General features: G+C 43.4%; 2 protein-coding genes across 2 annotated transcripts; one reads left to right on the forward strand and one right to left on the reverse strand.

Moving 5' to 3' along the window:
* Nucleotides 1-38,667: 38,667 nt before the first annotated feature.
* LOC309544262 (uncharacterized protein) lies at nucleotides 38,668-40,626 on the reverse strand (the record flags this gene model as incomplete). Its single annotated transcript, XM_082243165.1, has 2 exons — nucleotides 38,668-39,462; nucleotides 40,297-40,626. 2 exons carry the CDS (start codon nucleotides 40,624-40,626, stop codon nucleotides 38,668-38,670), a joined length of 1,125 nt encoding a protein of 374 aa, XP_082099291.1.
* An 828-nt stretch (nucleotides 40,627-41,454) lies between these two features.
* Nucleotides 41,455-43,413, forward strand: LOC309544265 (uncharacterized protein; the record flags this gene model as incomplete). The annotated part of the gene is made up of 2 exons (XM_082243167.1): nucleotides 41,455-41,784; nucleotides 42,619-43,413. 2 exons carry the CDS (start codon nucleotides 41,455-41,457, stop codon nucleotides 43,411-43,413), a joined length of 1,125 nt encoding a protein of 374 aa, XP_082099293.1.
* Between the last annotated feature and the right edge of the window lie 28,676 nt (nucleotides 43,414-72,089).

The raw sequence follows: 72,089 nt of genomic DNA on the forward strand, positions 1-72,089 counted from the left end.
ATGTATATCACACGTACACAACCACACTAGGCCCCAATTACTATTGTTTGTACCCCTAAAAGGCTAGATGAGGAGTAGGGGGGGGTATGGAACAGGCAGCACCCTCAAACCTTCAGAAGTATGAGATGAACCCCAACAACTTGGAAAGGTGGATCTCTCTCACACGTACCAACACAGACTATCCCCCAATTTAACTGATCCCCAAAGGTTTTTGATTAAATAGCGGAATAGAAAATATGATCCAAAAAAAGTGTATGTATATCACACGTACACAACCACACTAGGCCCCAATTACTATTGTTTGTACCCCTAAAAGGCTAGATGAGGAGTAGGGGGGGTATGGAACAGGCAGCACCCTCAAACCTTCAGAAGTATGAGATGAACCCCAACAACTTGGAAAGGTGGATCTCTCTCACACGTACCAACACAGACTATCCCCCAATTTAACTGATCCCCAAAGGTTTTTGATTAAATAGCGGAATAGAAAATATGATCCAAAAAAAGTGTATGTATATCACACGTACACAACCACACTAGGCCCCAATTACTATTGTTTGTACCCCTAAAAGGCTAGATGAGGAGTAGGGGGGGTATGGAACAGGCAGCACCCTCAAACCTTCAGAAGTATGAGATGAACCCCAACAACTTGGAAAGGTGGATCTCTCTCACACGTACCAACACAGACTATCCCCCAATTTAACTGATCCCCAAAGGTTTTTGATTAAATAGCGGAATAGAAAATATGATCCAAAAAAAGTGTATGTATATCACACGTACACAACCACACTAGGCCCCAATTACTATTGTTTGTACCCCTAAAAGGCTAGATGAGGAGTAGGGGGGGTATGGAACAGGCAGCACCCTCAAACCTTCAGAAGTATGAGATGAACCCCAACAACTTGGAAAGGTGGATCTCTCTCACACGTACCAACACAGACTATCCCCCAATTTAACTGATCCCCAAAGGTTTTTGATTAAATAGCGGAATAGAAAATATGATCCAAAAAAAGTGTATGTATATCACACGTACACAACCACACTAGGCCCCAATTACTATTGTTTGTACCCCTAAAAGGCTAGATGAGGAGTAGGGGGGGGTATGGAACAGGCAGCACCCTCAAACCTTCAGAAGTATGAGATGAACCCCAACAACTTGGAAAGGTGGATCTCTCTCACACGTACCAACACAGACTATCCCCCAATTTAACTGATCCCCAAAGGTTTTTGATTAAATAGCGGAATAGAAAATATGATCCAAAAAAAGTGTATGTATATCACACGTACACAACCACACTAGGCCCCAATTACTATTGTTTGTACCCCTAAAAGGCTAGATGAGGAGTAGGGGGGGTATGGAACAGGCAGCACCCTCAAACCTTCAGAAGTATGAGATGAACCCCAACAACTTGGAAAGGTGGATCTCTCTCACACGTACCAACACAGACTATCCCCCAATTTAACTGATCCCCAAAGGTTTTTGATTAAATAGCGGAATAGAAAATATGATCCAAAAAAAGTGTATGTATATCACACGTACACAACCACACTAGGCCCCAATTACTATTGTTTGTACCCCTAAAAGGCTAGGAGTAGGGGGAGTATGGAACAGGCAGCACCCTCAAACCTTCAGAAGTATGAGATGAACCCCAACAACTTGGAAAGGTGGATCTCTCTCACACGTACCAACACAGACTATCCCCCAATTTAACTGATCCCCAAAGGTTTTTGATTAAATAGCGGAATAGAAAATATGATCCAAAAAAAGTGTATGTATATCACACGTACACAACCACACTAGGCCCCAATTACTATTGTTTGTACCCCTAAAAGGCTAGATGAGGAGTAGGGGGAGTATGGAACAGGCAGCACCCTCAAATCTTCAGAAGTATGAGATTGTGTTCACTGTACCCCACAAAGATTGAGTTCACTGCACCCCACAATGATTGTGTTCACTGCACCCCACAAAGATTGTGTTCACTGCACCTCACAAAGATTGTGTTCACTGTACCCCCCAAAGATTGTGTTCACTGCACCCCACAAAGATTCTGTTCACTGTACCCCACAAAGATTGTGTTCACTGCACCCTAAAAGGATGTTGTTCACTGCACCCCACAAAGATTGTGTTCACTGCACCCTAAAAGGATGTTGTTCACTGCACCCCAAAAAGATTGTGTTCACTGTACCCCCCCAAAGATTGTGTTCACTGCACCCCACAAAGATTGTGTTCACTGCACCCCAAAAAGATTGTGTTCACTGTACCCCCCAAAGATTGTGTTCACTGCACCCCAAAAAGATTGTGTTCACTGTACCCCCCAAAGATTGTGTTCACTGCACCCCACAAAGATTCTGTTCACTGTACCCCACAAAGATTGTGTTCACTGCACCCCAAAAAGATTGTGTTCACTGTACCCCCCCAAAGATTGTGTTCACTGCACCCCACAAAGATTCTGTTCACTGCACCCCACAAAGGATTTTGTTCACTGCACCCCAAAAAGATTGTGTTCACTGCACCCCAAAAAGGATTTTGATCACTGCACCCCAAAAAGGATGTTGTTCACTGCACCCCAAAAATGATTTTGTTCACTCCACCCCAAAAAGATTGTGTTCACTGCACCCCACAAAGATTGTGTTCACTGCACCCCAAAAAGATTGTGTTCACTGTACCCCCCAAAGATTGTGTTCACTGCACCCCACAAAGATTCTGTTCACTGTACCCCACAAAGATTGTGTTCACTGCACCCCAAAAAGATTGTGTTCACTGCACCCCAAAAAGGATGTTGTTCACTGCACCCCAAAAAGGATGTTGTTCACTCCACCCCAAAAAGATTGTGTTCACTGCACCCCACAAAGATTGTGTTCACTGCACCCCAAAAAGATTGTGTTCACTGCACCCCAAAAATGATTTTGTTCACTGCACCCCAAAAAGGATTTTGTTCACTGCACCCCAAAAAGGATGTTGTTCACTCCACCCCAAAAAGATTGTGTTCACTGCACCCCAAAAAGATTGTGTTCACTGCACCCCACAAAGGATTTTGTTCACTGCACCCCAAAAAGATTGTGTTCACTGCACCCCAAAAAGGATGTTGTTCACTGCACCCCAAAAAGGATTTTGTTCACTGCACCCCAAAAAGATTGTGTTCACTGCACCCCACAAAGGATTTTGTTCACTGCACCCCACAAAGATTGTGTTCACTGCACACCAAAAAGGATTGTGTTCACTGCACCCCAAAAAGATTTTGTTCACTGCACCCCAAAAAGATTGTGTTCACTGCAGCCCAAAAAGATTGTGTTCACTGCAGCCCAAAAAGATTGTGTTCACTGCAGCCCAAAAAGATTGTGTTCACTGCAGCCCAAAAAGATTGTGTTCACTGCAGCCCAAAAAGATTGTGTTCACTGCAGCTCACACACAGAAAAATGGATGTGGATCACTGACACCTGCCTATCTCCAATCCCACACCACACAGCAATATCGATTGTAGTTTGTAGAACACAGTTTCCCTAAAATTCAGCAGACTCTGTCCCTAACAGGATTGAGAAGAGATCGTAGATCAGGATTGAGTGCAGATTCACCCCACCCCCCACACAGCAATATCGATTGTAGTTTGTAGAAGACACTGACCCTATAATTCAGCAGACTCTATCCCTAAAATGCCTACAACTCGCCCTGCCTAAACACTCCGACCTGTCCCTCAATTCTATCCGGACACAAATGGTTTTTTCCTGCCTATCTTTCCCTAATCAGCAGCCAGCACATTGATGTGTGCTCTGTCCCTTAGCTAAGCAGCAGAATGACGCTGCTGCGGCGGCTGCCTCGAACTTATAAAGACTTGGTCACATGCTTCAGACGGCCAATCACAGCTACTAAGACATTTGCAGGCATGGCTGGGATGGCTTAAGGCACACCAGTTAAACGATTGTTGATTGGCTGTTGAAAGCCCGCCATGAAAAGAGCGCCAAAGCATGCAAAACCCGGAAATAAAACGACCGAACACGGATTTTTACCCGAACATACAGTAAAGTGTCCGTGTCCGTGTTCGGGTACAAAAAATCCAATTATTCGGTACGAACACGAATAATACAGTCCGTGTTCGCTCAACACTAGTCGTTATATAAGATTGCATGCCATTGTATAGATGTATGTGGAGATTAAGGAGTGCTTATCGTTTTTAGCCATACTCGAGTGTTTTTTCTTTGGTTGAACCTTTTTTTTGCTGTGTCACGTATGTTTTTACTTGGAGTGATTTTACCTGGAGTACTCAAGTTTTAGCTGCAGTGTCGGATTTGGGGGTTTTTATGGACTATTTCTACGGATGATTTTATGAAGATTGATGTGTTCTTAAGATTTTTTGAATAAAGGTGTTTAACCTTCTACACTATGAGGAGTCTCTCTTCCTTCTTTCTTCTTATGCTGAAAGCACATCCGTACCCATAACGAGATCGCCCATCCGTCCATCCACATCCAAGGAGCAGCAGTTTAAGCGTTTTAGATTCTTACTGGTATACGCCATAAGAATCCACATCGTCTGCACATCCGTACCCATAACGAGATCGCCCATCCGTCCATCCACATCCAAGGAGCAGCAGTTTAAGCGTTTTAGATTCTTACTGGTATACGCCATAAGAATCCACATCGTCTGGTAAGTGGGCTACCTTACCTTTTGGCACAGAGTGTTAGCAATCAAGGCTTGCACGATCCCCATTTCATCACAAGAGACTCTTTTTTTTGAGCACCTTTCTTTTTGCACTTCCCTTAGTTGTGTATTTTTTCACTTTATGGACCTTTTTTTCACTGGATACACGCTTGGAAAACCTTTTTTGCTGTTTATGTATTATATATGACATGAATTTTTATTGAAATTATTATCAATTAAGCACCAGCACTTTATAAGTTTATCACCAATATTGTTTACATGTTTGCACATGCACTTTAGAGGTTTTTATGATATTTGCTAATATATTATTGTTCCCAGTAAGTTTATTAATTATAGCACAGCAATATTTATCTATTTATTCACGAGAACACAAATCACCTACTAGTTATATATTACAAGTAAATCCTATTACATAGGGTAGCGCAGTATTTACCATCTTTTTCACAACTATCAGATCACTATCTCATAGTAGATAGTGACCTTTATTACTTGCTGCTTCCCAACAATTTAAAACTTTTTTATACACCTTGGCGCGAGTATATTATTTACAGTATGTGGAGATTGTATGTGATATTAAGCTGAGCTTGAAGGTATAGAACTTGCCCACCAAAGGATAGTTAACACCAAACCATAAGTTGGATATATATATAAATCTAATTATTAAGACGCAGGAAACCACATAAATTGGGAAACTAGGTTTTTCCAATAAAGTATAAACACTGACGTCACTACCCCTATATAGATATATATAAACCTTCAAACTCAGCTGATCTCACTTTGTATTCTGAGCTTAAGATAATGGGAAATTTTCAAGGTAAGGAGAATACCGAGGAAATGATGAAATGTACGTTTAGGAAGATTGTATGAAAATTGTATCGTGTATGGGTGTAATGTTCTGGTACCTCTGGTACCCTTGTCTCCATATTTCTCCTTTCCTAATTGCGTCCCATCTTGTGTAACAAGGGACGCATATACCTTTAAGACCGGATGACATCATTGCCGAGCGCCGCTATGAGCGGCTATTTCAATCGCCGGTTTGCTCTCACTCATGGCTCGTTCAACCGCCATGGTTGGAGCGTCCCGCTGTCTGAAGTCAGCATACCAGTTCGACACGTTTCCTGTATCTCGCTACCTGAACCTGTTTTCGGATCCTGTGTCTCGCCACCCGATCACCCCTGGCATGCTGTTTTCACCTTCACCGCATGTTTACCGCACCTACTCCTGTGAAGTCGGAGCTGCTGACATTCTCCCTTGCTGAACTGAAGCCGGAAACCTCGCTGGTGATCCGTATCTCGCTACGGGATCACCCCTCTCCAATGGACACTGTTACTCCTAAACCTATCTAAGTGATAAGTACCCCGCAGGGGATTCTTACTAACCAATCTCCTACTGTCATCTACTGCAATTACCAAGACTATCTGTATCTATCTATTCACTATCATCTGCATAGACTGTTAGCTCTTGGGACTACCTTCAACTATCCTTGCACTAGGTTACTCTGTCTAAGTATACTCCATCTGTGTCCTCTTACCATCTGCACTATACTTGACATCAGAACCTATCTGCTTTACCATCACCTGCAACTCTCCTAATACTACTTCTAGTGCTCACCATACAATAGCCTGTCTCTCATCTATATATCCTCATATATTCTATCCCTCCATTAACATCTATTAATATATATATATGGTATATAACAGGCTGTACACGGTGATGAAGTCCTGAGAGTTGGATATGTTTGTTCAACAGATTCTCTACAAGGCTACTGAGTGTAATAATTCTGCAGCTGTAAATCCATCCACTAACAAAAACGCATGAACGTTACAGATTGAACGAGCCATTAAAAAAAATATGGATTCAGCAGAATTATCCACTCATGTACTACAATTAAAACAGCAAGTAGATGCATTGATCCTTGCGCTTACAGAGGTACAAAATGAAAATCAGACCTTGAGACAGCAGCTTGGCCGTCTCACACAGCCTCCTGCTGCTCAGCCCCGTGAGCCTAAGATAAACCCTCCTATAGTGTTTTCTGGTGATCGGAGCAAATTCCGTGAATTTAAAAACGCATGTCGATTGTTTTTTTTGTTAAAACCTCTAACCTACACCACTGACCAAATTAAGGTTTGTACCATCATCTCCTATTTAACGGGTGAACCCCGGGCCTGGGCAGATGCTCTCTTTGAAAAGGATGATCCACTCCTTAATTCTTATCCCTTATTTCTAGCACAACTTGCTAGTTTATATGAAGACCCCAACAAGCAGAGTACCGCTGACACCCAATTACGGGCCTTAAAACAAGGAAGGAGACCTGTTGAAGATTTTGTGGCGAATTTTAAAAGATGGTCCCCTGATTCAGGGTGGAACGACACATCTTTGCGAACGCAGTTTAGACTCGGCCTATCTGAGGCCGTTAAAGACGAGCTCGCCCGAGCGGATTTACCTGGCACTCTAGAGGGACTGATACAGACCAGTATCAATATTGACAGACGACTACGAGAAAGAAAGGCTGAGAAGATGGGCTCACCATTTTCCAGTCCTTCTCGGATGTTGCCTGCTGACCCTACTCCTATGGAAGTAGGAATGATACGTCCACCTCTGACCCTTTCTGAACGTGCCAGGAGGAAAACCGAACATCTTTGCATGTACTGCGCATCCCCGAATCATTTGGTAAACGGCTGTCCTCTTGTCCGCAGAAAAGTGAGTGTTCAAATGTCTTGCTAGGGGGACTCACAACTTCCTTTTCTAATCCCTATCTTTTTGTTCAATTAACATTGCAGTGGGACCAAACTAGGATCACCACCAAGGCTATGATTGACACCGGATCGTGTGGAAACTACATTGACATTTGTTTTGTCTCCCTTAATAAAATACCTATTGTTTCAAAACCCAAACCTGTCTCCGTTAGTTTTATTAACGGTACCCCTTTATCCTCTGGTCCTATCACCAGTCAGACACAGGCACTTCTTGTAACTGCTGACGAGTCTCATGTGGAGACCACCACCTTTGATGTATTAACTTCACCACATTTTCCAATCATTTTGGGACTTCCCTGGTTACACATACATCAACCAATCATCGATTGGAAAACAAGAACGTTAGCCTTCTCTTCTCACTATTGTGAGACGACGTGTAACCTCCCCACACATGATAGGATCCTGTCTGTACTGCCGGATGACATTATTCCTAAGTGTTATCAGGATTTATCGGAGGTTTTCCTTGAGAAAAACGCTCAAATGCTACCTCCCCATAGGGACTATGATTGTTGTATCGATTTACTCCCTAATAGCAAGTTGCCTTTCGGACATGTTTATCCTCTCTCACAGGATGAACTCTCTCATCTTAAGGAGTATCTGGATGAGAACTTGGCAAAAGGATTCATCCGACCTTCTACTTCCTCCACTGCTGCTGGGCTCTTCTTCGTCCGCAATAGGGACTCTAGCCTTAGGCCTATCATTGATTTCAGACAATTAAATGCCATCACAATAAAGGATCGTTATCCTTTACCCCTTATTCCTGAACTTATCGAACAGGTGCGCGGGGCTTCTTTCTTTTCAAAATTGGACCTAAAAGGGGCATACAATTTAATTCGAATCCGTAAAGGGGATGAATGGAAGACGGCATTCAGAACCAGATACGGACTGTTTGAGTACCTTGTAATGCCATTTGGGCTATGTAATGCTCCCGCAGCCTTCCAACGGTTTATAAATGAGATATTCCGAGACTTGCTTGATGTTTGTGTGGTAATATATTTGGACGATATACTTATCTATTCTCATTCCTTACCTGAACACATAAAACATGTGAGACTTGTGTTGTCAAGACTACTTGCACATAACTTATATGTTAAATCAAAGAAATGTTTGTTTCATAAAGAGGAAGTACTATTCCTAGGGTATATTATATCTAAAAGTGGAATCAAAATGGACATGAGCAAAATATCCTGCATTCTGGATTGGTCTGTGCCAACCACTCGCAAAGCATTACAAAGGTTCCTAGGATTCTCTAATTACTATAGGAAATTCATTAAGAACTTCTCTGCGATTGTGAAACCTCTCACACAACTTACAAGCTCAAAGAAACCATTTAATTGGTCAAAAGAAGCAAATGGAGCATTCTCTCTACTGAAATCAAGCTTTACTACTGCCCCCATACTATGCCATCCAGACCCATCCCTTCAATACATCTTGGAGGTAGATGCGTCTAATATGGCAGTAGGAGCAGTTCTCTCACAACAACCAACAAACACCTCACCTCTTCACCCAGTTGCTTTCTTTTCAAAGTCATTAAGTAGCCCTGAGGTGAACTACCCAGTAGGTGAGAAGGAGTTATTAGCAATAAAACTGGCGTTAGAGAATTGGCGACATCTACTTGAGGGTACTCAATTGCCAATTCTGATATATACTGATCACAAAAACCTTCAATACCTTCAGACTAATAGAACTCTTTCCCACCGGCAGGTACGGTGGTCGTTATTCTTTCTGAGATTTAATTTTTTAGTGACTTACACGCCCGCAGACAAAAATAAAAAAGCGGATGCACTCTCACGACTAGCCGAGAAAGATTGTACTGAGGTTCCCTCAGTTCCTATAATACCACTTGAACGTATTATCGGAGTCGTTCGCTCCCTGAAGGAGGAGATTTTGCACAGCATAGGATTGGATTCACCTCCACCACAACTAACTACTGACGCAGAAGGCTTCCTTTACTACAACGATAAATTATACATACCCCCTACTATGCGAACCAAGATCTTAGAATTGTCGCATGATGTACCTATGGCAGGACATATGGGTATGACTAAAACTCTCAATCTACTCACTAGGCAATTTTGGTGGCCAGACATGAAGACAACCGTAAAAAAGTTCGTTTCATCTTGTGATATCTGTGCAAGGTCTAAAATTGACAACACGAAACCATCGGGGTTACTTTGTAGTTTACCGATACCCCAGGTTCCGTAGGAAGTGGTATCCTTAGACTTCATAGTGGAACTACCACCTTCCAAAGAATTCAACACCATCTTGGTGTCAGTGGACCATCTGACCAAGATGGCACATTTCACTCCTATCCGAAAACTACCTTCATCCAAACAAACAGCGGAATTACTTGTGAAACATGTCTTTAAGTTACATGGTATTCCAAAAACACTGCTGTCTGACCGTGGTTCACAATTCATCTCAAAGTTTTGGCTAGCTCTATGTCAGATACTGCGAATAGAGCGTAACCTTACTTCTCCCTACCACCCTCAGACCAACGGACAGACAGAGAGAGTTAACCAGTGCATTGAACAGTACCTGCGTTGCTATAATTCGTATCTACAGGACGATTGGGCAGATCTCCTCCCGCTGGCGGAATTCGCCTATAACAACGCTACTCATAGCACTACTAAGCAAAGTCCGTTTTACCTGAATTATGGGTTTCATCCCACACTCCTTCCTCCACGTATCTTGCCATCAAGTAATCCAGTGGCATCTGATTATCTTGCCCAGATATAGGATTCTCTGGGATTACTCAACAATACCATATCCCATGCTCATAGCCAACAAAAAAAGTACTACGACCTCCGTAGGAAACCCTCTCCCCAATATGCCATTGGGGATCTTGTTTGGCTTTCTACAAAAAATCTGAGACTAAAAATCCCTAGTAAAAAACTTGGACCTCTATTTCTGGGACCTTTTCCAATAGAGAAGCTTATTGGAAAAGCTGCAGTACAACTCACATTGCCAGTAGACCTCAAGATACATCCTGTCTTCCATGTGTCTCTACTGAAGCCCCATGTTCCTAACCAAGGAATAAGGCCTACTATCTCACCTCCACCTCCTGTACAAGTGGAGGGCGGAGAAGAATTTGAGATAAAAGAAATTTTGGATTCCCGTTTTAATAGAAGAAGACTCCAGTATCTTGTACGATGGAAGAACTATGGGCCCCAAGATGACACCTGGCTGGATACTTCCGATATACATGCCCCTAGACTGATTCGCAATTTCCACTTGAAATATCCGGAAAAACCAGTTCTAGAGGCCTTCCGGAGCCGGCCTTAAGGGGGGGGGGGGTACTGTAATGTTCTGGTACCTCTGGTACCCTTGTCTCCATATTTCTCCTTTCCTAATTGCGTCCCATCTTGTGTAACAAGGGATGCATATTCCTTTAAGACTGGATGACATCATTGCCGAGCGCCGCTATGAGCGGCTATTTCAATCGCCGGTTTGCTCTCACTCATGGCTCGTTCAACCGCCATGGTTGGAGCGTCCCGCTGTCTGAAGTCAGCATACCAGTTCGACGCGTTCCTGTATCTCGCTACCTGAACCTGTTTTCGGATCCTGTGTCTCGCCACCCGATCACCCCTGGCATGCTGTTTTCACCTTCACCGCATGTTCACCGCACCTACTCCTGTGAAGTCAGAGCTGCTGACATTCTCCCTTGCTGAACTGAAGCCGGAAACCTCACTGGTGATCCGTATCTCGCTACGGGATCACCCCTCTCCAATGGACACTGTTACTCCTAAACGAATCTAAGTGATAAGTACCCCGCAGGGGATTCTTACTAACCAATCTCCTACTGTCATCTACTGCAATTACCAAGACTATCTGTATCTATCTATTCACTATCATCTGCATAGACTGTTAGCTCTTGGGACTACCTTCAACTATCCTTACACTAGGTTACTCTGTCTAAGTATACTCCATCTGTGTCCTCTTACCATCTGCACTATACTTGACATCAGAACCTATCTGCTTTACCATCACCTGCAACTCTCCTAATACTACTTCTAGTGCTCACCATACAATAGCCTGTCTCTCATCTATATATCCTCATATATTCTATCCCTCCATTAACATCTATTAATATATATATGGTATATAACAGGCTGTACACAGTGATGAAGTCCTGAGAGTTGGATATGTTTGTTCAACAGATTCTCTACAAGGCTACTGAGTGTAATAATTCTGCAGCTGTAAATCCATCCACTAACAAAAACGCATGAACGTTACAATGGGCAACCTTAGATCCATGAATCGTTATGTTGTGTTCGTTTTAACACTTTTCCTAAAGGTGCTGTATCAGCAAAGCATTTCATAACACTAAATGAATATTGGTTGCATAATAATTTGTTTTGTGGTTATTACTTATGTTTTAAAAGTGATGTGATTTTGCCGTACTATGCTGGTCATGGCAGCTTTTAGAAGCAAGGAAATATATATTTGGTGTGTAAAGTGTGACCTTAAGGACTAAAATTTTATCTCTATCCTTAAAAAATCGTATGCAATTTTGAACTTTCATCATTAAGGTTTTGTGTCACCAACTTTTCTTTCTTTATCACTGGCTTTTTTAAAAAATATATTTTCTAAGTGCCTTTTTAGCAAACAAACCCCCCTCCCCCCTCCACCTCTTTCGGTCTGTGACACAGGTAATAGCAAGAGGGACTGTAAACAGCTGTATTGTCATACAAATTAACGATCAGTTTTGCCTTGTAGAGAAAACAAGTTTTAAGGAATGTTCCGAATTGCTAAAGAATGGGTGACGTATGGGTTCTTGTATTTCAAATGAGAAATTACTAATGTTTTGAGCTGCTCATTTTTTTTTTCAACCATGGTGAACAATAATAATTTTTTTCTTTAAGTTTATGGTATACCATAATAATAACAAAAAAATATAGAAATCCACGTGGTAATAATTACTTTGACGTCAACAATTTTTGGTATTAGAGAAGTGCACTGTTAGGAAGGGAAATGTTTGATATGCTTACTGTATGCTCAATTCCTCTAACCGTTGGTTTATTTTTAGGAGGAAAAGTAAAATGTTTTGTTACTAAACCTTTCTGATGCTTATTCCTCAGATAAGTGAAATTTGAGATTTTCAGAACGACCAAGCACAGCCTTCAACAACAACCAACCTTATGGGAGTATTGTTTCCAAACTGTTTTTTTTCTGATTGATTAGACTGTTTTTATGGGTGTTAGAAAGTTTCTATTTATTGGGTGTCAGATATTCGATGTGTTCTTATTTGACATATATGAGCTGTGGCATAAATGAGGTGCTATGCTTTAGATAATTAAGCATCTCTGTTTTTTTTTTAGAGTTTTCTTTTGGTATATTGGTACATACTTTTGTATTCTGGTGCTAAACACTAATTTTTGCATCCATGATCTAATTTATGCACTTATGCTTTTACTACCTTTTCTCTTGACAAGATTATTGGTATGGGATAATGTGCTCAGGCAGATACTGTAGTACTACTCTTATATTATAATCTTGGATACAAATGAAATTTTACAGATTTGTGTACATATACCATATGTAACTCTGGAAACTAGTGAGCTGATTGTCATTTATATGTCACAGCACGTTATCAGATGTGCAGTTTGTGAAATCTGTATTGTTAAATAATAGAATAGAAAGCTGTCATTTAAAAAAATAAATAAAAAATAGGATGGAAGTGGTTGGCTTGTTGATAGTATGCTAAGAATTAAAATGAATTTATGCCAGCGTTACTACTTTGATAAAATTTTAAAGGTAACCTCCTGCGGTGAATTCAATTAGTTGATCTCTTTTCATCCAAAAAAGTGACTCATTGCCCAGGTTTTGCATATGAATGGTTCTTGAAGTCAGATTTTGTGTCTCCAAGGCCATTTGGTTTCAATTTCCTGTTCAGGTGTCACCAAGCAATTGTGCAATCTCTTATAAATTTATGTTTGCATGAGTAATGACTTCTAGCTGTTTTGTGTGTCTCTATGTGTCCATGTACACAAGACAGCTTGAATTTCACTCCCTGTTGTTCAGTGATCACAGCATCTTAGCCATGCAAGGGATTCTCAGTTCTAGGTAGCTTCCTGCTTGGGTGAGTCAGAGGACTGCAATTTAACCCATCTCCACCTCAGGAGGAATACAAGGCAGTTCAACCCCTCCAAGGGCCCTCACCATTGTTGCATGTGTAGACATGCTGTGTTCTCCCAAAACAGTGCCATTAAGTATCCTTCCTGTTACCTGCCTTCCTGTAGGCCCTAAACCTCAGTGCTGCGAGTAGTTTCACTAGCATTTATTTTTGCTGCTTGTCTATAGGCCAGAAGCCCAGTGGCGCAAAATACTCCTGCCATTCTTGTAAAACTTGTATTTTTGTCTCAGTACTTACCTGCTATTCTTGCTAAAGTCAGAATGACTTCAGACCCGTCTCAACCCCATGAGTCCATTTATTCTCATATCTAGAGATTTTGCAAGAGGAAAATGTGGCAGAATTAATTAATTGAAAAATTAAACAGTGATTATGGTGATGTCTCGCTCTCGTTTCCTTTGCCAACAGGTGCACCAACCCACCCATTCAAGCCTGGTGACAGAATCCTGGTGAAGGCCCCTCCATAAGCTGACGTCGCTAGACTGACCCTACGGACCTCCTGCAACGGTTCAAGCAGTGACCAGAACAGCGGTACTGACAGACGACTCCCCGGTTTGGATCCACGCATCGCGACAGACTGAAGCCCCACCCCTGGACCCCACGACAACTTACCGGAGATTGTGACGAGCACCAGCCGAATCATTGGAGATTGTGACGACAAGCACCAGACGAATTCCAGCTGGATCTAGACAGACGCATTGGTACAATGCCAGCAGACACCTCTACTCCTGGAAGACGTCGCATTCGTGCGACAGTGGTACGCTTTGTAGCAAGCTGAGCACTAGTAGCCAATGTCTGGTTACTTGCAACATGTGCTCACCCCCCCCCGAGAACCTCTCCTCATTTTGCCCTTGCTCACCCCAGGAAAAGAGAGAGACACGAGACATTCATGTCTCCACTTTACAGTCGAAGTCAAGCCGATTGGACACAAAGGACATTGTTTTTTCATTATAGCCGCCAGGGACTTGGTCTGACCGATCTGAACGAGGGTTGAAAGGGATTTTTTTTTCCTCTCATTAAAACGGGAGGTTTATTTTTTGCCCTTTCCTGGAAAAGGCCTTAGGACATGTTGAAAAATCACATGCCATCGTCAACAGGTGGTATGTGCTGCCATGGTCTATTTTTTAGTGACTTTATTGCCATAATAATGGAGTTGGATTTTTCAGGCCATGGACTCTTGCAAGCTATGGCCCTCCCCATTGAACATGTCTGTTTTTGATTTGATAGAATTCTAATAAGTTATATCCCTATGTGCACACAACCAAGTCACCAGCCTACATACACCTTGGAATATAATGTCACCTGTTTTGTGCTATTCAGAGACTCTAAGTGATCCCACCGTTATGAATAAGCTGGGATCAAAGGTTGGGTTGAAAGAGTGTATCAACGTGCCTTACAAAAATTATATTTCATATTACCTTTGTTAGGGCTCATTCTACGATAGAATGTGGCCCCCTGCAATTACAGATTTAACGATCCAGACTGACACTCATTCATACGGCCCGGGACATCAGACAGCTGTATTTTGCATTTAGACGACATGTTAAAACACTTCTCTATTCATTCATTTGAACACTTGGCAGTTGGATATTTAGCATTTAGATTAGGGGTGGTGTCAGTCTCTATGCAAAATGTCTTGTAAACAATTGACAATTGCTTACATTAACACAGACAAGCTGAACACAAGACAGACCGATACTAAAACAAAACACCTCATATTGACACAAATGCATAGGGAAACAAAAGCCTTTCATGTACAGTTTCTGTAAGATATGTCCTATTGTTAAATTGACTCATGACTTGTAACCAGTTTCAAGCAGTTTCTGCTGCCGAAATATCCTTTAAATGGGAGCACGAAACTTGAAATAAACAGTTGTGACTGCACGAAGTTTGAGTGCTGTGTGTCGTCATAACTCCCAGCTGGATGGAGGGGAAATTCATTATCTATTGGAAGGTTAGCAACTGAAGGGCTGTAATATCATCGTGATTGCCTCCTGACGAGAATTGAGCTAGCACCTCCCCGGCCCGTGTTTGCTAGACCATGTGTCTGTGGTCAGATGTATCTGGGCTCCAACACTGTGTGCCAGAGATATATTCACTTGCCGCTGAACATGGCCATACAGCTCTGGAATGCCCTTCTGTGAGAAATATTTCCTGCCTGGTACCTTCCATTGTGGTGTTTCAATGGCCACAAATTTACGAAAGGCCTCCGAGTCCACCAGTTGATATGGCAGTAGTTGGCCAGCTATCATTTCCGACAAGCCAGCAGTCAAACGTTGGGCAAGAGGGTTATCCGGCGTCATCATTGTTTTACGCTCCAACATTTGGGCCACAGAAGTCTGCCTTTTTCCAGAACAACGTGAGGACGGCATCATGGAAGGTGGAGTGGAGGACAATTGTGAGGAGAGAGGAGAAGAGGCTGGACGGTGAGAGCCTGGAGTGTGGCTTTGTGGGTTCCGACGGTGTTGCTCCCACTGGGCTCAGTGATGGGAGTTCAGGTGCCTTCTTACGCGACTTATGCGTTGACTGCAAAGGCTGCAGATGGCAACACTGTTGTCAGCAACGGACACATTAAAAAAAGCCCACACTGCGGAGCCATGTGCCGGCGTCCTGGGAGCGTCAGATGTGACTGTACATGGTTGATGGCTCGCTCCTGATACATTTGCAGGCTGCTTTGTACCTCTTGTGCAATGCAAGTTCCGCCTGCCTCTCCTCCCTATCTGCTGGTCCATCTCTCCCTCTGAACTCCCCTCCTCTTCCTCTCTTGTGGCCACCCACGTGACATCCATAGACATGTCATCATCCACGTGACCTTCCCCGCCACTAACATTCGAGATCTCGGAGTAGGCAGCAACAGCGGGGACCAACCTCCTTGGCCTGATCTGGGTACTGTCGTCAGACTGCTGAGTGGCGGCTGTTGGTACCTCCTCTTCCTGATCCGATGCCAAGAATGGCTGCACATCACAAATGTCTTGTGATGGATCGGAAAATAATTCCAGTGACTCAAGCAGAGGGTAGGTGGTGGTGTCTTTGGGGGTGCACACAGCAGAGAGTGAGGAGGGTGCAGATAGAGAGGATGAGGTGGGTGCAGAAGAGGAAGGCTGAGTGAGCCACTTAACCAAGTCTGGTGCGTCCTTTGACGTAATCGAACGCACCTTCTGAAACCTCACACCTTGGCTCCGGCCTACTGCTCTTGTCCTACCCATACTACCCCTGCGGAAGGGCCTGCCTCTTGCTCTGCCTGTCATTTTTAAAATTACCCTGTGACCAAAGTCTCTAGAGAATCGCAGTATATCTGGAAAAAGGTATATAACATCCTGCTTCAATCTGTGGTATTGGGGGGCCACAGGTTTATCACACCAGTTCTACAAATAATTGGCCAGTAACTGTTGTTACTGTGTGTAGCACAGTTAACACAGCAAAATAGGCCATATTTTTGCAGGACTAAAATACACTCTTAGATAAGTATACTGTTAAATAGCACCCCACTTCAATATGTGGTATTGGGGGCCACTGGTTTATTACACCAGTTGTTAAAAAAAATTGGCCAGTGAGTTTGGCACTGTGTGTATCAAAGTTAACACAGCAAAAGAGGCAATATTGTTGCAGGACACAAATACACTTATAAAAGTATACTCCGATAACACCCTGCTTCAATCTGTGGCATTGGGGGGGCCACAGGTTTATCACATCAGTTCTACAAATAATTGGCCAGTAACTGTTGTTACTGTGTGTAGCACAGCTAACACAGCAAAAGAGGCCACATTTTTGCAGGACTAAAATACACTCTTAGAAAAGTATACTGTTAAATAACACCCCACTTCAATATGTGGTATTGGGGGGCCACTGATCTATCACACCAGTTGTACAAAAAATCGGTCAGTGAGTTTGGCACTGTGTGTATCAGAGTTAACACAGCAAAAGAGGCAATATTGTTGCAGGACACAAATACACTTATGAAAGTATACTCATATGACACCCCACTTCAATATGTGATATTGGGGGGCCACTGGTTTATCACACCAGTTGTTCAGAAAATTGGCCCGTGAGTTTGGCACTGTGTGTATCAGACTTCAGACAGCAAAAGAGGCAATATTGTTGCAGGAAACAAATGCACTTATAAAAGTATACTCAGATAACACCCCGCTTCAATCTGTGGTATTGGGTGGGCCACAGGTTTATCACACCAGTTCTACAAATAATTGGCCAGTACCTGTTGTTACTGTGTGTAGCACAGTTAACACAGCAAAATAGGCCAAATTTTTGCAGGACTAAAATACACTCTTAGATAAGTATACTGTTAAATAACACCTCACTTCAATATGTGGTATTGGGGGGCCACTGGTTTATTACACCAGTTGTTAAAAAAAATTGGCCAGTGAGTTTGGCACTGCGTGTATCAAAGTTAACACAGCAAAAGAGGCAATATTGTTGCAGGACATAAATGCACTTATAAAAGTATACTCAGATAACACCCCGCTTCAATCTGTGGCATTGGGGGGCCACAGCTTTATCACATCAGTTCTACAAATAATTGGCCAGTAACTGTTGTTACCGTGTGTAGCACAGTTAACACAGCAAAATAGGCCACATTTTTGCAGGACTAAAATACACTCTTAGAAAAGTATACTGTTAAATAACACCCCACTTCAATATGTGGTATTGGGGGGCCACTGATCTATCACACCAGTTGTACAAAAAATTGGTCAGTGAGTTTGGCACTGTGTGTATCAGAGTTAACACAGCAAAAGAGGCAATATTGTTGCAGGACACAAATACACTTATGAAAGTATACTCATATGACACCCCACTTCAATATGTGATATTGGGGGGCCACTGGTTTATCACACCAGTTGTTCAAAAAATTGGCCCGTGAGTTTGGCACTGTGTGTATCAGACTTCACACAGCAAAAGAGGCAATATTGTTGCAGGACACGAATACACTTGTAAAAGTATACTCAGATAACACCCCGCTTCAATCTGTGGTATTGGGGGGCCACAGGTTTATCACACCAGTTCTACAAATAATTGGCCAGTAACTGTTGTTACTGTGTGTGGCACAGTTAACACAGCAAAAGAGGCCATATTTTTGCAGGACTAAAATACACTTTTAGAAAGTATACTGTTAAATAACACCCCAATTCAATATGTGGTTTTGGGGGGCCACTGGTTTATCACACCAGTTGTTCAAAAAATTGGCCAGTGAGTTTGGCACTGTGTGTATCAAAGTTAACACAGCAAAAGAGGCAATATTGTTGCAGGACACAAATGCACTTATAAAAGTATACTCAGATAACATCCCGCTTCAATCTGTGGCATTGGGGGGGCCACAGGTTTATCACACCAGTTCTACAAATAATTGGCCAGTACCTGTTGTTGCTGTGTGTAGCACAGTTAACACAGCAAAAGAGACCACATTTTTGCAGGACTAAAATACACTCTTAGAAAAGTATAATGTTAAATAACACCCCACTTCAATATGTGGTATTGGGGGGCCACTGGTCTATCACACCAGTTATAATACATTAAAAGTGCTTTTGTCACTGTTTATAGTATTGCTGCAGCAACGCTCAACACACTAGTCACAATGCTGCACAGTGCACAATACAAATCCACTATAATATGCTTTCTATATTACAAAGTATATTATACGTGGATTACACCCCTATATAGTGCACTGCACACCTATACCAATTAGCAGCCCTTAAAGTTACTTTTGTGGACCTTAACAGAGCGATTTGTGTCACTGCCGATCTGTCACTGATGAACACAGCATACCTGTCCCTACACTGAAAAGAGACTGCAGCCGATCTGTCCCTGATGAATAGGGATGATCGACCAGAACACCCGAACTACCCGAAAGTTCGGCCAGGATTTCAGAACCCCATTGAAATCAATGGGACCCGAACTTCGGTATCAAAAAAACCCATTTTGAAGCCCTAAAACCCAATAAATGCCCCTAAAAAGTGCCTAGGGTTCTGGGTCATTCCCCAGAGACTATTAATCACACAAAAAAAGTTCTTAAAAATTGTCATTTTTGATAGAGAGCCAATTATTGAAAAAATAAAAGAAAAAAAAATTAAAAAAAAATTTCTTTGGATTTAGTGTCTGGTGGGTCTAAAAAGTGTACCTGTGAAGTTTCAGCTCTGTAGCATGTCCACAACCAGAATAAAAAGGTTGTTTGTATTAGGCCACTTATAGAACAGGGATATGGCTCCGCTAATGTAAATAATATACTCGCGCCAAGGTGTATTAAAAAATTATTAATTAATTAATATGTTGGGAAGCAGCAAGTAATAAAGGTCACTATCTACTATGAGATAATGATCTGATAGTTGTGAAAAAAATGGTAAATACTGTGCTACCCTATGTAATAGGATTTACTTGTAATAAATGACTAGTAGGTGATTTGTCTTCACGTGAATAAATAAATAAATATTGCTGTGCTACAATTAATATGCTTACTGGGAACAATAATATATTAGCAAATATCAAAAAACCTCTAAAGTGCATGTGCAAACATGTAAACAATATTGGTGCTTAATTGATAATAATTTCAATAAAAACTCATGTCATATGTAATACATAAACAGCAAAAAAGGTTTTCCAAGCGTGTATCCAGTGAAAAAAAGTCCATAAAGTGAAAAAATACACAACTAAGGGAAGTGCAAAAAGGAAGGTGCTCAAAAAAGAGAGTCTCTTGTGATGAAATGGGGATCGTGCAAGCCTTGATTGCTAACACTCTGTGCCAAAAGGTAAGGTAGCCCACTTACCAGACGATGTGGATTCTTATGGCGTATACCAATAAGAATCTAAAACGCTTAAACTGCTGCTCCTTGGATGTGGATGGACGGATGGGCGATCTCCTTATGGGTACGGATGTGCTTTCGGCATAAGAAGAAAGAAGGAAGAGAGACTCCTCATAGTGTAGAAGGTTAAACACCTTTATTCAAAATATCTTAGGAACACATCAATCTTCATAAAATCATCCGTAAAATTAGTCCATAAAAACCCCCAAATCCGACACTGCAGCTAAAACTTGAATACTCCAGGTAAAATCACTCCAAGTAAAAACATACGTGACACAGCAAAAAAAGTTCAACCAAAGAAAACACTCGAGTATGGCTAAAAAAGATTGGCGCTCATGAGATCCTGTATTGCCTCGCGGCTGTAATACAACAGGACGCTGGTTTGCTCCGCTAGTGTACGCCGTACCCGGAAGTGTGGGTTCCGGCGTGCGGTCCAGCTACAATCTCAGAGCGAGGCAACGTGCGTGCCAACTTGACGCGTTTCGTCAGAATGTGACGTCTTCGGAAGTGGTGCCACTTCCGAAGACGTCACATTCTGATGAAACGCGTCAATCTCAGAGCGTTGCCTCGCTCTGAGATTGTAGCTGGACCGCACGCCGGAACCCACACTTCCGGGTACGGCGTACACTAGCAGAGCAAACCAGCGTCCTGTTGTATTACAGCCGCGAGGCAATACAGGATCTCATGAGCGCCAATCTTTTTTAGCCATACTCGAGTGTTTTCTTTGGTTGAACTTTTTTTGCTGTGTCACGTATGTTTTTACTTGGAGTGATTTTACCTGGAGTATTCAAGTTTTAGCTGCAGTGTCGGATTTGGGGGTTTTTATGGACTAATTTTACGGATGATTTTATGAAGATTGATGTGTTCCTAAGATATTTTGAATAAAGGTGTTTAACCTTCTACACTATGAGGAGTCTCTCTTCCTTCTTTCTTCTTATGCCGAAAGCACATCCGTACCCATAAGGAGATCGCCCATCCGTCCATCCACATCCAAGGAGCAGCAGTTTAAGCGTTTTAGATTCTTATTGGTATACGCCATAAGAATCCACATCGTCTGGTAAGTGGGTGAGTGTTAGCAATCAAGGCTTGCACGAGCCCCATTTCATCACAAGAGACTCTCTTTTTTGAGCACCTTCCTTTTTGCACTTCCCTTAGTTGTGTATTTTTTCACTTTATGGACTTTTTTTCACTGGATACACGCTTGGAAAACCTTTTTTGTTGTTTATGTATTACATATGACATGAGTTTTTATTGAAATTATCATCAATTAAGCACCAGCACTTTATAAGTTTATCACCAATATTGTTTACATGTTTGCACATGCACTTTAGAGGTTTTTTGATATTTGCTAATATATTATTGTTCCCAATATGGCTCCGCTATTTTCACACCTTGCCGGTTTTGTAGCCAGCGTTTTTTTGGGCATTTTTGGGGGGTTATTGGAGGCAGGCATAACATCAGAACTTCTGTGTAGGGGTATATATACACACACACTTATATGTATATATACACATACACATATATAGGTGTGAAAATAGCCGAACACTATACTTGCGCTAATGAAATAATTAACACCCATATGGCTTCTCCCCTTTCACACCTGTGTATGTGTATAATACAAATAAGTGTGTGTGTATATATACCCCTATACACAAGTTCAGATGTTTTGCCTGCCTCCAAAAATCCCAAAAAAATGCCCAAAAAAACGCTGGCTACAAAACCGGCAAGGTGTGAAAATAGCGGAGCCATATCCCTGTTCTATAAGTGACCTAATACAAACAACCTTTTTTTTTCTGGTTCTGGACATGCTACAGAGCTGAAACTTCACAGGTACACTTTTTAGACCCCCCAGACACTAAATCCAAAGAATTTTTTTTTTTTAATTTTTTTTTCTTTTATTTTTTCAATAATTGGCTCTCTATCAAAAATGCCTGACTCCAAAGACCCCCAAAAAATGCCCAAAAAAAAAAAACGCCTGCAATAACACACCTGGGCGTTTTTTTTTTGGCGCAGGTGTTTTTTTGGGCATTTTTTGTGGGTCTTTGGAGGCAGGCAAAACATCTGAACTTCTGTGTAGGGGTATATATACACACACTTATATGTATATATACACATACACATATATAGGTGTGAAAATAGCAGAACACTATGCTTGCACTAATGAAATAATTAACACCCATATGGCTCCGCTCCTATAACACCTATATATGTGTATGTGTATAATACATATAAGTGTGTGTGTATATATACCCCTATACAGAAGTTCAGATGTTTTGCCTGACTTCAAAGACCCCAAAAAAATGCCCAAAAAAACGCTTGCAATAACACACCTGGGTGTTTTTTTTTTGGCGCAGGCGTTTTTTTGGGCATTTTTTTGGGGTCTTTGGAGGCAGGCAAAACATCTGAACTTGTGTATAGGGGTATATATACGCACACACATATATGTATTATACACATACACATATATAGGTGTTATAGGAGCGGAGCCATATGGGTGTTATAGGAGCGGAGCCATATGGGTGTTAATTATTTCATTAGTGCAAGCATAGTGTTCTGCTATTTTCACACCTATATATGTGTAGGTGTATATATACATACATGTGTGTGTATATATACCCCTATACACAAGTTCAGATGTCATGCCTGACTCCAAACTTGTCCTCAAAAATGCCCTATAAACGCCTGCAGCAAAAAGCAGGCTGACTGGCGAGAAGCCATATCCCTGCTCTGAAAGTCACATAAGAGAAAACGATCTTTGATCTATAGCGTTCACCATGAAATGGAAGGGTTTGGTCACCCTGCCATAGCAGTCAGTGTCAGTTAACCCTACACTACACTACAGTCCCCTTACACTTAACACTTTCCCTACAGAAACTAGATTTTTGAAGCTAACTAAAGTGGAAAATAGCACTCTAACTACACTAGATAGCCCTTTCCTCACACTAATAATTGCTAAATGACACTTTGAAGCAGAAGTAACAGAACTGCTTCCACTCTCTTCCATGTCCCTGTATTAAAATGGTAGAAATTTGGCGGGGGCTATCTTATATACTGGGGGGCGTATTCACTAATGATTGGCCTCTGGACCCCCTAGTCACTCCAATCACATTCCTAGCATTCTCCTGCCCCCTCAATTGGCTTTTACTGATGGTTCTGGTCCAATCACGGGCTTTTAAAGCCCATTTCCTGGCCCATTGCATTTTGGTCGGTTCTGGTTGCCGAATTCCGAACTTTTTCAGCAAAAATTTCTAAAGTTCTAAATTCGGCCGAACCTCGAACAGTCGAACCGATGGTCGACCCGAACCGTTTGATCATCCCTACTGATGAACACAACATACCTGTCCCTAAACTGAAAAGAGACTGCAGACCTATACCAAATACCAGCCCTTAAAAGGACTTTTGTGGATCTTAACAGAGCGATTTGTGTCACTGCCGATCTATCCCTGATGAACACAGCATACCTGTCCCTAAACTGAAAAGAGACTGTAGTAGACCTGTACCAAATACCAGCCCTGAAAAGGACTTTTGTGGATCTTAACAGAGCTATTTGTGTCTGGCAATATCTCCCTGATGAGCACAGCAGACCTCTCCCTACGCTGACAAAAAGCAGAATGTGAAATGGCTGCCAGCTCTGGTCTATTTATACGGTAGGGGGCATGTCCATGTGCTGAAATGTTTCAATTGGCTGTCCCGTTCCACCTGATGGCTGTGTCATGGGTCAACGTTCTCCCCAATGTAAACTAATATTGCCGTCGTAAAAAACGCCATGTGTTCGCAAAATTTGCAGCGAACCAACCGCCGGGCGAACCGCAAGGCCATCTCTAGTTGGAGGCATTGGGACTCTTACTATCCACAATAATCCTCCGTTCTTTCATTTGATGTAGTGCCTGTCCTAACTTATCCATATCTTTTGGTGCTACCCTTAGAAAGAAGTAGCATTAGTTAAGCCGGCCATACATGATACCATTTTCTTTCCTGCAACCAACATCCAAAACTATCCTCATATGGCAAGATGTTGTCAAGACCCTATAAACATTGCAGGTGGACAAAGGGGCTGCAGATCTGGTATGAATTTTAAGTGGGGCCTTCCCAAAAAAATGGCATGGGGCACCCTCCAAATTCTATAACACCCCACCTTAACACCACACAAAAATCTAAAAAAACAAGAGCCAGGGGTCCCGCACCCAAATTTCCACAGGAGGCCCTTATCCAAGCATGTAGCCTAGCGGGCCAGGAAAGGGGAAGTTTAGCATACTCGTCTGCTTCTGAACCATACCGAGTCACAGGGACTCTCCTGGCAAAGCACTTTGTTCCCATGTTGACGGGGACAAGGGTCTCTTTTTCCACCATCCTTGCCAAGTAGTCGTGGGAGGTCTGCAGGCTAATCAAAATCTGGAGGGTCCCTTTAACAATAAGGGGACCCCAGATACTGATTCACATGTGAATTAGTAAAGACTACACATTACTCCTTCTCATTCACAAGCAAAAGTAAAAAACACAGTTGGTGGGCATCATTCCTTATGACTGATTTGGACCTGCATTGCTGAATGACATGATTGATGTTGGATTACCATTGTGGAATTTTTTGGTGTCTTTTTTTTAATAAAAGGACTTGTGAAAAACTTGTGTTTTATTTTATTTTTAACTTTTTGTGAACAATTCTGATAAGCCTTCTGACCACAGATTCCCACAACCACCAGTACAGTGTTGAGTTCATGTGGCCTGGTATTGTTATACACGGTGCACAATCGTACTCCGCTGAATTGTTTTTTTGGGAGTGGGCACATTTTTATTGTTTTTCTTCCCATTAAAATCCATACCAAACCAGAACTTCAGTATATTCGCTGCAAATTTCAGGTTTCAAACAGGATTTGTCGAACTCCATGCGAATCAAACCAATCAGACTCAATTGACCTTAATTCTAAGTAATATCAAAAATGTTAAAGCATGCCAAAGCTATAGAGATCACCTTTATTCAAGGCAGATCAACCTAATTCTTTCACAGGTAACCTGTTCTGTAAAAGATTTGGCAATATTTGGTGCTGATCAGCTATAACTATTACAAATACAGATATAACTATGACAAACCATCATATAGAGAAATAACAGTGAACATTGCATAAACACACCAATGTGGCCCTCACATACTGTAACTGCATCCTAAAACTTTACTTTATAAGTTGCCCATTCACAGACAGGTTATCTCCCCCAGATGACATCAAAAAGGCTCACTAGCACTGTAATTGGTATTTCTCTAATGATATTTGTTTGATAATCTAGCATTAAGTACTGATATTCATTTGGCTTTAAAAATACCAGAACTTAATAATGTTCTTTTTAGCAACCTTGTACTTGGACCATGAAAGACTTTCTGTCAACAGTGAAACCTCAGCAATTAATTATGCTTGATTAGTCATGATATTACACTGGGGAGACACAAGAGGAAGTTGTAGTTTATGTTTCAGACATGTTTTAGTTTGTCACACAGTGTACGCACTGCCTATCCAGAGAACACAATAAAATATACCTTCATCCTCAGTCTGCACGTTAGTAATAGTCAGGACAGCTGATGCTCCTGATATAGATCCAGTGTATCTAGGTGATGCCGGGTTATAGTTTTGGTTTCCTGTGTCAGAACTACCTACTACACCTTTGGGCTTTGTGCCAGGTATCTGGTGGACCCAAAAAGGGTAATTACCCCCAGATACTGAGCCTCCACTAATCTGGCAGGACATTTGGACATTTTCACCCAGTGATACGGACTTTGTAGCATCCTGAGTCACGGTATTCTGAGCAACAGAACCTGGAACAAGAAACAAAAATACATAAGAAATGCTCTACAAAAACTGAATTAAAGAGGTACTGTAAAGAGATATGTGAATGTCTTACATGGCAAATAAATGGCAAGCACCAAAAAGACAGCCCGGAGCATGATGAAAGAGAATTATGTCTGAATGCTTCAAACTCACTGTGGTATGCCGCATATTTAAGATCTGATTCTCTATGTAAATGAGCAGAATATCCAATTGGGTTGTTTACTGAACCCCTCCCACAAACCTAAAAAGGAGAATAAATGTCACATCCTGCCAGGAAACATATTTAAGGTGACTTAAAAGAGAAATGTCTCTTTTTTTTTGTTTAAAAATAACAAACCTGTCATACTCACCTGCTCTGTGTAATGGATTTGCACAGAGCAGCTCAGATGCTCTTCTTCTCAGGTCCCTCGCCGATGCTCCTGGCCCCTCCCTCCTGCTGAGTGCCCCCACAGCAAGCAGCTTGCTATGGCAGCACCTGAGCTGAGCCGCAGCTCCGTGTGTCCATTCAGACTAGGAGCCACTGGCCACCTTTCTTTTCTCATTGGCTCACTGACTTTGATTGACAGCAGAGGGAGCCAATAACGCCCACTGCTGTGTCTCAGCCAATCAGGAGAGAGAGTCCCGGAAGGCCAATTCCCTTGTGCAACATCACTGGAACAAGATCAGGCTCAGGAAAGTATTAGGGAGGCTGCTGCACACAGAAGGTTTTTTTTATCTTATTGCATAGAATGCATTAAGATAACAATAACCTTCTACCTTTAGAACCACTTTGGTTTTTCACACAGTAAATGTCTAACGCTTAGCAAACGCTCCTATAGCCTTAGTATGGGCATTAGACGCTCATAATGAGCTTTAGTACGGGCACTAGACTGGCGTTTTACAAGCATTAATGATGAGTTAAATATGCTCCCCAAATGCCCCATGGGCAGTTTTAAAACTTTAATGAGCATTAACCTCTTGCCGACTGCCCACCATAGTATTACTGTGGCAGGGTGGCTCGGCTGCGCAAAATCACGTAGTACTACGTAATTTCGTGCAAGAGGTCTCGGCGGCGTGCACTGGCAAGAGCCGCGCTCCTGCTGTGATTAGACACAGCCGGAGGCGGACCGTGGGAGGAGAGGCGGTGATTGCCGCTGCCCTGAATGCGACTTGAATGCGACTTGTGTCATCCAGTCCGTATGTCCGCATATCATCCCATCCGTTTGCGGATGATATACGGACATAATGTATGTCTATGGGCATTGCGGATGTCAGCGGATGACACCGCTGACATCCGATTTTGCATCCGTTCCGTTTTTTAAACGGAAAAAAAATAGGGTTCTGTTCCGTTCCAAAAAACGGAACAGAACTGAAAGGACGAAAATCGGATGTCAGTGGATGGTCATCCGCAGACATCCGCAATCCCATAGACCTTCATTATGTCCGTATATCATCCGCAAAAATTAGGATGATTTACGGACATACGGAACGTCCGTGTGAAAGAGCCCTAATACTAATTAAAAAAAAAATCCTGTCCAAAAAATACTGACCCTGACCACCTTTGACCCTGGCCTTGACTCAAGCACTAACTCTGGGGCTGACCTAGATCAAACCTTGATCTAGGTACAGTATTTATTTATTTTTCTAAATTATTTTTATTACATTTTTTTTCTATACACACTTTTTATTTCTATCTCTGCAATGACAGAGACAGATACAATGTATCTGTCTTGTCCATTCACAGAGACAAAAAGAAAAAAAAAAAGGGGGAGGGCTTTACAGTGACTGATCACTGATACCAATGAATCGGCGGCTGTTCAGGCATTAGTGATTGCAGTTCCAATTGTCCCCAAAAGGACACGATACCCTGTTCACAAGAGGAGGGATCTCTAATGAAAACCGTAGCATGCGAATGCTCTTATTAACTATTACAATTATCACACATCCCCAAATTATCACACCTCGGTACACAGGGATTGGAATGTCTGCTTGAACTGTTTTCTCCATCTGCACTTATAAATAGCAGAGGGGAAATAGCAATATACCGATCCTCTTTTTTAAATGTACAGTGAAAGAAAATAAAAATAACCAATTTTTACATTTATATATAATATCTATATATTATATATTTATATATTTATATTTATTTATGTATTATATATTTATTTATATATTTATATAATATGAGCCTATTTGTTCAGCAAGTAATCCATACCTTGTTTTTCTAGACACAAAATATAAGCTTTCATTTGTCATTCATTTTCATTTGTCATTATTTATTTTTTCTATGCAATCTATAGACAAATAGATGTGTTTTTTCTATATTGACCCATGTTGCAATAGATACAAAGTATACAATTGATTCTATAACTAACTCTTTTAAAATGGTATTAAAATTATGTTTCCAATACAAAGCATGGCAACGTTATTTGCAAATTTTTAAAAATGCACTTTTTTCCAATTTTGTTTAAAAAATATATATATTTAAAAAAAAAATAGAAAAATCATATCTATGGGTAGAAGGGAGGAAGAAGTTAATTAGGTGAGGAGAGTAAACTAAAGGTTTATAAGGGATTAAAGGTTGCTTTAAACTGATGTCATTTGCAGATTGAGGTCACCCCTTTAATTTGCAAATTATTGAAATGTTAAAAACAAAGTAACAATACATTTTGTTAAATTTTTACTACTCATTGACACTTGCTGACAAGACTAAGCCCCAGTTCATAATATGAATTTGAATCGCACATAAACCGTACCGCATTCCTATGCAATTCACATGCAATTCAGTGCGGTGTATTTTGCATTTGCACTGCATCACACAAAAGAAGTGCAGTGACCTTTTTTGGAGCCGCATCACATGGTCGTTTTGTACCGTGCGATCCTGTGAAGGCAAACCGCACTGCATTTGCGATGCATTGGGGGGTGTCCTTAAATTTGTATTGACATGCACAGCGGATGGCAAACATAGTGTGATTGCAATGCAGTGCGGGAAATGCACAGGGATCGCTGCGTTTCCCGCACCGCATATGTGTGAACCCAAGCTTACTGCAACTGTCATTTTACACAGGAATGGCTACATTTTAGCAGTCACTGCTGCTGTATGATACCTAGAACATTCCAGCTGACATTTTAACCACTTTAAAACCGGAAGGATTTGCCCCCTTAATGACCAGGCCCTATTTTGCGATTCGGCACTGTGTTACTTTAACGGACAATTGCGCGGTCGTGCGACTCTGTCCCCAAACAAAATTTACATCCTTTTTTTCCCACAAATAGAGCTTTCTTTTGGTGGTATTTGATCACCTGTGTGATCCTTATTTCTCTTACGTCCTCCGACAGTCGCCGCCTCCTCTAAGTCATCACTGATGGGTATTGTCATCTGCTCCGCAGGAGTAGCTAGGCATATAGACTTAGTTAAAAACAAAAGGCATTTGCATGTATACACCCCTGGGGGCTGTCCCATCTGGTCAATACCCCCCTGCAGTGACCACTCCCAACTCAGTTTTAATTTGCCTAGCATCAGGCGTAGTTAGGCTTTCCCTGTGCTGGGGCTTCGGTCTCAGCCTATCTTATTTTTTATTTGATTTTCTTGAAAAATGTCAGTTTTTTCTTTCTTTACTAGCTGTTTATTTTGTCAGCTTTAGTATTAGTCGACTCTTCGGACGAAGATGGACATGCGGTGCTGGGATTCGGACTGGCCGCCCTGGTTCTCCAGGGCACAGAGGGTCAGCTGGACCCCCAGCCCGCCATCGAGCGTTCAGCTATGGTTCGCCCTGGCATTATGAACGACCCATCCCTGTTCGCAGCAGGGATGCAGCTGTGAGGTGGCTACCTCACTGGATGCATCTGCGAATCAGCAGTGCAATGTCCCTCGAAAACAGCATTCCCTGTCAGATGAGGACAGCGGCTTTCCGTTCTGTGAGGCTCCCCACGCCATCGGGTACAGGTAAATACTTCTGTGTGGGGCCTCTGTGTGGGGTGGCAGTCCTGGTTGCTGTGTGTTCCCCATGTCTGTGCCTTGTGTGACTACCTGCTGCGATCCCTGCGGGGATCGCTTGTACATGCGCTGCGGCGCTGTTGTTGTTTGGGGGTCCCCTTCCCTGGGTCACTTCGGTGTTTGGGGGTGCAGACTGTGTATGGACCGCGGCGGGGTGACACCGCGCGGTTCGCCATTTTTTATTACACTGGGCAGGCATGTGAGCTTCTCTATGGGCTATACAACATGCTGATTTGGCGCCATTCGCCGCCATTTTTGCGGTGACCGAACGCTCGGTTTGGCCGCATGTCGGCGGCCATTTTGGTGGAGTCTCCCATACGTTTCTATGGGGCAGCCATTTTCCCTGGGTCATGCAGCAGATTAGTTCAGCCTACTTTTGCAGCACTTCCTCTTTCCTCTGAAGCAGGACAGCGGTGGCAACACTCTGCGGGGCTCTGCAGGTTATTGCTCTCAATTTTTTCCCTGTCCCACTGAGTTTCATTACACTGTTAATGAACTGTGGCGCACGTTAAAACGTCCGTTCGTGGTGCCTAGTCGGTTCAAACTTCTTTATCCCTTTGCACCGGCTACGGAATCGCGCTGGTGTGTGCCTCCACAGGTGGATCACACGGTTGCAGTGTTGAACAAGGCTACCTTGGTTCCTACGGAGGATTCCCCGGTTTTCCGGGATCCAACGGACCGGCGTTTGGAGTCTTTGGCCCGCCATTCCTATACGGTGGCAGGCTCTCTGCTCAAACCCATTTTCGCGTCCGTGTTGGTGGTGCAGGCTGTTGCTGATTGGACTAAGGTGCTTAGGAGCAACCTTGTGTCTGATGATGTTCCGCCTGCCCGGTTGGAAATGGTGGATCAAATCCATCAAGGAATCATGTATCTGTGTGATGCGGCCTTGAATGAGGCCCCCTTGGTGGTGCGCCTCTCTAGCGTCTCGGTGCTTAACCGACGACTGATATGGCTGAAGAGCTGGTCGGCTGACCAGTCCTCGCGGAAAACGGTTGCTGATTTTCCCTATGCTGGCTCTTGCCTTTTTGGGGAGGCGTTGGATACCCTGGTGAAAGGCGTCATGGGGGGCAAGAGCACTATGCTGCCCCAGAACCCAAAGCACAAGTCCTTCCGGGGCAAGCGGGGTTCTGCGCCTAGATCCAATCAGGGTTCCTTTCGTGCCTTTCGGAACCAATCCAAGGGCAAGCCCTTCAAGTCCCAGGGAGGACAGAAGAAGCCCTGGGCAGTAAGCAGAAGTCAGGCAATGCCGCTTCGGCGGGCCAGTCCACCTCTGCCTGAAGGGACGCCCTCACCCGTTTCAGGGGTGGGGGGACGTTTGCGCGGTTTCCTCCAACCTTGGCTGCTCCGGATTTCGGACAGGTGGGTTCAGGAAATCGTTCGGTCTGGATACAAGATCGAATTTCTTTCCCGGCCAGCGGACAGATTCTTCCCCTCGAATCTTCATTTGTCTCCGGGGTGTCTGCAGGACCTGCACCGTGCGGTTCAGGACCTCCTTGTTCAGGGAGTGATTGTCCCGGTACCTCACCGGGACAGGTTTCGGGGCTTTTATTCCAATCTGTTCACTGTGCCCAGAAAGGAGGGCAAAGTGCGTCCTATTCTGGACCTAAAAGCTCTGAACCGCTTTGTGCGAGTTCGAAAATTCCGTATGGAGTCTCTCCGATTGGTGGTGGCTTCCCTGAGCCCAGGAGAATTCCTGGCTTCGATAGACCTCAAGGATGCGTAGCTGCATGTTCCCATCTTCGAGGGTTATCAGCGGTACCATCGGTTTGCCGTCGCGGAGGACCATTAACAGTTTGTGGTGTTACCTTTCGGTCTCGCTTCGGCTCCAAGGGTCTTTACCAAGGTATTGGCGCCGGTTCTGGGCCTACTGAGGGCTCAGGACATTGCGGTCTTGGGGTATCTGGACGATCTCCTCATAAGATCAAGTGTCAGTCAGGACCTGGTGCGTGATCTGTCCACCACGGTCCAGATGCTTCAGGAGTTCGGATGGACCATCAACATTCAGAAATCATCGTTGTCCCCTTCGGTTCGTCTTCCCTACCTGGAGATGATTCTGGACTCTGCTCAGGCGAAGGTGTTCCTGCCGGAGGACAAGCTCCGAACGTTGCGGGACGAGATCGGGACGAGATCGGGTCCCTCAGGGACGTACCTTCTTGTTACTTACTGCTATGCTACCAAACTGAGTTGGGAGTGGTCATTTGCATGTGTATACATGCAAATGCCTTTTGTTTTTAACTAAGTCTATATGCCTAGCTACTCCTGCGGAGCAGATGACAATACCCATCAGTGATGACTTAGAGGGATTTTACAAAAATTCAGTTTTTTTGTGTTATAAACAAAAAAAGAGCGACAATTTTTTTTTAAAAAAAAAAACAATATTTTTCCCATTCTGCTATATGACATTCCCAAAAAAAAAAAATTTAAAATCAACATTTTTTAACATTTTAAGCCAATTTGTTTTCCACATATCTTTGATAAAAAAAAAAATCGCAATAAGTGTATTTTAAATTGGTTTGCGCAAAAGTTATCGCGTCTACTAATTACGGGAAAGATTTGTCATTTTTTTTTTTACTAGTAATGGCGGCGATCTGCGATTTTTTGCGGGACTGCGATATTGCGACGGACAGATCGGACATTTTTTACACTGTTGACACTTTTGGGGGTACCAGTGACATTACTACAGTAATCAGTGCTAAAAATATGCACTGTTACTGTAATAATGACACTTGCAGGGAAGGGGTTAACAGTATAGGTGATCAAGGGGTTAAATGTGACCCTAGGGGAGTGATTCTAACTGTGGAAGGGCGTGGCTTCTGAGATGACCACAGAGACATGTGATCCTATATACTTTGTAGAAGGATTACATGAGCTCTGTGATTATTTCAGGGAGAAGAACGATCAGCTGTGTTTACAACAGCCGACCATCCTTCTCTCTCAGCGGGGAATGATTGTGGGTGTCAGGCGGCAATCGGAGCTGCCTGACACACGCATTAGCTTCCCCACTGACGACGGGTCATGAGTGACATCACTTCCGGGTACTGAAAGGAATGTGCTCCGTGCTAAGGAAAAGGAGAGATAATAGGCTGCAGCCTCCCTCAAATATATCCAAAGGCTATATTCATGTAAAATGGGGGGGGGGGGGGGGGAGAATGGTGCTGCCTAGGAGGATAGAAAAAACACTGATATCCTGTACTGGAGTGGCAAAGAACAGGAGGAAAAATATGTAAATGAAAAACTAGGTTTAGTAACTGAAGGTGTAAAATTTAAAAGAATGTGTTCAGCAAAAACAATTATGATACTCTGGCAATGAACATCAGGATAATGATGACTGATGGTGACAGTAAATCTAATAATGCACAAAATATCAACACATAATATATAAGGTGACTAGTGCCGTAAAGTGCAGGATTATTAAAGTCCCGTGGTGATAGTGGTGTACAAATATAAAAAAAAAAATCAATATATAGGTCCTAAACGGTACTATGCATATAAAGTGCTTGGTTGAATCAAATACTGTGATAAGAGTGGCAAAAGGTAATCATAAAAGAATGGGTATAAAAATTATAAATCACAGTGTTAGTCCTGTGAGGGACTGCACATAGACAGTGTTATGTGACTCAGTGCTGGCAGTATAGGAACAATTGGGTATTAAATAGAGAAATGGGGGTGGACCATAAAGAGCATACTAATACATAGACCAAGGTGACTCTGTGCAGAGGTAGGTATTAGCTAATATATATAAAAGTCCATAAATGGTGTAAAACAGGTGGCTATATCTTCATGCGATATCCCCAAACGTTAAATTTGTGGTGGGTATAGTGGTAGAGTGCTGGTGTCTCTCAAGTATATGGTGCACTCACCAGAAATACCCACCCCACACAGGGGTAATGGGCAGGGTAATATTAGGTAGTAGGTAGGTACTCAGTCTGGTCCTGGATGGCCCTCTAGAGGTCCTGGAAAATGGTCCTGGAAATCCCTCTAGGTATCCTCTAACCTGGTTTAGGGATCCTCCGTGCCTAGTGTGGGGTCCTATCCTGGATGGTCCCGGATATTCCTCAAGGCGTTGGGGTAAGTGGTGATCTCATATAAAGCAAGAGGAGGACTAATAGCGTAATTCTGTATAAACTAAGTTTTATTGCACAAATACAAGTAGGGTACACACATAATCCAAAATATTAAAAAGCTTGTCAGCAGGTGTCCGGAACGCGATGCGTTCAACTCCAATACCGGAACCGGAAGTAATGTATGCGTTTCGTCATAAGTCTTCAGCAGCGGGTACTGTCTGGCACCAGATTCAAAAAAATGACAGCAATAAAAACAGTTAAACTTGGCATTTTGGATGCTTTTAAGTGCAGAGGAGGGGTTTGGGGTATTTTAGACCCCCAGATCCCTCCACAACAGTACCTGTCAAAAAAAAAATAACAACATTTTTTTTTTTAAATGTACAAATATATCGGCCAATATCGGCCGATACCGATATGCATTGGCCAAAATATCTGTATCGGCAACAAAAAACCGATATAGGTCGATCCCTATTTCATTCATTCTGGTTGATACAGATTTATGCATGGGGAACCATTCAGACACCAGCCACCCTCTCTCCTGATAAATATACATACACTATATTGTCAAAAGTATTGGGATGCCTGCCTTTACACCCACATGAGCTTTAATGACATCCCAGTCTTAGTCGGTAGGGTTCAGTATTGAGTTGGCCCACCCTTTGCAGCGAAAACAGCTTCCACTCTTCTGGGAAGGCTGTCAACAAGGTTTAGGAGTGTGTCTATGGGAATGTTTGACCATTCTTCCAAAAACGCATTTGTGAGATCAGGCACTGATGTTGGATGAGAACATATAGAGAATTTATAAACCTTGCTTTTTGCACTGGTGTACAGTCATGTTGGAACAGGAAGGGGCCATCTCCAAACCATTCCCACAAAGTTGGGAGCATGAAATTGTCAAAAATGTTTTGGTATGCTGATGCCTTAAGCAGGCCATAGACGATACGAATATCGTCCGAAAATCGTAAATGCCAGTGTTATCGAACGATTTTCGTATCGTTAGTGTGGTATGTAAACTATGCGTTTTTCGTACGACAGCAAAAATTCACATATCCAACATGTTGGGTTTTTCCGCGAAATTTGTCCAATTTTCGTATCATTAGTGGTTTAGTCGTTCGATTCCACAGAACAACACACAACTGCGCATGTTTCCGAAAAGAATGACCCGGAAGGTAAATAAAAAGAATATCAACACGGACGACTGTTCAGCCGAAAAACCGCAATACATCAAATATTATATGTTCAAGCAAACTCTGCTAAGAGGCCAATATGTGTGCATGAAAAGTGTAAACACAAAAGTATGTGTATTGCAAAATGACTTTTAACACCTTTTTTCAATAAACGGACCCACTGCATTGTTGTACAGCTGCAGAATAAATGGTACAGCAAGTTTTCTTTCTGCAGGATGTATATGTTCCAATATTGTTTGTCATTAATAACATATGGTTATCCTAATTGTCATTTTAACAGTAGATTATTTTGATGAGAATGTCATTGTCTATACTACCATAAAGATCAATAGCTGTGTATACAGTTGATATCACATAATGCATGAAATAAAGACACTTGAAACCAATTTCAAAATAACCATCAATTTATTGATGAACAATAAACAAAAAGCGTAGTTGCGCATGTCCAGCACACAAACATTTCCCTATTTAGGATCTTAAAAGCTTGTACATATGTACATGAATATAGTTAGTAAATATGTACATACAGCCAAAATTTAACAGTACAAAAGTACATAAACAGTCACATAGTGCAATTTTATTTTTAATAAAGTGCAAGTCAGAGCAAGGGCCCTTTCACACAATCCAATGAGATTCGCCTGTCATGTTGTCAGGCGGAACTCATTGGAATGTTCCATGCATCCCCATAGGGCAGCGAATGTCAGTGGAAACATGTCCACTGACATCCGCTGCTATCCGACCCGATCAAAGCCTGACGGATGGAAATTATCATTTACATCTGTCAGGCGGATCGGATGGATATGATGAAAATGGACTGGTGGTCCCCAAAAGAGAACGGTGGGGTTCTGACAGCTCTGTCTCTGCACAAAGAGCAGAGAAAGAGCTGTCAGACACCTGCTCATAGGGGATTTGGGCGTGGACCCCCCTTTCAGCAGAATGGAGTACGTGGGTGCATGCGGACAGTGTGAATGGGCCCCTACTTTATAACAACCATTTTTATTTTTTAAAGTGCCATAACGAAACATGGTCTTAAAAAAAAATTTTTGTTTCCAGAGTATTTAAACCTTTGCTAATTGGTCTATCACATCAGAAATCCTGCCTTGAACCAATTTCATTTTATTGCAAACTTTCTCAATATCTGAATTGATTTGCATTAAATCAGCAATCATGCGGTTTGCAGATGCAGAAGTGAATGAAGAACTGCCAGCAGTAGACATTGTAAAGCCTATAAGAAAACATGAAAAATCATAAAAATCACAGTCTAAACGTTATAATGAGCATACGTTTATGTGACATTTGGTTATGTACCTGAACTGGTGGCAATGCTACTCCAATCACTGCCTTCAACTGGTGTGAGACATATCAGTGTTGTGTCAGTCGTCATCTCAGACTCTGCACTTGTCTGCTGTTCATTTCCCGCCTCTGCATGGGCCTTTCTAGAATGTCCTTTGAAAATTAATAAATACATGTATTTAACTTCAAATACTATACATATATTTAAATGCAATCACACTATGCATATTATTTCTGTATAGAAGACAAAAATACACTATAGATATGCATAGAAAATCACAATGATGCAAGCTGTGTAGTATGCACTCTCTGCATGCACATGTCACATGGCATATACAGAACATACACTCACACAGAAAAACCCAAGAACATCATACATTCTTGTTAAAAAGTTTATACTTACTTTTTTGAAGAATTTTCTTGATTTTCCTTAGCTGATGGGATTCTCTGGATTTTAAGTCAGACCAGCGTTTTCTCACTTGATCTTTAGTGCGTTCAACACCATGGTTTTTCTGTAGGACACGTAGAACTTTCTCCAGAATTTGATCTTTTCTCACATTTTTTTTAGGGTAGACTTGCTTCCGACAGTCATAATCCTTCTTTTGAAGAATGTTCACCATGTCCACCATCTCCTCCAAAGACATGTTGGTGGCTTTCTTCTTCCTGGGGCTTGTCACAATGGTTGTCTGGTGACCTTCTTCCACCTCCACGATTTCCTGCTCCTCATCTGTCCCAGATCTTTCGCTCTGAGAAGCTGCCATGTCTTGTCCCTCTGCCATGATTTCTCCCACAAGCCCCCGAAAGAAAGAAGAGGCGGGGCCTGTACATGGTATATAACGCACGTGCGCATTGCACGAATATGCAGCGACTTTTCGGGACGTAGGAAAGTCTATTCGTGCAGAGAACGCTGAACACACATCCCTGAGGTAAGTTCAAAATGCTGACTCTCCATTGCATATTTCACTTTTTCTACGGAAATACTGTGTTATAATGTAAATATATGCTATTTTATTACTGATAGAAGTCCTTTTGCAGTATAGGAGCTGTTCAAAAAGGCTAAAAATTAGACCTCACTCCTGTCCAAATTTATCTCAGTCACGATTCATGGCACATGGCTCATCCATTATATGAACAGGCTGCATGAAACTTGCATATCGTGTTAGTTCTATTGTCTTAAGTATTATTTATTCTTCTTATTTAGTCATTATTAATGTGCAAAATCATTATGTGTTATATTTTACACATGTATAACAAGGCTTTGCAAGGTAACTTAGTAAAATATATATATATATATATTTTTTTTTTTAAAGGAAAATGCCTCTCACATTCACATCTACTGAGTTCCTTCCCCAATTCATTGATAAATACAGAGAATTTTCGTGCTTATGGGATGTGAAATCCAGGGATTATTCTAATAGATATAAGCGTGATGAGGCCATCAAAGAACTAAAGGAGCTATGTAAAGAGGTTTGCAAAGATCCAAATGACCTATATGTAAAGCACAAGATTGCTAACTTGCGGACTGTTTTTAAAAAGGAGTATAAAAAAATACAAGCATCCAAGAAATCTGGAGCAGGGGCTGATGATGTCTATGTCCCACGTTTGTGGTACTTCAAAGACCTGATGTTTCTTGCTGACACAGATGATCCAAGAGAGTCCCATTGCACTCTGCCACCAAGTGCAGCATCAGACTCCAGTTTGATATCTGACCCAGAAGCAGAGGAAATGTCACAGACACAGACACAGACTCAGACACAGGTATATCCAAATTTTCGTTTAATTCACAATATTTTTTCTTTGGGGGGGGGGGGTTGGAGGGCCCAATGAAACAACTATAGGGTCAGGGGTCCTTCTGCCTCATGGGCCAGTCATAGTAGAATGTAACAAAAACTAGAATAAAGAATACTCATATATTGTATATGATTTATTAAGCTGTCTTTATTTAGAGCAAGTCATTTCTTACAAAATATAATACATATGATTATATGCGATCCTGCCATGCAACTGCACCACTACCCATAAAATAATCTGTGTAATGAATGCGATTTTGACGTGCATTTGCAGTTGGTAGCCTAGGCCTTGCAGGAGCTAAATTTACCATGCCACTGCTGTCATTTCGCCAATCACCTGGCACAATTGTGCCACTGGTAAGATCTTCAATATCAACTGCAGTTGATGGCATATATGACACAGTTGTGCTTCTTAAATAATTGTGTAACATACAGCAGCACTCCACTATTATGTCAATTTTTTCAACTGTAACATTAATGGCGGTGTGGAAAATGCGGAATCTGCTGGCCATGATCCCAAATGCATTTTCTACCACCCTTCTCGCCCTAGACAATCTATAATTAAAGATTTTCTGGGGAGCAGTTAAATTGCGCAAGGGATAGGGTTTCAACAGGTGTTCATGTAAGGCAAATGCATCGTCCCCAATGAACACAAAATTAAGGCCCTCAACTGTCTCACTGGAAGATGGAAGATGCAACATTCCTTCTTTTAATCGATGCATAAATGGACTGCGCTCTATCACACCTCCATCCGAGTTTCTTCCATTTTTCCCTATATCCAAGTACATAAATTCATATTTGGCATTCACAATTGCCATTAGAATTATGCTGAAGAACCCTTTATAGTTGTAAAAATAGGATCCTGAATGTGCTGGTGGTGTAATTCTCACATGTTTCCCATCAATTGCGCCACCACAATTGGGGAAATTCCACATGTCCTGGAATTCTTTGGCAACTTCTTTCCATTCTTCAGATTTAGAAGGAAACTGTTGGCAAGATAGAAAAAAATTAAAACATGTTTTAATGATAATTAGTGATCATATTTTCTTCTTAATTTTTTTTGTTTCTATAGGATACACCAAGCCCAGTATCAGAGCAGCCAGGAACATCAACTCAGAGAACTCAAAGAGGAAAGAAGAGAAATCTTGACTACGATACTGCCAGTTTGCTGAAGGATGCATCATCTATCATGAAGCAGAAAGATGATGAATGTGATGCTGTGGGTCATCTGGTTGCACACAAATTACGGAGAATGTCCATGGAGCAACGAGACATTTGTGAAGCTTTAATGCATAAAATGATTGCCATTGGACTAAAGGGCAATCTTACACCTAACACAGATATAATAGGGTATCAGGGATGTACATCTCCTCCACCTGTAACATCTGCTCCACCTGTAACATCTGCTCCACCTGTAACATCTGCTCCACCTGTAACATCTGGCCAATATTGGCACCCAAATATGTCTCAATCACAGGGAAACCCAAGCTGGTCAGTGCGTCCTGAACCACCTCAAGGTTCTTGGTTTCATGGCCCCCAATACACAAATCTGTAAAAAAAAATTCTAGATATGTTGCTCAATATTATTGCATTTCTTTGGTGTATTTGTTCCTTTTTTATTGGTTATTGTTTAAGAATTATATATTTTCATAATAATGATTTGGAAATGGGTATGTATTGATTTAAGAAAATACAAACTTTTTCAGACAACCGTGTACAGGAAGTTACATATTTTTTTAATAAAATTGATGTACTCACAAAATTTGACTTATGTTTGCAGTAATATTCTTACTAATTTAAGTTGTAATTTTTATAATTACCTTTAAATACTGTGGCTGGAGCACCTTCACTATGGCCTGACACGTCTCAGGTATGATTCTTCCCAAGGATTGGGCAGAGATTCCAGTGGTGAACTTCAGGTCTTCATAAGACCTGCCTGTTGCCAAAAAACGCAGGGTTGCCATGAGCCTCTCCTCTGCACTAATAGATTTTCTCATGCAGGTGTCCTGTTTGGTGATATGTGGCTGCACAAGAGCTAATAGCATGTCAAAGGACTGCTGGGTCATCCGCAAATAATTACGGTAATCCTCAGGATTATTTTCTCTGAGGTTTGTTAGCAGGTTTACATGTGAAAATTGCTCTCGTTGCATGAGCCAGTCTTTGGCCCACACTCTGCTCTTCCTTCTATTTTTCTTCTTTTTCTTCTCCTCCTCCAAAGCAATCAATGCAATAACCATTGCTGCCATTTTCTGATTCCTATTATACCTCTTGAATGGCATTTTATTGCTGAGAATAGTCGTATGCTGTGGCGAATGATTGCTCTGTTCGCAAATGACACGATCCGACTTTTAACTGTAGGGGGAGTGCCCAGTGGAGGTGTGGTTAAAAGGTCAAGACAACATTGCATCACTTCCTATACTTGCAGAAGGAAGAAGTGTTTTGTCGTACGATTTTCGAATCACATTGATGGTACACTCGACGATGTGCACGACTGGCGCTTGCGTTTATCGAACGACAAATCGTACGAAATTCGAAACGTGTATGGCCTGCTTTAAAAGTTCCCTTCACTGGAACTAAAGCAGGCCATACACGTTTCGAATTTCGTACGATTTGTCGTTCGATAAACGCAAGCGCCAGTCGTGCACATCGTCGAGTGTACCATCAATGTGATTCGAAAATCGTACGACAAAACACTTCTTCCTTCTGCAAGTATAGGAAGTGATGCAATGTTGTCTTGACCTTTTAACCACACCTCCACTGGGCACTCCCCCTACAGTTAAAAGTCGGATCGTGTCATTTGCGAACAGAGCAATCATTCGCCACAGCATACGACTATTCTCAGCAATAAAATGCCATTCAAGAGGTATAATAGGAATCAGAAAATGGCAGCAATGGTTATTGCATTGATTGCTTTGGAGGAGGAGAAGAAAAAGAAGAAAAATAGAAGGAAGAGCAGAGTGTGGGCCAAAGACTGGCTCATGCAACGAGAGCAATTTTCACATGTAAACCTGCTAACAAACCTCAGAGAAAATAATCCTGAGGATTACCGTAATTATTTGCGGATGACCCAGCAGTCCTTTGACATGCTATTAGCTCTTGTGCAGCCACATATCACCAAACAGGACACCTGCATGAGAAAATCTATTAGTGCAGAGGAGAGGCTTATGGCAACCCTGCGTTTTTTGGCAACAGGCAGGTCTTATGAAGACCTGAAGTTCACCACTGGAATCTCTGCCCAATCCTTGGGAAGAATCATACCTGAGACGTGTCAGGCCATAGTGAAGGTGCTCCAGCCACAGTATTTAAAGGTAATTATAAAAATTACAACTTAAATTAGTAAGAATATTACTGCAAACATAAGTCAAATTTTGTGAGTACATCAATTTTATTAAAAAAATATGTAACTTCCTGTACACGGTTGTCTGAAAAAGTTTGTATTTTCTTAAATCAATACATACCCATTTCCAAATCATTATTATGAAAATATATAATTCTTAAACAATAACCAATAAAAAAGGAACAAATACACCAAAGAAATGCAATAATATTGAGCAACATATCTAGAATTTTTTTTTACAGATTTGTGTATTGGGGGCCATGAAACCAAGAACCTTGAGGTGGTTCAGGACGCACTGACCAGCTTGGGTTTCCCTGTGATTGAGACATATTTGGGTGCCAATATTGGCCAGATGTTACAGGTGGAGCAGATGTTACAGGTGGAGCAGATGTTACAGGTGGAGGAGATGTTACAGGTGGAGGAGATGTACATCCCTGATACCCTATTATATCTGTGTTAGGTGTAAGATTGCCCTTTAGTCCAATGGCAATCATTTTATGCATTAAAGCTTCACAAATGTCTCGTTGCTCCATGGACATTCTCCGTAATTTGTGTGCAACCAGATGACCCACAGCATCACATTCATCATCTTTCTGCTTCATGATAGATGATGCATCCTTCAGCAAACTGGCAGTATCGTAGTCAAGATTTCTCTTCTTTCCTCTTTGAGTTCTCTGAGTTGATGTTCCTGGCTGCTCTGATACTGGGCTTGGTGTATCCTATAGAAACAAAAAAAATTAAGAAGAAAATATGATCACTAATTATCATTAAAACATGTTTTAATTTTTTTCTATCTTGCCAACAGTTTCCTTCTAAATCTGAAGAATGGAAAGAAGTTGCCAAAGAATTCCAGGACATGTGGAATTTCCCCAATTGTGGTGGCGCAATTGATGGGAAACATGTGAGAATTACACCACCAGCACATTCAGGATCCTATTTTTACAACTATAAAGGGTTCTTCAGCATAATTCTAATGGCAATTGTGAATGCCAAATATGAATTTATGTACTTGGATATAGGGAAAAATGGAAGAAACTCGGATGGAGGTGTGATAGAGCGCAGTCCATTTATGCATCGATTAAAAGAAGGAATGTTGCATCTTCCATCTTCCAGTGAGACAGTTGAGGGCCTTAATTTTGTGTTCATTGGGGACGATGCATTTGCCTTACATGAACACCTGTTGAAACCCTATCCCTTGCGCAATTTAACTGCTCCCCAGAAAATCTTTAATTATAGATTGTCTAGGGCGAGAAGGGTGGTAGAAAATGCATTTGGGATCATGGCCAGCAGATTCCGCATTTTCCACACCGCCATTAATGTTACAGTTGAAAAAATTGACATAATAGTGGAGTGCTGCTGTATGTTACACAATTATTTAAGAAGCACAACTGTGTCATATATGCCATCAACTGCAGTTGATATTGAAGATCTTACCAGTGGCACAATTGTGCCAGGTGATTGGCGAAATGACAGCAGTGGCATGGTAAATTTAGCTCCTGCAAGGCCTAGGCTACCAACTGCAAATGCACGTCAAAATCGCATTCATTACACAGATTATTTTATGGGTAGTGGTGCAGTTGCATGGCAGGATCGCATATAATCATATGTATTATATTTTGTAAGAAATGACTTGCTCTAAATAAAGACAGCTTAATAAATCATATACAATATATGAGTATTCTTTATTCTAGTTTTTGTTACATTCTACTATGACTGGCCCATGAGGCAGAAGGACCCCTGACCCTATAGTTGTTTCATTGGGCCCTCCAACCCCCCCCCCCCCCAAAGAAAAAATATTGTGAATTAAACGAAAATTTGGATATACCTGTGTCTGAGTCTGTGTCTGTGTCTGTGACATTTCCTCTGCTTCTGGGTCAGATATCAAACTGGAGTCTGATGCTGCACTTGGTGGCAGAGTGCAATGGGACTCTCTTGGATCATCTGTGTCAGCAAGAAACATCAGGTCTTTGAAGTACCACAAACGTGGGACATAGACATCATCAGCCCCTGCTCCAGATTTCTTGGATGCTTGTATTTTTTTATACTCCTTTTTAAAAACAGTCCGCAAGTTAGCAATCTTGTGCTTTACATATAGGTCATTTGGATCTTTGCAAACCTCTTTACATAGCTCCTTTAGTTCTTTGATGGCCTCATCACGCTTATATCTATTAGAATAATCCCTGGATTTCACATCCCATAAGCACGAAAATTCTCTGTATTTATCAATGAATTGGGGAAGGAACTCAGTAGATGTGAATGTGAGAGGCATTTTCCTTTAAAAAAAAAAATATATATATATATATATTTTACTAAGTTACCTTGCAAAGCCTTGTTATACATGTGTAAAATATAACACATAATGATTTTGCACATTAATAATGACTAAATAAGAAGAATAAATAATACTTAAGACAATAGAACTAACACGATATGCAAGTTTCATGCAGCCTGTTCATATAATGGATGAGCCATGTGCCATGAATCGTGACTGAGATAAATTTGGACAGGAGTGAGGTCTAATTTTTAGCCTTTTTGAACAGCTCCTATACTGCAAAAGGACTTCTATCAGTAATAAAATAGCATATATTTACATTATAACACAGTATTTCCGTAGAAAAAGTGAAATATGCAATGGAGAGTCAGCATTTTGAACTTACCTCAGGGATGTGTGTTCAGCGTTCTCTGCACGAATAGACTTTCCTACGTCCCGAAAAGTCGCTGCATATTCGTGCAATGCGCACGTGCGTTATATACCATGTACAGGCCCCGCCTCTTCTTTCTTTCGGGGGCTTGTGGGAGAAATCATGGCAGAGGGACAAGACATGGCAGCTTCTCAGAGCGAAAGATCTGGGACAGATGAGGAGCAGGAAATCGTGGAGGTGGAAGAAGGTCACCAGACAACCATTGTGACAAGCCCCAGGAAGAAGAAAGCCACCAACATGTCTTTGGAGGAGATGGTGGACATGGTGAACATTCTTCAAAAGAAGGATTATGACTGTCGGAAGCAAGTCTACCCTAAAAAAAATGTGAGAAAAGATCAAATTCTGGAGAAAGTTCTACGTGTCCTACAGAAAAACCATGGTGTTGAACGCACTAAAGATCAAGTGAGAAAACGCTGGTCTGACTTAAAATCCAGAGAATCCCATCAGCTAAGGAAAATCAAGAAAATTCTTCAAAAAAGTAAGTATAAACTTTTTAACAAGAATGTATGATGTTCTTGGGTTTTTCTGTGTGAGTGTATGTTCTGTATATGCCATGTGACATGTGCATGCAGAGAGTGCATACTACACAGCTTGCATCATTGTGATTTTCTATGCATATCTATAGTGTATTTTTGTCTTCTATACAGAAATAATATGCATAGTGTGATTGCATTTAAATATATGTATAGTATTTGAAGTTAAATACATGTATTTATTAATTTTCAAAGGACATTCTAGAAAGGCCCATGCAGAGGCGGGAAATGAACAGCAGACAAGTGCAGAGTCTGAGATGACGACTGACACAACACTGATATGTCTCACACCAGTTGAAGGCAGTGATTGGAGCAGCATTGCCACCAGTTCAGGTACATAACCAAATGTCACATAAACGTATGCTCATTATAACGTTTAGACTGTGATTTTTATGATTTTTCATGTTTTCTTATAGGCTTTACAATGTCTACTGCTGGCAGTTCTTCATTCACTTCTGCATCTGCAAACCGCATGATTGCTGATTTAATGCAAATCAATTCAGATATTGAGAAAGTTTGCAATAAAATGAAATTGGTTCAAGGCAGGATTTCTGATGTGATAGACCAATTAGCAAAGGTTTAAATACTCTGGAAACAAAAATTTTTTTTTAAGACCATGTTTCGTTATGGCACTTTAAAAAATAAAAATGGTTGTTATAAAGTAGGGGCCCATTCACACTGTCCGCATGCACCCACGTACTCCATTCTGCTGAAAGGGGGGTCCACGCCCAAATCCCCTATGAGCAGGTGTCTGACAGCTCTTTCTCTGCTCTTTGTGCAGAGACAGAGCTGTCAGAACCCCACCGTTCTCTTTTGGGGACCACCAGTCCATTTTCATCATATCCATCCGATCCGCCTGACAGATGTAAATGATAATTTCCATCCGTCAGGCTTTGATCGGGTCGGATAGCAGCGGATGTCAGTGGACATGTTTCCACTGACATTCGCTGCCCTATGGGGATGCATGGAACATTCCAATGAGTTCCGCCTGACAACATGACAGGCGAATCTCATTGGATTGTGTGAAAGGGCCCTTGCTCTGACTTGCACTTTATTAAAAATAAAATTGCACTATGTGACTGTTTATGTACTTTTGTACTGTTAAATTTTGGCTGTATGTACATATTTACTAACTATATTCATGTACATATGTACAAGCTTTTAAGATCCTAAATAGGGAAATGTTTGTGTGCTGGACATGCGCAACTACACTTTTTGTTTATTGTTCATCAATAAATTGATGGTTATTTTGAAATTGGTTTCAAGTGTCTTTATTTCATGCATTATGTGATATCAACTGTATACACAGCTATTGATCTTTATGGTAGTATAGACAATGACATTCTCATCAAAATAATCTACTGTTAAAATGACAATTAGGATAACCATATGTTATTAATGACAAACAATATTGGAACATATACATCCTGCAAAAAGGTGTTAAAAGTCATTTTGCAATACACATACTTTTGTGTTTACACTTTTCATGCACACATATTGGCCTCTTAGCAGAGTTTGCTTGAACATATAATATTTGATGTATTGCGGTTTTTCGGCTGAACAGTCGTCCGTGTTGATATTCTTTTTATTTACCTTCCGGGTCATTCTTTTCGGAAACATGCGCAGTTGTGTGTTGTTCTGTGGAATCGAACGACTAAACCACTAATGATACGAAAATTGGACAAATTTCGCGGAAAAACCCAACATGTTGGATATGTGAATTTTTGCTGTCGTACGAAAAACGCATAGTTTACATACCACACTAACGATACGAAAATCGTTCGATAACACTGGCATTTACGATTTTCGGACGATATTCGTATCGTCTATGGCCTGCTTAAGACTGGGATGCCATTAAAGTTCATGTGCGTGCAAAGGCAGGCATCTCAAAATACTTTTGGTAATATAGTGTATTTTTTGTTGCAAAAATCCATGATTGTAAATTAAACATATTCCATGGCATAGTCATTAACACATGGTCTTTTTCCTGAGTTGCATTATTATTTTGTAGCGCTATTTAGATCACTCTTGGCGGCTACTGGGGTATGATGACGCCACCCGTGTAGTATTTAGGAGCAGAGTCTATAATCTGTGTGATCAGGAAAGGATTTATAGTAAGCGCCAGTGCCTCCACTCAATCAGGGCTTGTGATTAGCAAGTGAAATCCCAATTGAGAAAACATATCTAGAGTTGAGCGGACACCTGGATGTCCGTGTTCAGCGGGTTCGGCCGAACTTTAAAAAAAAGTCCGGGTCCGTGTCCCGGACTTTTGCCGAACTTGAAGTCAATGGGGACCCGAACTTTCAGGCACTAAAATGGCTCTAAAACACCAAAGGAAAGGGCTAGAGTGCTGCAAATGGCAGCAAAACGTAATTAAGAGCATGGCAAGTGCTCTGCAAACAAATGTGGATAGGGAAATAACTTAAAACAACAAAAAAAAAAACCAGAAAAATAAAACAATGTTCTTCATCTCTGAAGGACGAGGCCCATATGGAGTAGGAGGGAGGTTGAGGTGGTGGTGGATGTGGCGGTGTCATAGGCGTGCGCACAGGGTGTGCCGGGTGTGCCTGGGCACACCCTAATCACCTAGGGCACATTAGCATTATCGCTCTGTTTGCCAGTGAGGAGATGGGAAAGATCTCCCTCGGACCTGCTCTGCTCTATTTCTCTTTGCCAGCAGGGAGAGTAATGTATCGGGGCCATGTACATGTAGGCAAACACATGCATGTGTATTTCAACTTTGGGGTGCACACCCTAATGCAAGAGGCTGCGCACACCTATGGGCGGTGTAGGTGGAAGCGGCGGTGGAGGAGGACCAGGGCCGGATTAAGAGCATCATGGGCTTGGTGCTGAGGATTTTGAAGGGCCTTAAGGGCCGTGCCTTGGCATGCACCCAGAGGAGGAAGGGTGCAGCCATGCATGCCTAATTCAACATGGGATGCTGTCTCTGAAGCCCATAAACACATCCATGCATCGGCAACTGTCCCTCCTTGTCCGGCCTTCGTGCTGTGTGGGGAGGTTCTGAGGGAGCTGCCTGGGGAAGCGAGCATAGAAGCCAGACTTCTGTGTTTACAAGTGACAGAAGAGCGGTAACAGTGAATATGGCCAACCCGGGGCCTATATAAAAGGTAGGGGCCTGGAGCTGCAGCTCCAATAGCCCCTACGTTAATCTGGCCCTGAGGAGGAGGACGAGGTAGCCAACACTGCTTCTTTTCACAAATTTTAAATGAGGGTACACCCCAAAAGAGTGAGAAAGAGCAAAAATGGAACAATGGGTGGGTAAGGTCGGTATCCATCGCTATTCTGCACAAGGTACAGAAAAGTCCCGTGGGATCCATGCCTGGTTCATTTTAATGAACGTGAGCTTGTCCACATTGTCTCTAGACAGGCGGTTGCGCTTGTCTGTGATAACGCCCCCAGCCGTGCAAAATACCCGTTCAGATAATACAGTGGCTGCAGGGCACGCCAGCACCTCCAAGGCATAAAGGGCAAGCTCAGGCCATGTGCCCAACTTGGAGACCCAGAAGTTGAAGGGGGCAGACCCCTCATTCAGTACGTCTAGGCGTGTGCACACATACTGCTCCACCATGTTGGTAAAATGCTGCCTCCTGCTAAGACGTTCCATCTGAGCTGCTGGTGCTGCTGTTTGTTGTGGCGTGCTGACAAAGCTTTTCCACATTTCGGCCATGCTAACCCTGCCTTCTGAGGGGCTGGCGGTGCCCTGGTTGCGTTGGCGACCTCTTCCTCCTCCTCCTCTGCCTTGTGCTTCCACTGTGGCCCCGCTGTCAGGTGGGAATGCCAGCAGCATGGCGTCTACTAGCGCGCGCTTGTACTCGCGCATCTTGCGATCGCGCTCCAGTGAGTGAATTAAGGACGGTACGTTGTCCTTGTAACGGGGATCCAGCAGCGTGGCCACCCAGTAATCAGCACAAGTTAGAATGTGGGCAACTCGGCGGTCGTTGTGGAGACACTGCAGCATGTAATCGCTCATGTGTGCCAGGCTGCCCAGAGGCAACGAAAGGCTGTCCTCTGTGGGAGGTGTATCGTCCGTGTCCTCTGTATCCCCCCAGCCACGCACCAGTGATGGCCATGAGCTGGCCTGGGTGCCACCCTGCTGTGAACATGGTTCCATCTCCTCCTCCTCATCCTCCAGAACTGTGCCCCTGCTGGACAATTGTGTCCCTGGCGTTTGTGTGTGCAGGAACCCACCCTCGGAGCCCCTTGCGAATGACTGCCCTGAAAGCCTTGGAAATGTTACCTCCTCATCCTCCTCCTCCTCCTCCTGTGCCACATCCTCTTCCATCATCGCCCGAATTGTTTTTTCAAGGAGGCATAGAAGTGGGATAGTTAAGCTGAGAACGGCGTCATCGCCATGTTGGTGGAGTACTCAAAACAGTGCAACAAGGCACACAGGTCTCGCATGGAGGCCCAGTTATTGGTGGTGAAGTGGTGCTGTTCCGCAGAGCGACTCACGCGTGCGTGCTGCAGCTGAAACTCCACTATGGCCTGCTGCTGCTCGCACAGTCTTTGCAGCATGTGCAAGGTGGAGTTCCACCTTGTGGGCACGTCACATATGAGGCGGTGAGCGGGAAGGCCGAAGTTACGCTGCAGCGCTGACAGGCGAGCAGCAGCAGGGTGAGAACGCCGAAAGTGCGCACAGACGGCCCGCACTTTCTGCAGCAGCTCTGACATATCGGGGTAGTTTTTAAGGAACCTCTGCAACACCAAATTCAGCACATGCGCCAGGCAAGGGATGTGCGTCAAACCGGCTAGGCCCAGAGCTGCTATGAGATTTCGCCCGTTATCGCACACCACCAGGCCGGGCTTGAGGCTCGCTGGCAGCAACCACTCATTTGTCTGCTGTTCCATGCTCCTCCACAACTCCTGCGCGGTGTGTGGTTTGTCCCCCAAACAGGCAAGTTGTAAAACTGCCTGCTGTCGTTTACCCCTGGCCGTGCTGAAGTTGGTGGTGAAGGTGTTACGCTGTCCGGATGAGGAGGCGGTAGAGGATGAGGAAGCGGAGTAGGAGGAGTTAGGAACAGGAGGCAAACTGAAGCGCCCTGCAATCCTCGGTGGTGGAAGGACATGCGCCAAATTGCTATCCGCCTCAGGCCCATCCGCCACTGCATTTACCCAGTGTGCCGTTAGGGAGATATAACGCCCCTGACCGTGCTTACTGGTCCACGTATCGGTAGTTAGGTGGACCTTGGCACAGATGGCGTTGCGCAGTGCACACCTGATTTTTTCTCCCACTTGGTTGTGCAGGGAAGGGATGGCTTGCCTGGAAAAGTAGTGGCGGCTGGGCACGACGTACTGTGGGACAGCCACCGACATAAGGTTTTTAAAACTGTGCGTCTCCACCAGACAGAATGACAGCATTTCAAAGGCCAAGAATTTTGAAATGCTGGCATTCAGGGCCAGGGATCGTGGGTGGGTAGGGGGTACTTCCTCTTCCTCTCAAGTGTTTGGGTGATGGAAAGCTGAACGCTTCCACGGGACATTGTGGAAATGGTTGGTGACCCAGGTGGTGGTGTTGCTGACAGATCCTCTGTTTGCGGGGTGGCAGGTGCCGGTATCACTACAGATGTGGCTGGAGCAGCCGAGACTGCCGCAGAAGAGGAAGCAGGATGAGCCAGAGACGTTTCTTGGTTTTGAAGGTGTCTACTCCACTGCAGCTCGTGCTTTGCACTTAGATTCCTGATCATGCAGGTTGTGCTCAGGTTGAGAAGGTTTATGCCTCGCTTCAGGCTCTGATTGCACAGGGTGCAAACCACTCGTGTCCTGTCATCAGCACATTTTCTAAAGAACTTCCACGCTAGAGAACTCCTTTGAGCTGACTTTGGTACGCTCGTTCCCTTGCTGCGTTGGGCAGTAGCGGGCGTAGTGTCTAGGGCACGGCCGCTCCGCTTCTGCACCCTGCTCCCTCTTCTGCTGTGCTGGTGGCTCTGTGTGACCACCGCCTCTTCCTCCAAACTACTCAGGTCATCGTCCTCCACATCATCTTCCACCCAGTCTTCACCCCTGCCCTCCTTGTCGGTCTCCACAATGCTGAACGCCACAGCAGTTGGCACCTGCGTTTCGTCATCATCTGAGACGTGCTGCGATGGTCCTTGCATGTACTCATCTTGAGAAATAAGTGGTTTTTGGGCATCGCTGCACTCAATCTCTTCAACTTCTGGGGCAGGGCTAGGTGGATGGCCCTGGGAAATCCTGCTGACAGAGTCCTCAAAAAGAAGAAGAGACTGCTGTATGGATTGGGGCTCAGACTGCTTGCCTGATTTCCAAGGGGGTGTGGTGAAAGACGGTTGGACATTGGCTGCAGGTGCCAACTCTGACCTTTCTGCAGTAGACTGGGTGGGAGACAATGTGAAGGAACCGGAGGCACTGTCAGCAACCCAATCTACTATCGCCTGTACTTCTTCAGGCCTCATCACGTCTAGAGGCGCATGATGCCCTACCAAATACTGATGCAGGTTCTGTCGCCTACTCACACTTGTGGAAGGTGTTTCACTTGTGCGTGTAGCTGGCACAGATTGACCACGTCCTCTCCTTGCAACAGGAGCTCTACCAGCAGCACCACGACCCAGGCCACGGCCCCTATTTGGCGGTCTCCTCATATTTCTGTAATTTATGATCTTGCCCTAGAAAGGTGTTTATTGAATAGCGGAACAAAACAACAACAGTATCGCACGGGTGTATCTCACAGTCAAATATGCAAACTATGCCGCAATTTAATGTTTTTTACCCCAAAACGGTGTATATTGAATAGCGGAATAGGAAAAAGGATAAAAAAACGGTGTATCTCACACGTACAAACACAGACTAGGCCCGGATTCAAATTTTTTGTACCCTAAAGGGAGGATGAGGAAGAGGAGTAGGAGGAGTTGGGAACAGGAGGCAAACTGAAGCGCCCTGCAATCCTCGGCGGTAGAAGGAGATGCGCCAAACCAATTTAAAAAGGTGTATCTCACATGTACCGGTACAGACTATCCCGCAATTTAATTTTTTACACTCAAACAGGGTGTATATTGAATAGCGGAATAGGACAAATTTTACAAAACGGTGTATCTCACACGTACAAACACCAACTAGGCCCCGATTACAATTTTTTGTACCCTAAAGGCAGGATGAGGAAGAGGAGTAGGAGGAGTTGGGAACAGGAGGCAAACTGAAGCACCCTGCAATCCTCGGCGGTAGAAGGAGATGCACCAAACCAATTTAAAAAGGTGTATCTCACATGTACCGGTACAGACTATCCCGCAATTTAATTTTTTACACTCAAACAGGGTGTATATTGAATAGCGGAATAGGACAAATTTTACAAAACGGTGTATCTCACACGTACAAACACCAACTAGGCCCCGATTACAATTTTTTGTACCCTAAAGGCAGGATGAGAAAGAGGAGTAGGAGGAGTTGGGAACAGGAGGCAAACTGAAGCGCCCTGCAATCCTCGGCGGTAGAAGGAGATGCGCCAAACCAATTTAAAAAGGTGTATCTCACATGTACCGGTACAGACTATCCCGCAATTTAATTTTTTACACTCAAACAGGGTGTATATTGAATAGCGGAATAGGACAAATTTTACAAAACGGTGTATCTCACGCGTACAAACACCAACTAGGCCCCGATTACAATTTTTTGTACCCTAAAGGCAGGATGAGGAAGAGGAGTAGGAGGAGTTGGGAACAGGAGGCAAACTGAAGCACCCTGCAATCCTCGGCGGTAGAAGGAGATGCGCCAAACCAATTTAAAAAGGTGTATCTCACATGTACCGGTACAGACTATCCCGCAATTTAATTTTTTTTAACTCAAACAGGGTGTATATTGAATAGCGGAATAGGACAGATTTTACAAAACGGTGTATCTCACACGTACAAACACCAACTAGGCCCCGATTACAATTTTTTGTACCCTAAAGGCAGGATGAGGAGTAGGAGGAGTTCGGAACAGGCAGGAGGCAGACTGAAGCACCCTGAAATCCTCGGCAGTATGAGATGCGCCCCAAAAATTGGAAAGGTGTATCTCACACGTACCGACACAGACTATCACGCAATTTAATTGTTTATACCCAAAGGTTTTGATTAAATAGCGGAATAGAAAATATGATCCAAAAAAAAGTGTATGTATATCACACGTACACAACTAGGCCCCAATTACTATTGTTTGTACCCCTAAAGGCAGGATGAGGAGTAGGAGGAGTATGGAACAGGCAGCACCCTCAAATCTTCAGAAGTATGAGATGAACCCCAAAAACTTGGAAAGGTGGATCTCTCCCACATGTACCAACACAGACTATCCCCCAATTTAACTGATCCCCAAAGGTTTTTGATTAAATAGCGGAATAGAAAATATGATCAAAAAAAGTGTTTGTATATCACACGTACACAACCACACTAGGCCCCAATTACTATTGTTTGTACCCCTAAAAGGATGGATGAGGAGTAGGGGGAGTATGGAACAGGCAGCACCCTCAAATCTTCAGAAGTATGAGATGAACCCCAAAACTTGGAAAGGTGGATCTCACACGTACCAACACAGACTATCCCCCAATTTAACTGATCCCCAAAGGTTTTTGATTAAATAGCGGAATAGAAAATATGATCAAAAAAAGTGTATGTATATCACACGTACACAACCACACTAGGCCCCAATTACTATTGTTTGTACCCCTAAAAGGCTGGATGAGGAGTAGGGGGGAGTATGGAACAGGCAGCACCCTCAAATCTTCAGAAGTATGAGATGAACCCCAAACACTTGGAAAGGTGGATCTCTCCCACACGTACCAACACAGACTATCCCCCAATTTAACTGATCCTCAAAGGTTTTTGATTAAATAGCGGAATAGAAAATATGATCAAAAAAAGTGTATGTATATCACACGTACACAACCACACTAGGCCCCAATTACTATTGTTTGTACCCCTAAAAGGCTGGATGAGGAGTAGGGGGGAGTATGGAACAGGCAGCACCCTCAAATCTTCAGAAGTATGAGATGAACCCCAAACACTTGGAAAGGTGGATCTCTCCCACACGTACCAACACAGACTATCCCCCAATTTAACTGATCCCCAAAGGTTTTTGATTTAATAGCGGAATAGAAAATATGATCCAAAAAAGTGTATGTATCTCACACGTACACAACCACACTAGGCCCCAATTACTATTGTTTGTACCCCTAAAAGGCTGGATGAGGAGTAGGGGGAGTATGGAACAGGCAGCACCCTCAAATCTTCAGAAGTATGAGATGAACCCCAAACACTTGGAAAGGTGGATCTCTCCCACACGTACCAACACAGACTATCCCCCAATTTAACTGATCCCTAAAGGTTTTTGATTAAATAGCGGAATAGAAAATATGATCAAAAAAAGTGTATGTATCTCACACGTACACAACCACACTAGGCCCCAATTACTATTGTTTGTACCCCTAAAAGGATGGATGAGGAGTAGGGGGAGTATGGAACAGGCAGCACCCTCAAATCTTCAGAAGTATGAGATGAACCTCAAAAACTTGGAAAGGTGGATCTCTCCCACACGTACCAACACAGACTATCCCCCAATTTAACTGATCCCCAAAGGTTTTTGATTAAATAGCGGAATAGAAAATATGATCAAAAAAAGTGTATGTATCTCACACGTACACAACCACACTAGGCCCCAATTACTATTGTTTGTACCCCTAAAAGGATGGATGAGGAGTAGGGGGAGTATGGAACAGGCAGCACCCTCAAATCTTCAGAAGTATGAGATGAACCCCAAAAACTTGGAAAGGTGGATCTCACACGTACCAACACAGACTATCCCCCAATTTAACTGATCCCCAAAGGTTTTTGATTAAATAGCGGAATAGAAAATATGATCCAAAAAAGTGTAGGTATATCACACGTACACAACCACACTAGGCCCCAATTACTATTGTTTGTACCCCTAAAAGGATGGATGAGGAGTAGGGGGAGTATGGAACAGGCAGCATCCTCAAATCTTCAGAAGTATGAGATTGTGTTCACTGTACCCCACAAAGATTGTGTTCACTGCACCCCAAAAAGATTGTGTTCACTGCACCCCACAAAGATTGTGTTCACTGCACCCCAAAAAGATTGTGTTCACTGCACCCCACAAAGATTGTGTTCACTGTACCCCACAAAGATTGTGTTCACTGCACCGCAAAAAGATTGTGTTCACTGCACCCCACAAAGATTGTGTTCACTGTACCCCACAAAGATTGTGTTCACTGCACCCCAAAAAGATTGTGTTCACTGCACCCCACAAAGATTGTGTTCACTGCACCCCAAAAGGATTTTGTTCACTGCACCCCAAAAAGATTGTGTTCACTGCACCAAGATTGTGTTCACTGCATCCCACAAAGATTGTGTTCACTGTACCCCACAAAGATTGTGTTCACTGCACCCCAAAAAGATTGTGTTCACTGTACCCCAAAAAGATTGTGTTCACTGCACCCCAAAAAGATTGTGTTCTCTGCAACCCAAAAAGATTGTGTTCACTGCAGCCCACACACAGCAAAATGGATGTGGATCACTGACACCTGCTTATCTCCTATCCCACACCACACAGCAATATCGATTGTAGTTTGTAGAACACACTTTCCCTAAAAATCAGCAGACTCTATCCCTAACAGGATTTATAAGATCGTAGATCGGGACTGCACCCCACCCCACACAGCAATATCGATTGTAGTTTGTAGAACACACTTTCCCTAAAAATCAGCAGACTCTATCCCTAACAGGATTTATAAGATCGTAGATCGGGACTGAGTGCAGACCCCACCCCACACAGCAATGTCGATTTTAGTTTGTAGAACACACTTTCCCTAACAATCAGCAGACTCTATCCCTAACAGGATTAATAAGATCGTAGATCGGGACTGGGTGCAGACCCCACCCCACACAGCAATATCGATTGTAGTTTGTAGAACACACTTTCCCTAAAAATCAGCAGACTCTATCCCTAACAGGATTGATAAGAGATCGTAGATCGGGTGACTGCAAACCCCACCCCACACAGCAATGTCGATTGTAGTTTGTAGAACACACTTTCCCTAAAAATCAGCAGACTCTCTCCCTAAAATGCCTACAACTCGCCCTGCCTAATACACTCCGACCTGTCCCTCAATTCTATCCGGACACAAATGTTTTTTTTTTCCTGTCTGTCCCTAATCAGCAGCCAGCACGTTGATGTGTGCTCTCTCCCTGATCTAAGCAGCAGAATGACGCCGTAGCGGGGCTGCCTCGAACTTATAAAGACTTGGTCACATGCTTCAGACGGCCAATCACAGCTACTGATACATTTGTAGGCATGGCTGGGATGGCTTAAGGCACACCAGTTAAACGCTTGTTGATTGGCTGTTGAAAGCCCGCCATGAAAAGCGCGCCAAAGCATGCAAAACCGGGAAACGACCGAACACGGATTTTTACCCGAATATACAGTAAAGTGTCCGTGTTCGGGTAAAAAAAATCCCATTATTCGGTACGAACACGAATAATACAGTCCGTGTTCGCTCAACCCTAAACATATCCATATACACAGTAATCCACACAGCAGAGTGTTTAAATGTCCATGTATTGAAGAAATAACATTCAGTGAACGATACAACATAAGCGATTCTCCTCTCAGGAACATGAAATCATCAGCAGTGTCTCTGTGTGTCTCAGTGAGGGGATGTTGCAGCACTTACAGTCTCTGTTCTCTAAGCATGGAAATTCCTGTGTCCTCATGTCACTCTTTTCTCCAGTCTTACCCAGCAATCCTTGCTCTGCCCTTTTTGATGACCTCATCCTTCTTGCAGAGAGACAAAGAAAGCACAGCAACCATTTTGACAAGGGGCAAAACAAACACTGCATAACAGGAATACACAATTGAAAGATGGGCAACAAAATTATCACATCACTACAATTTAATTTAATTTTATTTTATCAAGGTTACCTGGTGATCATGCCAGTTAGTACTGAGAGAATAGTTCTTCCTTTTTCAAGGTGACAACCCTCAATGAGCTGCCTCAAGTACAACCAAGCATTGCTATTCTTATCTGCACTCCTATAGATGGATTACAGCTACCCCTTTATATGGGTTAAATTTCCCATGGTTGTCAATGCTGAAAAACCTATCGCTTGCAAATGATTCTCTCCTGCCACAGTCCATGCTCAGCAGATAAAGAAAAAGAAGGAAGTTGTGACTGCTGCAAAAAAACATTCCAAAATTTGTGAATGCTTTGTTTTTTTACACATAAGTTGAATTTTAGCATTTGTCTATGTCTTCTTCATACTGCCCTCCTTTGTTTGTTTTGTCCCTGTGTTCAGATGTCATTGTTAATGCATTTTTAGGATGGCCAGGTACTTTACAGATCCTAGAGTAATGAATGTATACTGTATACCTGCTACTGGGATTACCAAAGGCACATCTGACAGGTTTATGACAACAATTTGTTATTATTATCAGTTATTTGGTTTTACATATACTTGCAGCTCTAGCAAATTTCATTGCCTTACTAAAAATATAAAATATAAAGAACACTGTTGCCTCTAGTGTCTGATTTAAATAATACATGTCAAGTTTTTGTCTTAAAGCGGAGTTCCACCCGAAATTTATACTTACCTCCATCTTCTCGCTCCCGGTCACCTGAAAAACAAATGGATAATCGCAATTTTTTTTTTTTTTTTCACTTACCTTTTAGAGAAAATATACTCACCTTACTTCCTTCTTCCTCCCCTCGGCGGCCACGGCGATTCGTCACTTCCTGGCTTTTGCAATGATTCCTGGGAGCTGAACGTCATCGCTCCCAGGAATCATTGCGCCTGCACCGGCCCCGACGTCAGTTCCGGGGCGCGCGCGTCATTCCCTTCTAAACAGCTTCTGGGCATGCCCAGAAGCTTTGGAGGGATGACGCGCGCGACCCGGAAGTGACGTCGGGGCCGGTGCAGTGCATCGTGGGACCGAAGAAGGAGGAAGAGGACCGAAGAGGACGCGGAAGAGGATCGCGCTGGCTTCAAGCTGCCCACACCTGAGATGGCAGCGCTGGAGAAGACAATTTCAAGGTAAGTATTTCTCCTGAAAGGTAAGTGCAACCCGGGACAGATCAGAGGCTAGCCATTGTGGAATGTGCTAGCCCTGACTGTCCCGGGGGTATTTTTGTAAAAAAATGTAAAACTAGGGTGGAACTCCGCTTTAAGTTGCTTTCTTATATATCACTGTGCTCAGACCACTACCAGCATAGAGAGCACAGGAAAACACTCCTTCATCCTCGATCTGCAATTTACTGATGGACAGAATGGCTGATCCTCCTGATATTTGGGCTGAGAACCGATCTGATATTCCAGAGGGTCTGGTATTCTGGTTGCTGCTACTGTTACTATAAACTATCGGTTTGGGGACACTTCCAGGTGTCTGTAGGTACCACGAGGGGTAGTTATCCCCAGTTACTGATCCTCCACTCCGACTACAGGTCAAACGGACACTTTCACCAGGAGACCCAGACATGGCATCATTCTGAGTGACAGTAAACTGAGCCACAGAACCTGAAATATGAACAGAACAATGTTATAGAAAGAGGAGATGAAGAATGTCCTTGTGTAATAAACCCATATAGATACTTTTATCTTACCAGAACAAGATAAAATCAATGTGAGGAAGAGGATGGTCAGAGACATGGTGGGGTGTTTCTGTTAGGTAGATCCTGATCTTATAACTGGAGTCTATGGATCTTATATGTCTAGAGAAGAAGGATGTGTCTCTGTATGTAAATATTTGTGATTGCCACCTTAAAACACCTATTCTGACATACTCCATTCATGCAGTTTGTGCGGCAACCTTGATTTGATTCCATGCATAGATGCAATATGCTTGTATTACACGACTGCACATTCATTTCACCCCAATGGTAAATTTGTTAAAGTAGCACATGGCCTGAATGTAAAAGCTGAACTCTGTCTGTACCACCCCCTCCCCTCTGCCTGCCAAGCACATTTGCACAGTGTATGGCCAGCTTAAAGTGGAGGTAAACCCTCCTATGTTTTTCAGCCAAATAAGTGGCCATCTTGGTCACTGTTTGATCTTCATCTGCTATGATGCTGCACATAGGATCAGTTATGACACCAGCCATTGGATGGTTTGACAGTTTGGTAGCCCTCCTATTGTTTTCAGCCAAGGAAGTGGCCATCTTGCCCTCTGTTTGATCTTCATCTGCCATGATGCTGCACATATGATCAGGTATGACACCAATCATTGGATGGTTTGACAGTTTGGTTGAGAACACAACCAATGTGATAGTTACATTCGCGGGAATGTAACTGTTTTTTGAAACTGGTCAATTGATAGGCTTACTTCCGCTTTACATTTCCCTTTTCACTTAAACTCTGACCAGTGATCTGCATAAGGTGCCTTATTGGTTGTTATTGCTGGGAATATATAAGGTTTTATTTGGGGAATATCAATTTTTCTTTTTTTTTGCATGCACATACTCCAGAATTGGCATTTTTTTCATGGTTAATTTTCTAATGAGAACAACAGTTGATCAGCAGGATCATTAGGTATTGTGTGATGAAAATTAGACAAGTGCAAGATGCATTATCTATCCATTGTGTACATAACCCAAGATTCGAATTTCACATTTCGCTTTTCCCACTTTTCTTTATAAAAGGTTTAGTCACTAATGAAAATATCATCCAAAGGGACATTACAGTCAGTAGGATGAGTCTATTAACTGAAATCCTTCTCCATTGATCCCCACCCCCACCCCGCTGCCATAATCTTCTAGTCTGGTGAGGGTTAATACAGCCGACAGAACTGTGACAGGTACGCATGAATGCCTGACTATGCCAGCTCTTTGTGCCCACTTGTTTTACTCTAAGAAGCTGTACTTTAGCTTCTATGAATGAAAAGCAATCTAGGAATAGAAGATAGGTGGATGATTGAAAGGTCCGCTCCTTGCATTCATAGATTGTGTTTCATTCATTCTGGTGAATACAGATCTATGCATGGGGATTTATGCATACTGCTATATGGATTACAGCTACTCCTATACTGTAGATGGATTACATTTCCCATGGTTGTCAGTGTTAAAAGCTTACCACTTGCTAATGATTCTCCCCTCCCACAGTCCATGCTAAGCAGATAAAGAAAAAGAAGGAAGTGGTCATGTGACTGCTGCAAAAAACACTCCAAAAAGTGTGAGTGCTTTATTTTTTTACACATAAGTTTAATATTAGCATTTCTCTATGTCTTTATGAAACTGTCTTCCTTTGTTTAGTTTGTGTGTGTTTTCAGATAGCATTTTGAATTAGTTATTAAGATGGCCAGGTATTTTACATGTCGCACTGTCCCCTTAGAGCTTGCTGTATGATGACTTCTTGGGTCTCCCTCTGATTACCTGCAGACAGTCACTAGGGGATTTTTCACACATCTTTCCTTACTCCCCACTAGTGGCGGCTGGTGCGTTGAGCCCCCTATCCATGCGTCCGGCCCCCTAATCTGCATGCCGGACGCATGGAGTTCAATGGGGCTTTTCTTTTGGCATCACCTGATTAGAGCCAGAGGCTCTAATAGGGCGATGCAAAGGGTGGACCCGGGGCGCAGAGCAGTGCGTCCCGAGCCCACCCATTGTGTGACAAATGCGAATAAAAAATTGACTATTGTCACACCGATCCTCCTCCTGGCCAATCAGGGATCGCGTCTGATATGTGCTTCCTGATTGGCCGCAAGGAAAACCCCATGCCATTGGCTGAGGAGGAGGAGGGAGCGGAAGGACTTGAGGAGACGCGCCGCCGGGGGATTGAAGAGACTGAGGAGAAGGCGCCGCCGCGACAGTGCTCCAGGGCTCCAGGTAAGTGCACTGGTCTGGGGGGGGGGCACACTGCATTGAAGGGGGCACACACGCACGCTGGTCTTTGCATGTATGGTGGTCACTACATTGAAAGGGGGCATGTACGCTGGTCACTGCATTGAAAGGGGGCATGTACGCTGGTCACTGCATTGAAAGGGGGCATGTATGCTGGTCACTACATTGAAAGGGGGCATGTACGCTGGTCACTGCATTGAAAGGGGGCATGCACGCTGGTCACTGTGTTGAAAGGGGGCATGTACGCTGGTCACTGCATTGAAAGGGGCATGTACGCTGGTCACTGCATTGAAAGGGGGCATGTATGCTGATCACTATATTGAAAGGGGGCATGTACGCTGGTCACTGCATTGAAAGGGGGCATGTACGCTGGTCACTGCATTGATAGGGGGCATGTACGCTGGTCACTGCATTGAAAGGGGGCATGTATGCTGGTCACTATATTGAAAGGGGGCATGTACGCTGGTCACTGCATTGAAAGGGGGCATGTACGCTGGTCACTGCATTGGAGGGGGCATGTATGCTGGTCACTGCATTGAAGGGGGCATGTACGCTGGTCACTGCATTGAAAGGGGGCATGTACACTGGTCACTGCATTGAAAGGAGGCATGTACGCTGGTCACTGCATTGAAAGGGGGCATGTACGCTGGTCACTGCATTGAAAGGGGGCATGTACGCTGGTCACTGCATTGAAAGGGGCATGTACGCTGGTCGCTGCATTAAAAGGGGGCATGTACACTGGTCACTGCATTGAAGGGGGCACGCTGGTCACTGTTTTGAAGGGGGCACACTGGTCACTGTTTTGAAGGGGGCACACCGGTCACTGTGCAATGAAAGGGGGCACGCTGGTCACTGTGCATTGAAAGGGGAGTCACTGTGCATTGAAAGCGGGCACGCTGGTCTCTCTGCATTGAAAGGGGGCACGCTGGTCTCTCTGCATTGAAAGGGGGCACACTATACCTTAATTACTGAAGGCCCCTTCACACTTTTGCAACCTCAAAGTCACGCAATTTTTACAGCGTTTTTTGCCGCAAAGCAATGCCTATTACATTTTCTGTTTGCGCCCCCCCCCCCCCAAAAAAAAAATTTTGAGCACCAGCCGCTACTGCTCCCCCCTTCCCCCCTCAGTTGCTCGTTACTCAATAAACAGTCCAGGGATTTGGTTTTATATTTATTGTGGAACTTAGTGGGATACTCAAACTTAAACTATTCACAGTAGATAAGGACAACTCTCACTTGGACTCTCACCGGGTTATTTGTGGAAGCAGGCACACTGCTTTGACCACACTGCCACTTCTATGGAAGAATTTAAATCCTCTTGCTCACTCTAGCAGCAGACTTGATGCAACTACTTTATCTTCAGGGCACACTCTAGCATCACCTTGACTGACACCCATCCATGGACTCTTCTAGCAGAAGGGATGACCCTCACAGGACAGGCCCTACTACACAGATCTGTACTCACTGTAGGCAGAATCAGAGCCTAAATTTACCTCGAAATCTCCCTGGTAAGCAGAAAGATCCAAAACTACAATCTCTCTCTCTCTAGCACCAAACCGAGCCATATCCTCACTGGCTCAGGGCATCTGCCTCTACAAAAATACCTGTACAAAATGTTACAAGGAGTATCCCACAAAGTTGAAAAAGGGAAATAACAAATCTACAGGGCCATGGGGCATACCCTCAAATGTGGCCAGTAAATCAATAATTTATGTGAAAAAAGATAGACACCTACTGTACATGAATTTACAAATTTATACTGAGTTTCCACCGGATTAATTATATCAATGCATCCCCCGCCAAACAAAAATCTTTCTGACAGGGAAAGGCCAAACATCCTGACTAACTATACTACAAATAACATTTGTACAAATATACACAAAATAGGTAGTAGGCAGTCTCTCACAGGCATGAAGATCCCCTGCAATCCTGCAAAGGAAAGGGGGAGCATGTAGTAACTTTGCATTCTACTGTATATACTCACAGTGAGACTATCCTCTCCACAGAGGCAACCTTCTTACCTGAAAAATCTCGACCACTAGCATTCATGTTGAGACAGCTGGAACATGCGGCCCCCTAAGGGCACGCTTGACTCTTCGTCCTGTTGTATTCCTGTAATAGACAAACAGAACAACCTGACAATCTAACTAACTAAGCATTTTCGATATCTGTTCCATTTGGGAACCATATGACTAGTAAATAGGCAAAGTATCTCTCAATTACAAGGGCACTGACTCTTTCCTATCCCAGTCAGACCCACTAGTTAGGATGAAGAAGTGCGAAGTCTATCCAACTGGTGTTCACAGTGTCCTTCTCTCTGCAACACAGAGGCAACGCATATTCTCCTGGTGGCATGCTGTTATTGCTGGAGCCTTAGCAAAGCTTGCCTGTAAGAGCTATTCAAGGGATCCTTTACTCTGGCACCCCTCTCTCTGAAGAGACAATGAGCCACTACCTTTTTCTCACACAGTAGCAACTAGCACAAATTTTCCTTTACCATTACTCTGGTCCACTGGCCCAAAGGTATCTTTGTAAAGTGATGTTAAGCTAGGAGCAGAATAAATATCAATGTACAATCCTACTCACCCAGCGCTAAAATCAATAAACAAAATAATATGGTGCAGCTAGTATGTGAATACCTGCACTACAATTTTATAAGCTGCCACTATAAATTAAACAAACATAAAAATAGGTGCACTCTATATAAAAAAAAAGGTTCAATAAAAACCCCCCAAGAGTCCACTAGCGGCGCTAACAGTGTATAGGCCACATACACCTATAGTCATATCACATTTGATGTGACAAGGGAATATCCTCAGGTGTAAATCAAACTTTAAGGATGCTTCACGCATACAGTTCAGGGTCAGCCAGAGCATAGTCCAAATGTTGATCAGTTTAAGTGCATCCAAACACGTGCATACATACAGCAGAAAACCTCCACCTCACCGCTGTGCACGCCTTATGGCAATAAACTTACCAGAGGCGGCTTAAAATTAAGCCTGTAGTATCAATCCCAGAGGGACAAAATCCTCAAAATGCATGGATACTGGAACCGAAAAAGTCCTCTCCAACATAAATGGACCGCATTCAGCATACCAGGATGTGCATGAAAGTAAATGGCAAAACACACATAGCGTAATCCTGTTTATAGTAATGTTTATTCAGAAAAAACCCCAAACATACATCCCTTAAGAAATGCACTCACATGTGAAAAGGGAACATACAGTAAGTCATGTAGAAAGGTTACCCAATAACCAACAATCGATTCCCCGTCTATGAGAAGAAACCACCAGGTACTTTGGCCGGCTGCCTTCTGGGTGTGACATCAGATGCTATTGGTAACCATAGAAACCGCGTGCTCACGCCCTTACGCGTTTCGTCATCACGGACTTCAACTGAGGGTTTTTTCTGAATAAACGTTACTATAAACAGGTTTACGCTATGTGTGTTTTGCCATTTACTTTCATGCACATCCTGGTATGCTGAATGCGGTCCATTTATGTTGGAGAGGACTTTTTCGGTTCCAGTATCCATGCATTTTGAGGATTTTGTCCCTCTGGGATTGATAATACAGGCTTAATTTTAAGCCGCCTCTGGTAAGTTTATTACAATAAGGCGTGCACAGCGGTGAGGTGGAGGTTTTCTGCTGTATGTATGCACGTGTTTGGATGCACTTAACTGATTAACATTTGGACTGTGCTCTGGCTGACCCTGAACTGTATGCGTGAAGCATCCTTAAAGTTTGATTTACACCTGAGGATATTCCCTTGTCACATCATATGTGATATGACTATAGGTGTATGTGGCCTATACACTGTTTGCGCCGCTAGTGAACTCTTGGGAGGTTTTTGTTGAACCTTTTTTTATATAGAGTGCACTTATTTTGATATCTTTGTAAAGTGCTCTTTAAATTAGGTATCTTCGCAAACTGTCCTTTCTCAAGATTGCTTTAGTGACAGTAGTGGCCCATAGCCCAAAAGATCTTCACAAAGTGTCCTTTGACAAAATGTCTCTATGAACTAAGGGTTTATCCCCTCCAGGTAGCAGCCCAGGTGATGAAACTATAGCTGTTTCAATGATCCCCATCTTCTTTTGCAAGGAAAGAAGGAAAAAGGGATTTGGGAAGAGGAAGAAGTCCCACTCAGCCTCCACTTCTGATCCCCAGTCATAGATTCCCTCTTCCATATCGGCACTTAAAGCTGGATGACCCCACATCAATGATCCCTGCCTCCCCCTCACTGGATGAACTGGAGGACTTCAACTTCTGGATCCATTGACGCCCCTTTGCTTCTTTAAGAGCTGGACTGTTTGTTGCTGTGACCGCAACCAATGCACCCTGTGACCGCTGCTCGGCCCTCACGACTTGTGTGCATTGTACCTCTGAGATGTGGGTTTCTCTGGTTTGGCAGATGGTTGTGCAGATCTGCACCACTGGTCCTGGCCCAGCAGTGTTCTTGGCACTCCCCATCCTCTCCCAAAAGCAATAGCCACTACTGGTGTAAGCAGGTCAGAGGTGGTTCCTACCTCCCAGTTAACAAACAGTCTTCTGGGCTGGCAATCACTCTGCTCCAACTTCAGCAACATGTCACTGCAGTGCCCACACTGGTCCCATGCTTGCAGCCGCATGGACACATTCAGGCATCTACCACATACCAGTCCAAGATACTCTGTGCCCCCTCCGCTTCATAACGCCAGACTTCCCTTGGGCATCAATCGGACCCCTGTGTCCAACAGGGTCGGATTCTACCATTCAGTCTGCTCTGCAGGCTCTCCTATCTACACGTGGGATAGCCCCTGCGCTCCGGCTCACTCTGGCATCCACCATTTTGCTCCTCCACACACATGTCTGCTCCTCAGCTTCACCCATTAGCGGAAGTGAGATTTCAGTGCCCTTCCTCCACTCTGATTGGCAGCCCACAGATGGCAACTCTGCCCATACTCTCCAAACTAGCTGACTCTCCGGCCGTGGCCCCTCCTGCTAGGTAGAGTGCAGTAGGTAGTGCTAGGTGCAATAACCCCTTGCTGCTGCTATAACACTTCTCAGCCTGCACAAATGGTACTGCAATGCAGATTGTGTTCCCTGCCACAGATACACATATATCTGCCTCTTCTGTCTTGACTTGAGCTCCAGTTGCACTTTTTCGTTTACATGCCAACCAAACTCCCTCTCTGCTGCTGGAAATTGTCCTGCTGTTACTGACTGCACGGCAGACATTTTCTTCTACAACACATGTACCGACAAAACCCCTGACACGCCGATCCCTGCGTCTCGGGTCATTGCGTTCTTGACCATAAATTGAAAGCACACTTGCACTGATCACTGTAAAGCAGACATTACTTTCTTCCACAGTACAGCACATCCTTTCTCCCCTGACACTCCAGCACTTTAATTGAGAAGACATGGCGTTTCTTGGGTATATATCTGGTCGTTGCCGGTAGCAACAACTGCTGTAACTCTGAGGAAAATCCTGGATGAGCACCCAAATGTAGCACTGTATCTGTAGGGCTTGCTGTTAGATGACTTCTTGGGTCTTCCTCTGATTACCTGCAGACAGTCACTAGGGAATTTTTCACACATCTCTACCTACTCCCAGTTGCTCGTTACTCAATAAACAGTCCAGGGGTTTAATTGTATATTTATTGTGGAACTTGGATGGGAGAAGGGAATAGTGGGATACTCCAACTTAAACTATTCACAGTAGATAAGGACAACTCTCACTTGGCCTCGTCAGGTTATTTGTGGAAGCAGACACACTGCTTTGACCATACTGCCACTTGTATGGAAGAATTTAAGTCCTCTTGCTCTCTCTAGCAGCAGTTATGATGCAACTACTTTATCTTCAGGACACTCCTTAGCATCCCCTTGACTGATAGCTGTCCCCTAACTCTTCTGGCAGAAGGGATGGCCCTCATAGGACAGGCCCCACGACACAGATCTGTACTTACTGTAGGCAGAATCAGATCCTTTCCAGTATCTCCCTCCTAGTCAGTTCTGCAGGACATCTGGGTTCAGCTCCTCTGACTCTCAGGCCCTCAGGTTGACCACCTGAGGCCACATGGCAGCTTCTACAGAGGAGGAGCTTTCCAGCTGAAAGACCCCGAGCACATGTGCCCTTGCCATTTATACAGCATCCCAACATGCATCAAGGCTCTTTCCTCTGCCAATCACTAGGGCTTTTACAAATGCCTGTGCACTTGTCAGGTTTTCTCCCACTGTCAAATATGCCTCTCTATTAGGTGAGTTTGAAACATTTCAGACAAGCTTAGCTGCACCTGAGCACCATGAGCAGATCTCACTAATAGATCCTGCTCTCTGGTAAGCAGAGAGCAATATAAATGTACCTGGCAATCTCTCTGGTACGGAGAAAAACTCAAAACTATACTCTCTCTGTAGCACCTACCTAGGAGGGTGCTACATACAGATCATAGAGTAATGAATATATACTGTATACCTGCTACTGGTATTGGCAAATGCACATCTGATGTTTATGCTAACAATTTATTTGTTATTTTCAATTATCTGGTTTGACATATACTTGCATCACTAATACATTTCGTTGCCTTACTGGAAATAAAAAGAACACTGTTACCTCTAGTGTCTGATTTAAATATTGCATATCAAGTTTATGTCTTAAGTTGCTTTCTTATATATCACTGTGCACACATCATTACCAGCGTAGAGAGCACAATGAAACACTCCTTCATCCTCGGTCTGCAATCTACTGATGGACAGAACAGCTGATCCTCCTGATATTTGGGCTGAGAACCGATCTGATATTCCAGAGGGTCTGGTATTCTGGTTGCTACTACTGCTACTATAAACTATCAGTTTGGGGACACTTCCAGGTGTCTGTAGGTACCACGAAGGGTAGTTACCCCCAGTTACTGATCCTCCACTCTTACTACAGGTCAAACGGACACTTTCACCAGTAGACCCAGACATGGCATCATTCTGAGTGACAGTAAACTGAGCCACAGAACCTGAAATATGAACAGGACAATGTTATAGAAAGAGGAGATGAAGAATGACCTTGTGAAATAAACCCATATAGATATGTTTATCTTACCAGAACAAGATAAAATCAATGTGAGGAAGAGGATGGTCAGAGACATGGTGGGGTGTTTCTGTTACGTAGATCCTGATCTTATAACTGGAGTCTATGGATCTTATATGTCTAGAGAAGAAGGATGTGTCTCTCTCTGTATGTAAATATTTGTGATTGTCACCTTAAAAAACCCAACCCAACATACTCCCTTCATGCAGTTTGTGCAGCAAACTTGATTTGATTCCATACATAGATGCAAAATGCTTGTATTACATGACTGCACATTCATTCCACCCAAACATTAATGTTGTTATTGTTAATGTAACACATGGTCTGGATGTTAAAGCTGAACTCTGTACTCACCCTTCGCCTTTTACAAATCGCTGGCATAGATAAAATGAACCTACTTGGTGGCCATGGGCTCTTTGGAGCCACCATATTGATGCCGATTTGTTTTGACCAAAAATGTACCACCTATGGGCCGCTTGCCACAAAACAATCTATTGCTAAGACCTGGAAACATTCAACTCCTAAAGTGGTTATAAACCTTCACATACATATACCCAGTGAAGTGACTGGCCTCAGGATTATGTACAGCCATATTTCCCCCACACTCATTTTTTAAAGTGTAGGATTTACACAGAATCTCCCCCCCCCCCCTTCACACAGCACACAAAAACAGAGCTGAGGCTGTCAATCACAGGCTTTGCCCTCCCCTGTCACCTTTTGCCTGGTGTCAGGAAAATTCATCAGAAGTAACTCTGATGATAGCAAAGGAATAAGGCAGCAGAGAGAAATAACACTTAGTGCCCTGGATTGAGATAAGTACACACTAAAGAGGGATATGCTTTGTTCATATTTCACATCAGACGTTTACAAATGTTTTAATTTCTCTGAGGTTGAAGCAAGGCTTAACCCCTTCAGGGCCAGGGGTAAAACTGTCCTAACAGCCTGAACATAACTTTGCAACACATGTTAGTACATATCAAGACAACTACCTTGTGTAGTCAGATGAATTATACCTTGTTTTTTTCAGGACATTTGGTGGTAAATGGTAATTGATATCTCCTATTTTTTTTTTTTTAATATCATGATTGCAGCAATACCGCATATGCCGTGCCATGCCCTTACCATAACCTGTGGCATGCCCTTACCATGACCTGTGCCGTGCCCTTACCATGACCTGTGACATGCCTGTACCATGACCTGTGCCATGCCCTTACCATGACCTGTGACATGCCTATACCATCACCTGTGACATGCCTATACCATCACCTGTGACATGCCTGTACCATCACCTGTGCCATGCCCTTACCATGACCTGTGACATGCCTGTGTCAAGACCTGTGCCATGACCTGTGACATGCCCTTACCATGACCTGTGACATGCCTATACCATCACCTGTAACATGCCTGTACCATCACCTGTGCCATGCCCTTACCATGACCTGTGACATGCCTGTGCCATGCCTGTGCCATGACCTGTGCCATGCCCTTACCATGACCTGTGACATACCTGTGCCATGCCTGTACCATGACCTGTGCCATTACCTGTGACATGCCCTTACCATTACTTGTGACATGCCTATACCACCACCTGTGACAAGCCTATACCATCACCTGTGCCATGACCCGTGACATGCCCTTACCATGACCTGTGACATGCCTATACCATCACCTGTGACATGCCTGTACCATCACCTGTGCCATGCCCTTACCATGAGCTGTGCCATGTCTGTAGCATGACCTGTGCCATGCCTGTACCATGACCTGTGCCATTACCTGTGACATGCCCTTACCATGACCTGTGACATGCCTGTGTCAAGACCTGTGCCATGACCTGTGACATGCCCTTACCATGACCTGTGACATGCCTATACCATCACCTGTGACATGCCTGTACCATCACCTGTGCCATGCCCTTACCATGACCTGTGACATGCCTGTGCCATGACCTGTGCCATGCCCTTACCATGACCTGTGACATACCTGTGCCATGCCTGTACCATGACCTGTGCCATTACCTGTGACATGCCCTTACCATTACCTGTGACATGCCTATACCATCACCTGTGACAAGCCTATACCATGACCTGTGCCATGACCTGTGACATGCCCTTACCATGACCTGTGACATGCCTATACCATCACCTGTGACATGCCTGTACCATCACCTGTGCCATGCCCTTACCATGAGCTGTGCCATGTCTGTACCATGACCTGTGCCATGACCTGTGCCATGCCTGTACCATGACCTGTGCCATTACCTGTGACATGCCCTTACCATGACCTGTGACATGCCTGTACCATGATATGTGCCATGACCTGTGACATGCCCTTACCATGACCTGTGACATGCCTGTACCATGACCTGTGCCATGACCTGTGACATACCCTTTCCATGACCTGTGACATGCCTGTACCATCACCTGTGCCATGCCCTTACCATGACCTGTGACATGCCTGTACCATCACCTGTGCCATGCCCTTACCATGACCTGTGACATGCCTGTGTCATGACCTGTGCCATGACCTGTGACATGCCCTTACCATGACCTGTGACATGCCTGTACCATGACCTGTGCCATGACCTGTGACATACCCTTTCCATGACCTGTGACATGCCTGTACCATCACCTGTGCCATGCCCTTACCATGACCTGTGACATGCCTGTACCATCACCTGTGCCATGCCCTTACCATGACCTGTGACATGCCTGTGTCATGACCTGTGCCATTACCTGTGACATGCCCTTACCATGACCTGTGACATGCCTGTACCATGATATGTGCCATGACCTGTGACATGCCCTTACCATGACCTGTGACATGCCTGTGCCATGACCTGTGCCATGACCTGTGACATACCCTTTCCATGACCTGTGACATGCCTGTACCATCACCTGTGCCATGCCCTTACCATGACCTGTGACATGCCTGTACCATCACCTGTGCCATGCCCTTACCATGACCTGTGACATGCCTGTGTCATGACCTGTGCCATGACCTGTGACATGCCCTTACCATGACCTGTGACATGCCTGTACCATGACCTGTGCCATGACCTGTGACATACCCTTTCCATGACCTGTGACATGCCTATACCATCACCTGTGACATGCGTGTACCATCACCTGTGCCATGCCCTTACCATGACCTGTGCCATGCCTGTACCATGACCTGTGTCATGACATGTGCCATGAGCTGTGACATGACCTGTGACATGCCTATACCATCACATGTGCCATGCACTTACCATGACCTGTGCCGTGCCTGTACCATGACCTGTGCCATGCCTGTACCATGACCTGTGCCATGCCTGTGTCATGACCTGTGACATGCCTGTACCATGACCTGTGCCATGACCTGTGACATGCCCTTACCATGACCTGTGACATGCCTATACCATCACCTGTGACATGCCTGTACCATCACCTGTGCCATGCCCTTACCATGACCTGTGACATGCCTGTACCATGACCTGTGACATGCCTGTACCATGACCTGTGCCATGCCTGTACCATTACCTGTGCCATGACCTGTGCCATGCCCTTACCATGACCTGTGCCATGCCTATACCATCTCCTGAACCATGACCTGTGACATGCCTGTACCATGACCTGTGCCATGCCTATACCATCACCTGTGCCATGCCTATACCATCATCTGTGCCATGCCTGTACCATCACCTGTGCCATGCCCTTACCATGACCTGTGCCATGCCTATACCATCTCATGTACCATCACCTGTGCCATGCCTATACCATCACCTGTGCCATGCCTGTACCATGACCTCAATGTCACGCAATTTTTTACCGCGTTTTGTGCCGCAAAGCAATACTTATACATAGGAGGGTGCTACATACAGATCATAGAGTAATGAATATATACTGTATACCTGCTACTGGTATTGGCAAATGCACATCTGATGGGTTTATGCTAACAATTTATTTGTTATTTTCAATTATTTGGTTTGACATATACTTGCATCACTAATACATTTCGTTGCCTTACTGGAAATATAAAGTACACTGTTGCCTCTAGTGTCTGATTTAAATATTGCATATCAAGTTTATGTCTTAAGTTGCTTTCTTATATATCACTGTGCACACATTATTACCAGCATAGAGAGCACAATGAAACAC

This window comes from Pelophylax lessonae (assembly GCF_965119305.1).
Source record: "Pelophylax lessonae genome assembly, chromosome: 1".
Lineage (NCBI taxonomy): Eukaryota > Metazoa > Chordata > Amphibia > Anura > Ranidae > Pelophylax > Pelophylax lessonae.